This window comes from Rutilus rutilus (genome assembly GCF_951802725.1).
Source record: "Rutilus rutilus genome assembly, chromosome: 14".
Taxonomy (NCBI): Eukaryota; Metazoa; Chordata; class Actinopteri; order Cypriniformes; family Leuciscidae; genus Rutilus; species Rutilus rutilus.
This window is the reverse complement of record NC_140219.1, coordinates 35,245,847-35,317,935: the sequence shown is the minus strand read 5'-3', so window position 1 is coordinate 35,317,935 and position 72,089 is coordinate 35,245,847. Positions and strand designations below refer to the sequence as shown.

Sequence of the window (72,089 nt, the reverse complement as noted above, 5' to 3'; positions counted from 1 at the left end):
TCCCATAAATGTCCGAACCAAATTGATGTGTCCGCAGCCTGAACCCTGAGCGCTGTCATGTGCCACCAGATTTCCCAAACTTGACATCCAGGGTGGGGGAGGTGGGGGTGGGGGGTGGGGGGGCGAATGCGTTACAATTTCCACTTTCGAAGTATTTAAACCCATCGTCCAGTTCTTGCTTCCTGGATGGAGACGGAATAAGCACATTAACACAGCACTCACTTCCTGTTTTCTGTCACACCTGTGAGGTCACTTCCTGTGTGTGACCCTGGGAGTTGTGAGAGTAACTCAGTAAACAGCTTAAAGTCATAATTTATTCACTCTTATCTCATTCTAAACCCCTTGAACGCAAAACCCCATTGATTTTTATTTTTTCCCACAATATCTTCTCTTCCACAGACGAGAGAATCGTACCGGTTTGAAACAACAACATGATTTGGACGAACTTTTCCTTTAACAATGTCTTTTTGCTGTGATCAACTCTTGAACTGAAATGTTTGGTGCTGTTTCCACAGACCGTCGGCCGTGTGGTCATTCAGATCGCCAATGTGTCGGCCATGTACAAGTGCTCGGCAGAGAACAAAGTGGGAACAGATCAACACTTGATATATTTCTACGTAACCAGTGAGTCTCACCAGCACACTTTAAACAAAGCTGTTTTTAGCTAATCAGCTTGTAATTCTTTCTTTCACTTGGTCTGTTGTAACTGTGACACTGATGGTGGTCACTACTGCTATACTTAAAGGGATAGTTCACCCTAAAGTCATCATTTACCCACCCTGGTGTTGTTCTAATGCCGTTTGCTCTTCTTTCTTTTATGGACCACAAAAGCAGAATTTTGGTAAAGAAACGTCCCGCTCGCGCTCGTCCACATAATGGCAGTGAATAGCGACTGGCATCAAGCTTTTATAAAAAGATGCAAAAGTATCACATCACTTCATTTTGCGTCTTTTTTAAAGCTTGATGCATGTCACTATTCACTGCCATTATGTGGACGAGCGCGAGCGGGACGTTTTCTTTTACTAAAATTCTCCTTTTGTGGTCCAGATTACTTTTGTGTTATGTTTACAAAAATTGTACATTTAACAGTATTTTACTGTAAAATTGCATGAAATGTCCTGTTAGATCTATTACAGTTTACCATACAGTAAATCTAACCAATGAACATTTTACTGTAGCATTTTTACCATCTTTTACTGTTAAAATTACAATTCATTCTTTAAAGTGCACAGACCAAGTGTGCCGCACACGTCCTGAAAAGTGAAGCCAAAGCGTTTTGATCGCCCCCTGGTGGCTGGATGCAGTATAGGTCATAAGCTCCGCCCCCTCCATATAATCGAATGGGACGCGACTCAAACTAAAAAAATCGAATTTACAATTTTTTCAAAAGATGGTTTCTGTCATTTTAGGTAGTTTAAGGTTGGACGTACTGGACGTTCAAGTGTTTTTCCAATAAGTTAGATTTTATTTAGTTATTTGATGCTGTAAAAACGGGGTGTGTCGTCATGATTGACAGCTGTGCCTGCGATTGAGTCTGTGGGCGGGACATTGTGACGTAATCAGCAACTACCGTTTCTAGGATATTTTGGCTTCATTTTTCTACAGTGGATGGAAGTGGAGATGCGTCGTCCATCTTACTTCAACATTGTTTGCATTGCTTTCCTATTTACTCGCTTAATAATGTTGGGTTAAAAATAACCCAACGAGTAACCCAACTATGGGGTGGTGTAGCACCTTCCCAACTGTGGGTTATTTTAACCCTGTGCATTGGGTTAAAAGCCAGTTGGGTTAAAAGTAACCCAACAGTTAAGTTAACCATTTATTTTTATTCATGACCTTATTTAAATTAATAAAATACACTTTGTTTTCAAATACAGATTATTTATTTGTTTAAAACAATAAATATGTCTCAACAAATATATTTTTAAATCACAAACTAAATATCGGGGAGTCCAGAATTTAATGTAAATATACATAATTGTGAACATAAATTCAAAAATACACAAGTGTACAAACAACACACGTATTTAACCCAACAGCCGGGTTATTACAAAAAATGATCCAATGATAAAAAAAATGACCCAACTTTTTTTTAAATAACCCAACATAGTGACCCAATATGTGTAACCCAATGGTTGGGTTAAAAAAATAACCCAACGTTTTTTTTTTTTTTTTACTGTGTAGCTATCCCAGAAGGCTTCGGGATAGAGACGGAGCCCTCTGAGGATCCTCTGGAGCAGGATCTGGTGCGCCTGAAGTGTAACGCAGATAACTACACCTACGAGAACCTGCGCTGGTACCGTCTGGACCCGCAGGCCGTTCCTCCAGAGCTGGACTGCAAGAGTCTGCACCAGTACGCCGAGTCTCTGGGCGGGAATCTGTCCTTCCAGACCGCCAGCAACAACTGGGTCCTGGAGCTCAGCATCCCCAGCATCCAGCTGCAGGACGAGGGCAACTACGTGTGTGAGGTGCAGAACCGGCGCACTGGGGAGAAACACTGCCACCGCAAGTACATCCCAGTCAAAGGTGAAGCTCATTCACTGCTCAAATCTAGATGGCCAGTTTCATTTGCACACAGAACATTATCTGCAGCAGGGACTAGCTTCCAAAACCTAAGCTGCGTCTGCGTTTTATCTAATTGTGTAGTTCAAGCTGACAGCTGACAAAACCAGTCAAATATCAACTGAGTTCTGCTCATATTTGTTACATATTATTACCCTTTTCTAAACTATAGCGAATAAACGGTGATAATGTGAGAAATGTTAAAGGTGTACTGTAATTCCATATATACATTTTGACACACCACTTCTAATAATGTCAATTCTGTGTCTATACATGTGGCTGTCACTACTGTATCAGAACACCTAACCCACACCCCTCTCTCTCTCTCTGTCTGTCTCTCTCTCTCTCTCTCTCTCGCTCTCTCTCTCTCAGCACTGGAGGCTCCTCGATACCGGCACAACCCCACCAATCAGACGTTGAATGTGAGCGAGTCTCTGCAGATGGAGTGTGACGTGGAGGGCACACCCTCTCCACAGCTGTCCTGGTTTAAAGATAACCAACCCCTCCATCAGATCTCAGGTCAGGCACTCATGACAGCCCTTCATTAATGCTACTAAATCCACTAAAGAGCAGTGAGTGATTTTCTCTTTGTCTTTTGTTGTTTGATTAACATTAATGACATAAAGCAGCAGGAATATTAGGCTGCTAATCATTTTTACAGTGTACTGTAGTCTGATTAAAATGAAATGTATTTTAACTGAATTTGAATGCACATTAATTTAGTTTAGATTTGTTACATTTTTGCTTGCAATTAATGCAATTAAATTTGTGCAATTTTCATTTTTCATTTTTTTTATTTATCTCGAACAATCAGCAAAACAAAATTTTAAAACACAAAAAGTCAGAATTTAATAACTAAAAAACAAACAAAAATAAAATAAAAATATAAAAGGATTAGTTCGAGAAGGAGCAGGCGGAAGCAAATAGCTTATTTAATCCTGCCCCTTATTTCACAAAATAATATTATTACAATTTAAATAGATATGCAAATACCGCATATAATCTTTCAGGTCTTACAATAACTTACAACAATATACAACAATACCTTTAAATTACAATTCCATTCCTGACTTTAGGTCTGTTCATTTCTGTATTGGCCAAGTAATGATTTCTTTAATCTATTTTTGAAATGAATGATATTATGGCTCTGCTTGATGTTGTTGTTCAGTCCGGTCCATAAGGTGACCCCACAAACCGAAACACACATGCTTTTAACAGTAGTTCACACAAGAGGTTGTTTGAACACACAGTGTTTAATTGACTTAGAACAACATAATGATACTGAAAGTATTACATTACAAAAAGTGCACTTAAGTGTGTTTAGAAATATCATCATGAAAGTGTTAAAGTTAAATCTAATAGATATCATTACAAAGTGCATTTGTTAAGAAATATTGTCAGTGTATTCTCTTTAATTTTAGTTATATTATATTATCTTCAAGTGCACTTTTCAAAAAGTATACTTTTATGATTTGAAGCACACAAAAAGTATGCTTTCAGTACAATTAAGCACACTTATTTTTCACAAGGGAGCACTGAAAGACCAGTGAATGTTGTGAAGCAATTTCAGCTGCGTATAGAAAACTTGTCTCGTGAATTTTGCGTCAGCCTTTACATTGACCACCGATCAAACTATATAAAGGTATTATCGGCCGATATCGACTTGAGCTCCCGTATTCCCACACCACGAAACCTGTTCAAACCCGTATCCCACCTCAATAGTGTTTTACAATATACAGCATCAACACTTTACGTACCTAAAAATTCATTCTTATTTTTGCCGCAAGTACACAGTAGTAAAGACACCTAATATAAAGAGCTACGGCAAGCAGAAAGGTGTTCGGTGGTTAATACTGTGAGTTTGTCAGGATATGAGATTGTGAAGTAATCAACAGGTCCAGAAAATAATATCACATCATCTGTTTTAAATGTACACTATTTTCTTCCATTTCTCTGCATGTTGTTCAGCCCTCCTTCAGATTAACATAAATGTACCGATCCCATTACAGATTACATTATCCGCACCGCAGCAATCCCCTCTAGCTTAGCACATTCGAATAGGAACACACTTATTCATGAGCACATGCTTACACTCGCTCGCTCACACACACTAAATTGAATTCCAGTGCTGATGTAAAGCATTCAGGCTGACGTGCCGGAGGTCTGGGTGGGCCGTTGGACTCCTGTATATATACGGCTCTGGGAATGTGTATGTGGGCTGATACCAGTGGGCCGTAAGTGAATTCGCATGCAGTGCATGTACAGTCTGTGGAAAGGTGTAATGCGGAGGATATTATATCGGGAGCAAACTGAGTTCAGGAGTTTAGCTTTTAGCAGGAGTGTGTGACTGGAATGTGTTAAAGTTGCTGAATCTGAATCCATAGCAAAACCACAGAAGGTTTTAGAGATTGTGAAATCCAGTGAAGTCAATTAAAGCATACGCTTCTGATTATCCCTCCAGCACAGTGACTAGTGTCGGCGTTATACCAGAGATTTCCTGATACAGATCTCAGCTGGCGTGTCATAGACGAGAGGAGAGATGTTTTAAACATTTGTGTTTAAATTTAAATTTGTGTTGTTTCAAGTCAGCTTCATTTTATAGCGATTTTTAACAATATAGATTGTTTCAGCTTTACAGTGATAATAGGAAATTACAGTAACAGATTGTTTGCCTTTAGGCAAGGTGCAAGTTTTGAAAATGTTTGAAAACGTTATCATCTCCGTGTTACACCGTGTGCTAACTACACGCGACCCGATGCGACGCCACGACGCGCGATAAAAGTTCTTCTACATGTTAATCAGAGTGCTTGTCCTATCCAGCCGCGACGGCGACACGCGACGACTCTATTTTAGAAATGGTTTCTATTTTTCTGACGTCGCGCTGGAACTACAAACACAAAGTGTGGCGATGATAATCTCAGGCACTGTTTATGTGCTTTATTTAATGTTAAAAGCATGCAATGTGACTTTGAATATAATTTAGTGCTCCAGCTTTGTAGCTGTAAAAGTAACAATGGATAATTCACCTCAGATCCTGAAATTAAACAAATGGAAACAAGAACGTTCAAACTGTGAACAAACAAGTGTATTCTTCGACAAAGATTGTTTTAGTAACTCAGTAGCATATGTCTTTTTAATAATGTTTAAATGGTGTAATATTTGTGAATTTGATTATGTAGCTACTTATCCATGTTCATGCGAGTGCTGTCGAGATTACTCTCTGGTGCCGCGCACTCGCCGCGAGACTCCGCCCACACGCTGTTCTGATTGGCTGACTCCACCCACACACTGTTCTGATTGACAGACTCCGCCCACACGCTGTTCTGATTAGCTGACTTCGCCCACACGCTGTTCTGATTAGCTGACTCCGCCCACACGCTGTTCTGATTGGCTGACTCCACCCACACGCTGTTCTGATTGGCTGACTCCGCCCACACGCTGTTCTGATTGGCTGACTCCACCCACACACTGTTCTGATTGACAGACTCCGCCCACACGCTGTTCTGATTAGCTGACTCTGCCCACACGCTGTTCTGATTGACAGACTCCGCCCACACGCTGTTCTGATTGGCTGACTCCGCCCACACGCTGTTCTGATTGGCTGACTCCACCCACACGCTGTTCTGATTGGCTGACTCCGCCCACACGCTGTTCTGATTAGCTGACTCCGCCCACACGTTGTTCTGATTTGCTGACTCCGCCCACATGCTGTTCTGATTGGCTGTGGGTTTTGATTGATTTTGATGCATCTCGCAGTGGCGTCGCGTCTAGTGTGGACAGACAAATTATTTGTCGCTGGAATCTTATCTTATCGCGTCTGGTTAGGACACGTTGTAAACTTCAAAAACGTGAATCTGTGAAAACTGTGTGGTATGCGTGTTTGCATACAGTATATGCACTGGCACATTGCAGGCACAAGGTCTTACTTTAAAAAGTTTCTCTACACTCTTAAAGAAAAGGGTTCCATTCTGGGGTTCCATATACGAAGCGGTGATAGAGTGATAGTTGACACTTCACTTCATCAGGTCTGGATACGGCCCGGATCCGGCAGACCACACACACACTCCTTTACATTCAGTCCACCTTATCAGAGCAGACGTGGCCATTTGTGTGAGGCTTCCGCTTTCATCCGCTTCCAGTTATTTTAGCTGTGTAAAAACAGTCGTAATGCTGCTTGATATTGCAAACGGTTATTTGTTATCATATCGTTTTAGATGTATTATCATAATCGTAAACACACTGGTTTGTAGCGCAAATATTCTTACTGTTTAGCCTACTGCACTTTGTTTTACTTCTAGTTGTTTCCCTAAAGCGGAGAAATGAATCTCAACTCTCGCACATTCACAGAAAATAGATTACCTCTGAGCTGCAAAATAAGGTGGATTAACTGATACATGAGTTAATTAAATACTACTTATCGTCACATGTTAAACCTACTCTAAACTCACTTATTTGACTATAATTATTATTTAGTATATGTGACATTAAAATTACACTCTAAGTGAGGTCCATTGTAATGAGGATTATATTGTGATATAAATAATTTTATAATATTTATGTTATGCTTTAAATGGTAAAATTGTGTTAATTAGCCTTGGCTGACTTAAATTGTGACGGGCGACCCGCAGGACGTCTTGGATTTGATTTTGAGTCATTCGACAAAGAACAGAGGACAGAAAAGTCGGTGGATTTAGAGTTGATCACAAACGCACACTTAAAATAAAGGTTCTTTATTGGGATTGATGGTTCCATGAAGAACCTTTAACATCTATGAAACCTTTCAAATGCACACAAGGTTCACTGGTTCATTTAACCCTCATCCTTTCCTCACACTGTGTAACACATCTTTCCCTCACGGGTCAAAATGACCCACAGCCTTAAAATTAGACTGAATTTTTTTGGTGTCCAGAAAGCTTATTTCATTTTGATAAAAAAAAAAAAAAAAAATGTAATGCAATTTTTGGGAGATTTTTTGTTATTTTGTTATTTTATTTACGTTACTAGAATTGGTCAATAAATAAATAGTAATTTAAGCACATTCCTCACATTCTTTCGACTTAATTTCAAAATAACTCACTATTTCATGCATACCGGTAACCCTTTTAATTCAGCTCTAAATATCTTACATTGGGTGTCTTTGCCGACCTCTTGTGGAAAATAAATAATATAACATGATATTTCATAACTCTTGCCACTAGATGGCCTTATAGCTCTATATGGAGCAACTGAGCTGTTCTTCTGGGTCGTAAAGTCAGTTCACTTCAGTATGCATTCAGATACACATTATAAAATCATTTTGTGGTAAAGTTTTAGCATTTTTAGTTTGAATTTTGAGCGTTTTTAGTTTTAAGGGGGTCAAATTGACCCGTGAGGGAAGGATTTGTTACTTTTTTAAAATTTCAACCACAAAACTTCTCGAATCCATTGACATTTTTTTTTTGTGTGTGTGTTTTCATGGTTCAGTGCATGGTTTCATTGTCAAGTGCAACAAAAGTCCTGGGGTCTTGGACCCTTTGATGAACACTAATTAAAAAATATTTTTTTTTATGAGTTTCGGGTCAAAATGACCCGAGGGAAGGATGAGGGTGAACTGATCACTGAAAGGATCTTTGAGGAACCAAAAATGTTTCTTCTGTTGCATCAAAACCCTCTATTGGAGCCTTTTTTTTTAAGAGGGCCATTTCATATGCATTAAGAACTCACTCATTCACAATGTTGGCCTGCTTTATATAAGTCAATTTTGTACACCGTTTCTCGTTGAACCAATTCAGGGGTAGATAGTGAAGGTGTTGATGATTGAAGAATATCACAGAACTTACAGTTCAGAGAAGAGCGCTGTAAGAAAGCCGGCAGATTGTGTGTTTGACAGTTTTGTGGATGTGTACAGGGATCCTGCTTCAGGACTCCAACCGGACTCTCAGCATTCAGCGAGTGCGAGAGGAAGACGCCGGTCTGTACACCTGCACCGCCTGCAACCAGAGGGGCTGCGTTCAGTCCTCGGCCACGGTGTCCATCATCGGTGAGATCCTCTAGGTGGCGCTGTAGGATACAGTTCACTCTTCTGCCTTGCCCTTCAGTTTAACCCAGACAGCAACATAGTGTCGGCCCAGATCCGGCCCACATCTGGCACACATGGATTCCACACGGCCCAGATGTGGGCCGGATCTGGGCCGACACTATGTGTCTGTCTGGGAAGTCATTTAGTAGAGCATAAACAGTAGGTACAAGCTCATACACAGACTAACACACACTTTTGATTTATAGGCGCTTCACCCATTGACTTCTATTCTTAAATATTAAGCTAATGTTAAGTACTACACCCTAACTCTTCTCTAACTAATGAGGCGTTTACACGACATTGTTTTCAACTAAAAACAGAAAACTCTTTATGGCCGTTCATGCACACAACAGCAGCGTTTTGGGGGACTGAAAACACAAACTTATGAAAACGGGTTTCAAAGTGAACGTTTTTGAAAAATATACCGTTATCGTCTCCATGAATTTGTGCAGACGGTGATGTCATGTACATGCATATTACGTGTTCAGGCGTGTAGAGTTTCTTTACAAATAGACATCGCCATCTACTGGCCTGGCAGCAGAATACAGCGATTTTAGACGTTTTCATGGATCCGTGCGAACGGGGTCGTTTTAACGACATTGTCGTTTGTACGTGAAAAAACTAAGCAAAAACATTTCCGTTTTTGATACATCGTTGTCGTGTGAACGTATCCTTAAACTACACCTTTTGAACGTATTTAGTCTTTTATAACCTTCATGCATCTCTTCTTTACCATTTAAATGTTTGTGTATTAATATATTTTAATGTATTAAAATCATGAAATACGTAATAATTTAAATAATAAATAATAATATAATAAAATAAAAAAACGTTGGATATGTTGTTTTAGTCAACTGTAACAGCAAATATGTAAATCCCCTTTTATGTAATATTAGTGCATGGAATATAATTTTGATGTTCAAAATATAATTTTGTAGCATTTTTCTTTGAGGAAAAATAAGCAACAAATGGCAAGAAAATCATATTTTATTATCATGAGAATTTGATTCTGGATCTTTTACATGTAATTAGAAAAATCACTTTTAGAAGACGTGAGCTTTTATGTTGGTTTCTAAGCTTTAACACAATAACATGTTTTGTCTGCCAGGCTCTGATGACAAGACCAATGTAGAAATAGTGATTCTCATCGGGACGGGAGTCATCGCCATCTTCTTCTGGGTCCTTCTCCTCGTCATCTTCTGCAACGTGAAGCGGGTCAGTGCAGTCGTTCTCTTCACATCCAAATCACAACTGCATTATTCAAGAATATAGCAACTCAAGGAGCGCACACTGATGCCTGCCAGGCCTTTCAATAACAATGTGAAATTGACATCGACAATGCCTTGCCTTCAGTGCAACGTACGAGCAAAACCCAAATCAGCATGAGCAGCGGAGTCAGCGATTCTGCAAGCCTCGGGCTCGCTCCTCTTATAGGCTGCGGGATCATCCAGAACTAATGGTTATGATGCTGTCCTGCAGGTGAACCCGGCCGATATCAAGACCGGCTATCTGTCCATCATCATGGACCCGGGAGAAGTGCCGCTGGAGGAGCAGTGTGAATACCTGTGCTACGACTCCAGCCAGTGGGAGATCTCCAGAGACCGGCTGCGCCTCGGTACTGTCACTGATCCTTCAGTTCAACAGCTCTCGTGTAGGATTCAGATCGGCCCAAATGCAGAGCATTCATGGCTGGTGTCCCAGAAGTGAAGCGTTTTTTTTAATATTTTCAGGGGAGTCCTAAAGTCCCCCTGTAGTCAATAATTGTATTCCTTTAAACTCATCTTTGATCACCAAAATATATTTTTTTTAGTTATGCCTTAAAATAGCTTGAATGTAACTCGACACCCTTGCCTCATTTAGTATGCGTGGTTCTATGAATATGCAAATGAGCCCCGCCTCCACTCACTCACTCAGCTCAGAGATCCACTGGTTGACGATCACACGTTGATCTGATTGGTTACAAGGTAGTTTGTGACGTCAGAAACACCAGCGATTTCAAAGCGTGTTTTTGAGACTGTCTTTGGTTCACTGCAGTTTTAAGGAGGAAATACTCAGCAATGGTGTCGACTTATGAATTTACACATGGTTTGTCTTAAAGCATATTAAAAACACCACATAGACACATAAACAACATTAAATGCTGGATTTCCACCACAGGGGGACTTTAAATCAACATTTAGGAATCCTATGGGAATGTGATTTTTGAGGGAAATGCAGGTCGTTTGTGAGTTGATGCAAAACTAATAATTGAATCAAATTTAACATTAAAATAAAAAAAATGGGACTGCACAATTAATCTAAATGAAACTGAAATAGCAGATTATCTCAAATCGAGATGATCAAATCAAAGGCAGTGATTTAAAGAAGCATATGTTGCGCTGCGTGTTTCAGAGTGAAGAGCGACACGGTGTTCATTTACACAATTTCACCAATATTCCTCTAAAATTAAGAGTTAAACGTTTAAGGGTTTATGAGTTTGAAAGTGAAAAATTAACTCATCTTTGATCACCAAAATGACATATTAAAAAAAAATTTCCGTGAAAAAGTGTCTTTATGCCTTAAAATATCTTGAATGTAACTCGACACCCTTGCCTCATTTAGTATGCGCGGTTCTATGAATATGCAAATGAGCCCCGAGGAGTTAACTTTCCAGCTAACTGGAACGTACAGATGTTACCCGAGTTATTTCAGATTTATTCAGTCACGTTTAATAATAATTTTCACTGTACTGATTTGGGACGCACACACATTCTACTCTCATGATGAACTGTGAAACCCGTGTCCGTGTTTGCAGGGAAGGTGCTCGGGCATGGAGCTTTCGGGAAGGTGATCGAAGCCTCCATGTTTGGACACGACAAGAAAACCTCTTCAAACACCGTGGCTGTGAAGATGCTGAAAGGTTCAGTCTCACCCATAAACTGTAGAGAATGCAGAAATGCCCGTTGACTTTCACATGCGTTTACTGAAGTGTTGTGTATGACAGAGGGAGCCACAGCCAGCGAACACAAAGCGCTGATGTCAGAACTGAAGATCCTCATTCATATTGGAAACCATCTCAATGTGGTCAACCTTCTCGGAGCCTCCACCAAACCCAACGGTAGGAGAATCCAGTATAAAACAGATACTTCTGTTCCTGTGTGCAGATTCCCAGACAGCAACACGTTCAGACTGCCAGTCCAAATCCGATTATTTGCGTATGCGATTGAAATGATGATCTAAAACTAATGATGTCCACACAGTGAATCGCAACTGGTCGATCCGATGTGTGTGTCCATGCAGCTCTTTCGTTCTCTGGAATATTTGCATTGGTTTCTATGGCAATGGCGTCAAAAACTACAACAAAAACCACAACATGGACGAGTTTGCAATGTTTTATATTTTACAACATGGAAATGTTTAGCATGTTTGCTATAACAACGTCTGACGTTCTACGATTTATGTGGCGTGAGAAAGTCCAACCCGATCTCACGACAATTCGACCTCAATTTGCTAAATCGTACATATTTTACGAGTTGCCCAATTCGTATGAATTCGTACGAATGACCTACCCCTGACCCCGCCCCTAAACCTACCCAATCAAGTGGGTTTAGACAAATCGTACGAATTCGTCTTAATTAGCCACCTTTTTAGGCACCTTTTAATCACTCATACGAATTCGCACGAATGGGTCGTGAGATAGCGTTGGAAAGTCACATAAACCACGTGGAATCCGATCTGAGTGGTCAGACTGAAACGGATTTCCAGAAATGTGATTTGAATATGATTTTAAACCACATATGGATGTAGCTCGAAACGGATTTGTAAAATAGCATTTCATGTTCACACTAGCTAAATCTGATCAGATTTCAGTCGGATATGCAGATTTGGGCTGAAAGGCTGAACGTAGCCACAGTGTCGGCCCAGATCCGGTCCACATCTGGATCGTGTTGAATCCACGTGTACCAGATGTGGGCCGGATCTGGGCCGACACTACGTTGCTGTCTGGGTTTGGTGATCCAGATATACAGTACAGGTCAAAAGTTTGGAAACATTACTATTTTTAATGTGTTTGAAAGAAGTTTCTTCTGCTCATCAAGCCTGCATTTATTTGATCAAAAATACAGATTTTTTTTTTAATATTGTGATATATTATTATAATTTAAAATTATTGGTTTTTAATTTATTATACTTTAAATTATCATTTATTTCTGTGATGCGAAGCTGAATGTTCAGGATCATTACTCCAGTCTATCACATGATCCTTTAGAAATCATTCTAATATGATGATTCATTATCAAAGTTGGAAACAGTTCTGCTGCTTAATATTTTTTCATAACCTGTGATAACCTTTTTTAGGATACTTTGATGAATAAAAAGTAAAAAAAAAAAAATATATATATATATATAAAAAAGAAGCAAATGTTTTAAAAATAGAAATCTTTTGTAACAACAATATACACCACTGGTCAGTAAATTTTTTTCTTTCTTTTTTTGAAATAAATCAATACTTTTATTCAGCAAGGATGTGTTAAATTGATAAAAAGTGATCATATTTTTTTATTTTTAATAAATGCAGTTCTTTTTAACCTTTTATTCATCAAATATATTAGGCAGCAGAACTGTTTCCAACACTCATAATAAATCTGAATATTAGAATGATTTCTAAAGGATCATGTGATAGACCGGATGTCACATGTGACACTGAAGACTAGAGTAATGATGCTGACAATTCAGCTTTGATCACAGGAATAAAGTATTTTTTAAAGTATTTTAAGTTGTAATAATATTTCACAATATTACTGTTTTTTTTTTCTGTATTTTTGATCAAATAAACGCAGCCTTGATGAGCATTAGAGACTTATTTCAAAAATATAAAAAAAATCGTAATGTTTCCAAACTTTTGACCTGTACTGTAGAAATATTACGTATCTGTCTGCTGCATCCTTCCATACTTCTTTCTAAACCTCTGCTTGATCTGATTGTCAGGTCCTCTCATGGTTATAGTGGAATATTGTAAATATGGAAATCTCTCCAACTTCCTGCGTGCCAAGAGGGAGTTCTTCTTACCATACAGGGTGAGAGAGACTCAAATGCTCACTTTTATAACAGGATGAAATGCATATATGCTTCCTCTCACAACAGCACGACAGTCAGTGATAATGAGGTGTGGTGTAACATTTGCAGGATCGTTCTCCTAAAACCCAGAGTCAGGTGCGCCGCATGATAGAAGCGGGTCAGGCCGGTCAGCTTGAGCATCGGGCGTCCAGCTCCTCCAACACCAGCCCTGCGGCGGCACAGTCTCGCGGTGAGGGTCAATACACACACACACACTGAGAGATTACACAGCCCTGCATCTTACATACATACATAACTGATGGGTAATTAATATAATCCTTGATAATAGGTGATAGGAGATATAGAAAATAGAAGAAAGAAAGAAGATATAGGGCCGGATCTAATGCTGCGGGTCATGTGCTTTTGGAAACATCGTACATTTATCATCAGGGCAACTTTTCATAGTCGGAAACTTGTAATTACAACTGGGAAACTCAGAGATAATATTGATGGCCAAGTGTCCGAGTTGTAAGGGAGAAGAGTAGAGCACGATTTCTGTAGCAAATTATAGGTTTCAATCTTTTATCTAAATACAGACAGCTTGTTAATATGCTTGTCATTTCGGTCAGTGATTTGATGCGGATTTAACTTTTTTTTAAGGATAATGGCATGTAGTTGAATTTTAAAATATGCTCCAGTAAACCTGGGTTTCATGTTTTCGACAACAAAGCACTTGAACGTGACATACTCGTAATTACGTCTTCTGAAGTGGGACTAGCACATGAAGGCATCATAAATCATGTGGGAATCCCACCGAGGGCTATAAAGAGCTTAATGAGAAACTAACGGAGGGACTGAGCCATATTAGCAGAGCAGAACATCATGAAGACATTGAGGACGGCTCCTCGGAAGCACTCGGTCCACCTGAGGAATCACTGATTATTACATTACCTTCCTGACAGCTTACTTAGCAAACTCTTCTATATTTCCCCAGCTGCGGTGGACGATCTCTGGAAGACCCCGCTCACGATAGAGGACTTGATATGCTACAGCTTTCAGGTCGCGCGAGGAATGGAGTTTCTGGCGTCTCGTAAGGTACATTACTGTATAACTTACTCCCGCTCCATCGCTCTGATGATCCTCAGGCACACTCAGCGGGTTATGGATTATGTTTCAGTGACTTAAGATCTCTAAGAGTACTATTAAACTCACCTACCAAGTGTCTATCGCTAGCAAAGCCTAGCAACTAGCTTAGTTAGCACATGCTAGCAACATGCTACAACACGCTAGCTCTAATGCTAATTCATGCTAGCAATGTGTTAATTCATGCTAGCAAATTTGTTAAAACGTTATCAGCATGTTGAATCATGGTAGCAATGTATTAAATCAAGATAGCAACGTGTTAAAACATGCTAGGAACATGCTAAATCATGCTAGCTATGTGTTACAACATATTAAAATGCAAAATCATGCTAGCAACGGGTTAAAACATGCTAGCAAAATAGTAATTCATGTTAGCAACATGTTATATTGTGCTAGCAAATGTTAAATCATGCTATCAATGTGTTAAATAATGCTAGCAACATACTTATTCATGCTTGCAAAATGCTATTTAATGGCAGCAATGTGCTAAAACATGCTAGCAGAATGTTAAATAATGCCAGCAACCCGTTAATTTGTTTTAGCAATGTGTTAAAACATGTAAAAAAAAACATGCTAAAAACATGCTAGCAAGAATGCTAATTCATGCTAGCAACATGATAAATCATATTAGCAATGTGCTAATTCATGTTAGCAATGTGTTAAAACATGTTATCAGCATGTTAAATCATGGTAGCAATGTATTAAATCAAAGATAAAAACATGTTAAAACACTTAGCAACATGCTAAATCATGCTAGTTGATGTGTTAAAACGTTATTAAAATGCAAATTCATGCTAGCAATGTGTTAAAACATGCTAACAATATAGTAATTCATGTTTACAACATGTTAAAACATGCTAGCAACATGTTAAATCATGCTATCAATGTGTTAAATAATGCTATCAACATACTTATTTGTGCTAGCAACATGCTAATTCATGCCAGCAATGCGCTAAAACATGCTAACAACATGATAAAACATGTTAGCATGTTAAATCATGTCAGCAACGTGCTTATTCATTTTAGCAATGTTCTAAAACATGCAAGCAAAATGTTGAATCATGCTCGCAACAAAATAAAAAATGCTAACAATGAGCAAAAAAATTATAGGCTCATGCTAAGAAATGATAACAACATGATAAAACTTTCAAGCAACATGATAACACATACTAGGAAGCTTGTAAAACTTTCAAACTTTCAGACAAGGCTTTGTCAAGCCAACATGAAAATTTGTCCTGACGAACTTTACTTTCTAGTATAGATTTGCTGAGCTATTGTAAGGTCTAGAGGTGGTCACTGATCTTGGTTTGGCTCTGATTGTGGCAGTGTATTCATCGAGACCTGGCGGCCCGCAACATCCTCCTGTCCGAGAGCAACGTGGTGAAGATCTGTGACTTTGGTTTAGCGCGTGACATCTACAAAGACCCTGACTACGTGCGCAAAGGCAATGTAAGAGAAACCCTTCGACTGTTAGCATGAGCATGATCCAGAAAGATCTCTAGTGTACAGCTGGGTCAGTGTTTAAGTGTCATGAAAATAACATTATGTGAAATGTGAGCCCACATGAGATTCAGCATTGCAGTAAAGGCCAGAGCAACATTCAGCACATACTAGGGTTGCCAACTGTCCCGTGACGTCCCGTATATTGGGCCTAATTTATTTGTCCCGTACGTGACCTCCCTTGTCCTGTTTATTGACTGGTATGCTGATCTAACAACAGCAACACGACACTTGAGAATGATCACGACACCGGTCATCATCCAATCACAGCCCACACTCATTCACATCAGACCATACCAGTAACAAACTCTAAACTGAGAATGAATCATTCTTTTGGGACAAATCATTGTTTGATTTGCGAACAGAATCCTCTGCTGTCTGGTCGCTCCCGGTTCGATCTGGACTCGCGCTAACTGGCAAATCCCTTTCACTTTTCCGTGTTTTGATTTCGGCAAATCAGTTTTGCAGAATTCAACATCCATCCAGTCACGCAAGAATCTACCTGAGCGAATGATATGCTGATGTGATTTGCTGCTCAAGAAACATTTCTGATTATTATTAATGTAAAAAAAAAAAAACAAACAGGATTCTTTGATAAATAGAAATTTCAAAGGAGATTAATGCGTCCTTGCTGAATAAAAGTAGGCTATTACTTTCTTTAATTTCTTTCAAATGTAGTGTATAATGTTAGCCTGGTTAAAACCAGACCATTCTCAGTTATGGTCTGGCAAAGCTTCATTAATAACTCGTTTCCAAAGGGGCGTCACCAACGGACGTCACTCAAATGCCTCTGGGCGCAATTGGATAGACCTAAAACCAATCAGAGCGATCGTCATCGTGTAAAGCCATATGCTGCGTCCCAATTCACCTAAGTTACACTACGCCATAAAAGTATGAACTCTTTTTGTGAAGAAAAGGTATTTACTTTTGAATGTGTAGCAAAAAAGTAGGCAAGCTTTGGGACACACTACTTCGTCATCTTTATCGTAAGGATCTGTCGCGTGCGTCCTGTCACGTAAACTGCCCTGTCAATCATCTTGTCACAATTAAAATCCTCTATTAAATCTAATTTAATTTCCTACCGTTTCGGAGAGAAATGTAGTAGCACGTTCATCTGCCAGTGGGTCTTTCGTGGAGACTGTCCTCATGTGTTTGCCATTTGAATATAATAATGCATTTAAAAGGTGAACGGACGTCGCTCAAATGCCTCTGGGCGCAATTGGATAGACCTAAAACCAATCAGAGCGATCGTCGTCGTGTAAAGCCCGCCCCAACGTTTCTGATTGGTGCCGCGATTTGGACGGATTAGAAATGGGCTTGAATGAGCTCTTTGCCAGACTACTTGCAGAGCAAGTCTAAATTTGCCGGAAGTTGTCTGGGTTTTCCCAGGCTAGTATAATGTTACAAAAGCTTTCTATTTCAGATAAATGCTATTATTTTGGTGTAATGTGACTTTTTTTGTATGACCTTAAAATTCGTTTTAGAATTAAATTGTACATAATTAGGTTAAGCAAAACAAATGTGTTTCAGCCTGAGAACCTTTTAAACACATACAAACCTGAAATGACATAAACCGTGTGATACAGTACTACAAATACTTTGAGTGTCCCTTATTTTCCTGTAAAGAACCACAATTGTCCCGTATTTTTATTTTCTGAAGTTGGCAACCCTAGTACATACTAAATAAAAATCATTAGGAACGAATTCGATACCAGTAGTGTTACTGCATGACGTGCTCTGGGTATGAATGCTTGACCAGCATTGAGATCATCTCAGCTCCAGGATCCTGAGCCGAGAGTGTTCTCTCACAGTGAGGTGTTATCTGTGTTGGCAGGCCAGACTGCCTCTGAAGTGGATGGCCCCGGAGAGCATCTTCGATAAGGTTTACACCACTCAGAGTGACGTCTGGTCGTTCGGAGTCCTGCTCTGGGAGATTTTCTCTCTGGGTGAGGGTCTTTCACAGGCCTATGCCTATTCAACATACCGTGCTCTCTCTGTGTAAAACATCTATGGAGTCTTGACTGAACCTTGTCCCATCAGGAGCGTCTCCATACCCGGGCCTCCAGATCGATGAAGACTTCTGCACACGACTCAAAGACGGTACCAGGATGAGGGCACCGGACAATGCGTCCCCTGAAATGTGAGCGCAGGCCTGATGATTGTGTGTGTGTTTGGTCAGACTGATGACGTCGATAGAGTGCCCTGACGTGTGTGTGTTCTGGCAGATACGGCATCATGCTGGCCTGCTGGCAGGGCGAGCCCAGGGAGAGACCCATGTTTCCGGCTCTGGTGGAGATCCTGGGAGATCTGCTGCAGGAAAACAGTCTACCGGTGAGGAAACAAACACCACATCCAGTAATAATATCTGAGCATCACACTTTACCTGATCAAGCGTAGCGTCAGTTCTGGCAGGTCACGTTAGTCAAGCTCGCATCAGTGACTCTCAGCTGATCCACGTCGACCTATAGGAATACGACGCCTAAAATCTTGAATTAATGATATCTGCAATACATTCATGTTGATTCTGTTCTGTTCACCCTACGGGGCGTTATTGCTGCTCTTATCCATGATAGCCCAGAACAGAACCATACCGCCAATCCTAACTGTATGCTAACTGTCAATCGTATTTGACGAATAGCCAAAACATTATGACCAGTCACAGGTGAAGCGCGGCCCAGAAAACAATATAGTGTCGGCCCAGATCCGGGCCACATCTGGTAAACGTGGATTTCATACAGGCCAGATGTGGGCCGGATCTGGGCCGACACTATATCATATTGAGATCATCTCCTAAGGTCACATATTCAGGTCTGATTAGATCAGATTAGGTCAGTTCTCGTAATCAGTGTGTTGGATGCCGGAGAAATGCGCAGGAATAACCCATAATTTCACCATAAATGGAAGTTTTATCAGAAAACCAATCAGAAAGAAATCACTGGAAACAGCGAGATCACAAAACAAACATGATAAAAGCAACCATTTGCTGGCATTTTTGTTGTGTACTTAAAGATTTAAAACCCAAGCATCAATGTATTACCGCATTTTTACAATAATAAATAATAATAATAATATACACATCTGGAACACATGGATTTCACACGGCCCAGATGTGGGCTGGATCTGGGCCGACAAGGTGTTGTCCTGTTCTCCCCAATACCACCAAAAATCTGTGGGATCTGCTGGACCAATTAGTTCGAATAAGCGGCTCCACCTCACAACCTACAGGACTTAAAGGATCTGCTGTCAGAAGCCACAGGACGCCTTCAGGGCTCTGTAGAGTCCAGGCCTCGGAGGGTATACAGGCACTCAGATTGGGCAGGTGCTCATAATGTTTTGGCTCATATGTTTAGTGATTAAGTGAAATGCATTGTCTGTTTTCTTAGGAAATCCCGTTCAACGTGTCTCAGAGTTCAGAGGACGACGGCTTCTCACAAGCTTCCTCTCGCCCAGCATCACAGGAGGAGATCCGGCTGGCCTGCAACACACTGTCCACACGGTACACATCACTTCATCAGCGAGCGCGAGTGTTCCCAACCCTGGCAGGACTGAGGGATCAAATAATGGCCTGAAACTTTTAAAAGTTTCCATAAAAGTTTTATGGCTCATATATTCTGATATAGTGAGAATACGGAGGAAAAGACCCTGTTTTATTCAGAGGCCGAAACTGAGCAAAAAATATGCTGTTTATATACAAATATACAAAAAGTAAGATGAAATTCTGATGCTTGTAATGGAAATCAAACGCATATAAATATTAGTCGTCACTATATCTGCCAATAATATGTCTTAGTAAGATGATGCTTAGTTTTATGATCTGTAGTTTTTAAACATATAATGCAATACAATACAGTGATGACTGAGAGATGAACAAATAAACCTTCCTCAAAAGCCTGATGATCATATTTGATATGCAGGGCAGATTTGACAGCAGAAACACACGTGAAGCTCGAGCTGAAGGAGGACGTTTGTACAATTACACTAAAAAACGTTTACTTGTTAAAAAAGTCTAAACTATCACTGACACAGAAGGACCGGAGGAGAGCGTGTGCGACAGCAAAGTTGGGTTACACTTTATTTTAAGGTGTCATTGTTACAGTGTAATTATATATTTAAGTACTGAGTAATATTAATTAACTACATGTACTTACTATAGGGTTAGGGTAGGATTAGGGTTGGGTTGAGGGTTAGTTGCATGTAATTATGCATAATTTACTGTTATTACTATGGTAAGTACATGTAACAAGGACACTGTAAAATAAAGTGTTACCCACAGTTTTGATCATTTGAGGCCTCATAAATCTGTGCATCAGATATGAGACAGCAGACTTTACACTTTAAAATTAATGTTAGTAGGGATTTGAACAAACCTAAACAATTATCTTTGAATGATAAATCATGTCTTATTGAAGAGAGGTGTGCTATTACCTTTCTTGAAACCAGTAAAAACATCTCATGTATTTTCTTATCTCGGTAACAATCTCAAGACCAAAATATTGCAGTTATGAATGTACATGTGTCTCTGCGTCCAGATATTACAACTGCGTGCCGTTCTCGGGGTGCATCATGGTGGGAGCCTCGAGCTCGTGTCACCCGCGAGTCAAGACCTTCGAGGAGCTTCCCCTGGAAATGACATCACACAAGACACATCATGTACGGCCGAGACCTCCAGTATATCGAGTCTTTATTGGCTGAAGGATGTCAGGATCTGTGTGGTCTCATGCTGTGTGTGTGTGTCTACAGGACAGCCAGACGGACAGTGGGATGGTGTTGGCTTCAGACGAGCTGGAGAGGTTTGAACACAAGCACAGAGGAGCCATGCTGAAAAAGTAGGTGAATCATTTAGCGTGTGTAAGTGGTCAGTTTTCATCATTAAAGGGTTCATTATAATAAAAAAAAATAAAAAATAAAAAATGTGCCCATGATTTACTCACTCTCAACCCATCCTAGCTGTAAAATACTTTCTTTCAGACGAACACAATCTGAGATATATGAAAAAATATATCCTGACTCTTCAAAGCTTTATAATGGGAGTCAATGGCCGTTTCTGTTTTGAAGACCATAAAAATACATCTATCCATCATAAAAGTGCATCTGTCCATCATAAAAGTGCATCTATCCATGATAAAAGTGCATCTGTCCATCATAAAAGTGCATCTGTCCATCATAAAAGTGCATCTATCCATGATAAAAGAGCATCTATCCATCATAAAAGTGCATCTGTCCATCATAAAAGTGCATCTATCCATCATAAAAGTGCATCTATCCATCATAAAAGTGCATCTGTCCATCATAAAAGTGCATCTATCCATCATAAAAGTGCATCTATCCATCATAAAAGTGCATCTGTCCATCATAAAAGTGCATCTGTCCATCATAAAAGTGAATCTATCCATCATAAAAGTGCATCTGTCCATCATAAAAGTGCATCTATCCATGATAAAAGAGCATCTATCCATCATAAAAGTGCATCTATCCATTATAAAAGTGCATCTATCCATCATAAAAGTGCATCTATCCATTATAAAAGTGCATCTATCCATCATAAAAGTGCATCTATCCATCATAAAAGTGCATCTATCCATTATAAAAGTGCATCTATCCATTATAAAAGTGCATCTATCCATCATAAAAGTGCATCTATCCATGATAAAAGTGCATCTATCCATCATAAAAGTGCATCTATCCATTATAAAAGTGCATCTATCCATCATAAAAGTGCATCTATCCATCATAAAAGTGCATCTGTCCATCATAAAAGTGCATCTATCCATGATAAAAGAGCATCTATCCATCATAAAAGTGCATCTATCCATTATAAAAGTGCATCTATCCATTATAAAAGTGCATCTATCCATCATAAAAGTGCATCTATCCATGATAAAAGTGCATCTATCCATCATAAAAGTGCATCTATCCATTATAAAAGTGCATCTATCCATCATAAAAGTGCATCTATCCATCATAAAAGTGCATCTGTCCATCATAAAAGTGCATCTGTCCATCATAAAAGTGAATCTATCCATCATAAAAGTGCATCTGTCCATCATAAAAGTGCATCTATCCATGATAAAAGAGCATCTATCCATCATAAAAGTGCATCTGTCCATCATAAAAGTGCATCTATCCATCATAAAAGTGCATCTGTCCATCATAAAAATACATCTATCCATCATAAAAGTGCATCTGTCCATCATAAAAGTGCATCTATCATCATAAAAGTGCATCTGTCCATCATAAAAGTGCATCTATCCGTCATAAAAGTGCATCTGTCCATCATAAAAGTGCATCTGTCCATCATAAAAGTGCATCTGTCCATCATAAAAGTGCATCTATCATCATAAAAGTGCATCTGTCCATCATAAAAGTGCATCTATCCGTCATAAAAGTGCATCTGTCCATCATAAAAGTGCATCTGTCCATCATAAAAGTGCATCTGTCCATCATAAAAGTGCATCTATCCATCATAAAAGTGCATCTATCCATCATAAAAGTGCATCTGTCCATCATAAAAATACATCTATCCATCATAAAAGTGCATCTGTCCATCATAAAAGTGCATCTATCATCATAAAAGTGCATCTGTCCATCATAAAAGTGCATCTATCCGTCATAAAAGTGCATCTGTCCATCATAAAAGTGCATCTGTCCATCATAAAAGTGCATCTGTCCATCATAAAAGTGCATCTGTCCATCATAAAAGTGCATCTATCATCATAAAAGTGCATCTGTCCATCATAAAAGTGCATCTATCATCATAAAAGTGCATCTGTCCATCATAAAAGTGCATCTGTCCATCATAAAAGTGCATCTGTCCATCATAAAAGTGCATCTATCATCATAAAAGTGCATCTGTCCATCATAAAAGTGCATCTGTCCGTCATGAAAGTGCATCTATCCATGATATCCACTTCAAAACAAAAAACGGCCATTCACTCCCATTATAAAGCTTGGAAGAGCCAGGACATTTTATTATATAACTCTGATTGTGTTCGCCTGAAAGAAGAAAGTATTTTACACCTAGGATGGGTTGAGAGTGAGTAAATCATGGGTAAAGTAAGTAAATCTATTTGAATGTTTCTGGTGAACTATCCCTTTACTCGTCTGTCTCTGTCCTCTTCAGTGTGTCGGCGGGTCACAGCACAGAGCGGCTCATCAGTTCTCCATCCGCCAGCTCATCTCGTCCTCCCTTCTTCAGCCAACTCTCAGGCCAGACCTTCTACAACAACGAGTACGGCCAGCTGTCAGAGGAGGGCGTCTGCGACTTCTTCTCCTCCTCGGATCAGGCCTGCCCGGCAACATCCAACCTGTAGCTGCACTGATTGGCCAGCCGCACCCAGGCCCCGCCCCCTCCACACTAACTGAACTGATGTCTAGCTTTGTGCAGTTCTCTCAGCAGCCACTGGGTGGCACCATTACGTCAACTTCAAAACAAAAAAAAGTATTTTAACACCTTAGTTCCATATATCTTTATATAAAGAGTAAACTTCTTTTTATTTGTACAAAAAAAAAGACAAAAGAGCCAGAATGGAGAAAAAAATAAAGGAATATATCTACTTTTGACTGATTTCTTCATATTTGATGTTTTATATATATATATATATATATATATATATATGAAGAGTTAGTCTCTAAGTGCCATCTGAAATTTTCTTCTAGAATGATCATTTTTTTATCAAGCTTGTATATTTAAGTTCAATAATTTCACTTAAATGGAAATGAAAATGACCTATTAATTGTCATTTAAGTGAAATTACTGAACTTAAATATACAAGCTTGATAAAAATGATCATTCTAGAAGAAAATTTCAGATGGCACTTAGAGACTTTTGCATCTGAACTCTTCATATATATATATATACACATATTAAGATATATATTAATATTTATAAAAATGTATTTATTTTCATATTTATTGTTTAATGTCCTTAATTTATAAATCTATATAAGTACTTTATATATTTATAAATACATACACATTTTAATGTAAATACACACACACACTTATATATGTTCTTATGGATAATAAACTGAAAGTACTCATTTAATAAGCGAATTAAGAAAACAAAAGTCTTGTAACATAATGCCCCATAATGTTTATTTTCATTCTTTTCCAACATTGTGGTAAACCTTTATTAAAATCATGAAAAAAAAAAAACACTAACCCAAATTTTGAAAAGACATACAAACCCAAGTGTTGCTGTGGTTTAATCTAACCATGGTAAACAAGGACAGGAAACGTAGCTCAGAAGACCATGATGATGATGATGATGATGATGATTTACGTATGCTAACATGACAACTCAACGGTCTCAGGCTTGTTTGATTAAAACAATAACTAAAGCTTCTGAAAGACTGACATTAAGCAGAAACGTAGGCTGTGGTTTCTGTGTTCGCTGGAGGAACTGAAAGCACACTTCTGTTGGCATGTCAACAGCGCATCAACACGTATCTGAAGCGGCGTGTGAAACCGGTTCAACCCGAACATGATCAAAACACTGACGGGAAACCACTGGAGCTCTTTACAGCAGGGCCGAGGGACGTAAACAATCTCCACAACTATAAAAGGTTAAACATTAAACCTTATAAACCATCATCAAGCCAGAGTACCTTTATAGACACACATAAACTTCAACAACATTCCTTCAAGAGTCTTCAGTGAAGACATCAAAAACATTCATAACTTCCCTTCAATAAAACGCTTTACACGTGAGCACAGACACTCAAATACAGGCCTAGAGTGCGAGATTAATCCCAGCATGCACTGCTTTAAACACGAACAGGTCTCAGTTCAACCCTCAATCAATATTAAAATCGTTTGCAATGCTTTTTCATGACAATAAAATACATTTAACCCCAAACGCACCTGGATTAATTATTCCCATCATTCTCCATTAGTGTAATGCAGGACAATCATTGACATCTGCACATATTAAAGGCAATAAAACAAACACTAGCACGAATGTAAACACTTCATTTCTGCATGATTTAATAAAAAGTGGGGGAAAATAAATCGCACATTGCACAAATGTTTTTATCATGGATGTATGATATATCATCCACCATATCACTATCGGCTGATATATGTTCATTTTTAATGTTATCGTTGTCGGCTTCATAAAAAAAACGTGCCCGATATATTAAAGCTGATGAATAATGTATTATTTCCTTCAGCTGAGACATGAAATATAATTATAAAATATAATAAGTTTGAAATATAATTTGGAATCACTTCAAAAAAGGGAAAATACAGTTCAAGTCTGTCATATCGGCTTCATAACATTATAATGAGAACATGATCGTGTGTTTGGGACTCGGCTCTTAATGGTGACTTCTGTTTTTATAATCAGGCTCTCAAAAATGATATAAAATTTGATTTATCGGCCAATATATCGGTTATCGGCTTTCAAATATAAAGAATTATCGGACAAAATTTTAATATCGATTCTTAGTTTTTATAATATAATTTTTTTGTCCATTTTAAAGAGCGATATGACCCCAAAAAGAGTGTTTTCTATCACGAGATGAACCCTCTGATGAAGCAGTCCTGGTGAAGGCTGGAACCAGCGCAGTTCTCTATCAGTGTGTGTTAGTGTTTGATCACTGTAACACTAGAGTCTAACACAGCTCGCTCTTCCTGAGAGAAGCTCAGGTTGTTTCCACTGGCAGTGAGTCGAGGAATTCCCCTGAAGATCCTGTGGCCGACAGCTTGAAACGTGATGATGATGATGATGATGAGGTCAAGGGAGGGTGTGATGAGGTTTAAATAAAGACACGTGACGTATGGAGGAGAGCGAGCACACACACACACACACTCAGGACATTTTCCCGATCTGGATTTTCTTCCAGGCTTCAGAGGCTGTGAATATGCAGGAGTCGATGATCCCGGCCACTGTGAACGTCCCACCGATGATCGCGCAAATCTGAACACACACACAATCAATATAAATCAGAGAGAGAGAGAGAGAGAGAGAGAGCCTCCTCTCGGTGTATTTGACTGTGATTGGACTCAGGTGTGTGTGTGTGTGTGTGTGTGTGTGTGTGTGTGTGTGTGTGTGTGTGTGTGTGAGAGACTCACAGTAGTGATGAAGCGGTAGAACGGTTGTCTCCTCTCGGTGTATTTGACTGTGATTGGACTCAGGTGTGTGTGTGTGTGTGTGTGTGTGTGTGTGTGTGTGTGTGTGTGTGTGTGTGTGAGAGAGAGAGACTCACAGTAGTGATGAAGCGGTAGAACGGTTGTCTCCTCTCGGTGTATTTGACTGTGATTGGACTCAGGTGTGTGTGTGTGTGTGTGTGTGTGTGTGTGTGTGTGTGTGTGTGTGTGTGTGAGAGACTCACAGTAGTGATGAAGCGGTAGAACGGTTGTCTCCTCTCGGTGTATTTGACTGTGACTGGACTCAGGTGTGTGTGTGTGTGTGTGTGTGTGTGTGTGTGTGTGTGTGTGTGTGAGACTCACAGTAGTGATGAAGCGGTAGAACGGTTGTCTCCTCTCGGTGTATTTGACTGTGATTGGACTCAGGTGTGTGTGTGTGTGTGTGTGTGTGTGTGTGTGAGAGACTCACAGTAGTGATGAAGCGGTAGAACGGTTGTCTCCTCTCGGTGTATTTGACTGTGATTGGACTCAGGTGTGTGTGTGTGTGTGTGTGTGTGTGTGTGTGTGTGTGTGAGAGACTCACAGTAGTGATGAAGCGGTAGAACGGTTGTCTCCTCTCGGTGTATTTGACTGTGATTGGACTCAGGTGTGTGTGTGTGTGTGTGTGTGTGTGTGTGTGTGTGTGTGTGTGTGTGTGTGTGAGAGACTCACAGTAGTGATGAAGCGGTAGAACGGTTGTCTCCTCTCGGTGTATTTGACTGTGATTGGACTCAGGTGTGTGTGTGTGTGTGTGTGTGTGTGTGTGTGTGTGTGTGTGTGTGTGTGTGTGTGTGAGAGAGAGAGACTCACAGTAGTGATGAAGCGGTAGAACGGTTGTCTCCTCTCGGTGTATTTGACTGTGATTGGACTCAGGTGTGTGTGTGTGTGTGTGTGTGTGTGTGTGTGTGTGTGTGTGTGTGTGAGAGACTCACAGTAGTGATGAAGCGGTAGAACGGTTGTCTCCTCTCGGTGTATTTGACTGTGACTGGACTCAGGTGTGTGTGTGTGTGTGTGTGTGTGTGTGTGTGTGTGTGTGTGTGTGAGACTCACAGTAGTGATGAAGCGGTAGAACGGTTGTCTCCTCTCGGTGTATTTGACTGTGATTGGACTCAGGTGTGTGTGTGTGTGTGTGTGTGTGTGTGTGTGAGAGACTCACAGTAGTGATGAAGCGGTAGAACGGTTGTCTCCTCTCGGTGTATTTGACTGTGATTGGACTCAGGTGTGTGTGTGTGTGTGTGTGTGTGTGTGTGTGTGTGTGTGTGTGTGTGTGAGACTCACAGTAGTGATGAAGCGGTAGAACGGTTGTCTCCTCTCGGTGTATTTGACTGTGATTGGACTCAGGTGTGTGTGTGTGTGTGTGTGTGTGTGTGTGTGTGTGTGAGAGACTCACAGTAGTGATGAAGCGGTAGAACGGTTGTCTCCTCTCGGTGTATTTGACTGTGATTGGACTCAGGTGTGTGTGTGTGTGTGTGTGTGTGTGTGTGTGTGTGTGTGTGTGTGAGAGACTCACAGTAGTGATGAAGCGGTAGAACGGTTGTCTCCTCTCGGTGTATTTGACTGTGATTGGACTCAGGTGTGTGTGTGTGTGTGTGTGTGTGTGTGTGTGTGTGTGTGTGAGAGACTCACAGTAGTGATGAAGCGGTAGAACGGTTGTCTCCTCTCGGTGTATTTGACTGTGATTGGACTCAGGTCGTAGCGGAACCAGATGGCCGGGATGATGCGGCCCGTATGGCTGTACGCCACATACTCCTAGAACACAGATTTCCAGATGTATTCAATGATCAACTCGACGTGATATATGACATCTGAGACCTAATCACACAATAAAGTACTCAATACATCATGACCTTCCTGTTATCTTCCTGAGCTAACAAGCTCCGGCGGTGCAAATCAAAGTTCACTTTCTCCATACGCCACCAATAACTGATGAACAGATGATCTGTGAAGCTGTTAATCGCTGGTGTGTGTTTCTGTGGAAGCCACCAGTCCACATTATTTCAACATATTTATTTATCACGTGAGAGAGCTATCGTGTGTGTCTAGAGTGTGCCACTCAAAATTCACTTTTATAAGGTGTTTGAACACAGATGTGTGTCCACAGTGTGTGTAAACAGCCTATAAACAGTAAAAATCCACCCACTCCTGTTTTTATTATCCCCATAAATCATCAACAGTCTCTCTAAACTAGCGCTTCCAGTTTTCCCCCATTTCCCCCAACTCTTGCATAAGCTGCATCAGATTCTCCAGTTCTGTTGTTGTATCTGAAGCACCAGCTGTAAAGGCTCCGCCCTCTTCTGGACGGAGGCGGAGCTGCAGCTCATTTGCATTTAAAGGGACACACACAAAAACTGTATTGTTGCTCACACTCAAATAGGGTGACCAGACGTCCCGAAATCTAAGCTGTTGTCCCGAATCCCGAATCCGGCCCTAATTGTCCCGAAAATTATACTAAAGCAAAATCTTGAGTAGTTATTGTTTGATAAATGATTAAAAACTGTCCGTGGAAGTTGAGTCGTCCTGCAGCCCCCGCCGGCTGCTCATTGGCTGCAGCATCTTTTTTCTTTGTTTTAAGTTCTACAAAGATACCTTAGGCGTGTATATGCACTGATAAGCGGGTGCGAGTTAGTGCGGGCGCGAGTTAGCGCGGGCGCGAGGACAGTGACTGTGCAGCCAGTCGTAAAGGATCGATTGATTGGTCGCGGCACTGTATGCAAAAAGCTTCGGCCTAATGTCTGATGTCGGGTTACACAAAGCAGATCATCTACATAATTATTTAGTTTTCTTATTTAATGGCCGACAATTTAGTTGTAATAATAATTTTGGCATAAGGCTTATTAGCGTTAGGCTATAGCCTGAAATGTCTGATTTACAACACTCATTGTTTTTATTTTGCACAATGACATTTGAGTTCATGATTTTAATGTTGTTGTTGTTTTGTGGCAGACTAAAGACTAATGACAGACTGTTGGACTTTGAATAAGAACATGTTTGGTTCAGATTTTAAAAATTAATTATCTTTTATTATAGGCTATGTAGTCTAATATCACAGTAGGCCTACAAATTCAAGTTTTCAGAGTTTCAGTGTCAGCACTACATTAAACTACTGTATATAATGTTGAATATAATGTATAATAATGCACTGGGGGAATATGTGTGTGTCCTGATAATGCCAGATGTCTGATGTTACCAGCAAAAGTGGCCGACATTATATTAAATATATCTAGTCAGTGAAAGAGGTCAAGCATATTCATCTACAATAATTCAGTGTTTTCATCTTCAGAATCATGAATATTGTTATTCTGGTGCCTCTATTGTCCTGTGCTTTGGGTTTGGGCAAGTCCAAGAATATTCACTCACACACACACAATGTAACACCAAATTTAGCATTTTAATCAACAGTACATTTTTGTTAACCTTTTATCATGTGTCTAGGAGTATCGCAATAATATGGTATCGTGATGTGTATCGAATCGTGACATGAGGGCATCGATACACCCCTAATATTTAGTATTATTGATTTCATAATTACTTCGGTTAAGAATAACATAACCTAATAAAAATACAAAATGGATAAAAATGTATGCATTATGTGAAACCCTAAAACAAAAGGGGAAAAAAACCCCCAACAACTTAAAAGTAGTCCAACGGTGTGGGAAATAAACACACCGCCAGTAAAACCGATTCAATGTCAAATATAACGGGCCACAACTACGGCCTCATCATTACTCGCCTCAACACACACAGCCTTAGGCCTAAAGCGGTACGATTAAAGAGCATGGCTGAAGATCACTCTGTAAACATCTATAATCACACCTATATCAAGCCAGCTGCTGCAGAAACCTCAGACACTCAGAGTACAGTTTCTCAGTACGTTCACACCTCACGCCCTCACATTAACACACATCTCACGAACACACACGTCCTCCGAGGTGGTGCTTCATAAAAGAGAGCCATAATTCATCCAGCGGCGATTGAAACCACAGGCATCAGCAGCACAGCGCTCTTATATTTAGACTTCACATGTGTGTGTGTGTGTGTGTGTGTGTCTCAGATTACCTTGTTTGCCACGGTGTACTGGTAGGAAAACCTCTGCTTGCCTCCCAGGTCCTCGTACACCGTAGGGACGATCTTGAGAATGTAATCGTGAGACGCTAAAGCTGAAGGAAGACAAAGGCATGGCTTTATTTCTCTGAAGTTACACACACACTACCAGTCAAACGTCTGTGTTTTTAAAAGAGGTCACCAAGAATGCATTTATTTGATTAAAAAAACAAAAACAATAAAACACTGATAATAATCAGAAATGTTTCTTGAGCATCAAATCATCATATGATAATGATTTCTGAAGGATCATGTGACACTGAAGACTGGAGTAATGATGCTGAAAATGCAGCTTTGATCACAGGAATAAATTACACTTTACTGTATATTCACATAGAAAACAGATGATTTACATTACAATAATATTTCACAATATTACATTTTTTTCTGTATTTTTAATCAAATAAACACAGCCTTGGTGAGCAGAAGAGACTTCTTTTAAAAACATTAAAAATCTCACAACCCCAATCTTTAGACTGGTCGTGTGTGTTCAGTGTTTTCCTGCAGATCTGTCAGTCTGATGTCCCAGACAGGATGGTGGATTATTTCATCCGAGTGACGTACTTCTTCTCTACCTATTTCTGTGCTGTTTTGTAATTCAATCTGTGTGACTTGTGTTGGGTGGTCAGACACTCTCAGTTACACGAGTCGGACGCTCTGGCAATAGTGCTGTGCTTTTGCTCATTCTTACGGGTTTGAACAAACTCTGAACTCAAAGTGTTTAATCTTGGCATGTTACTCTCCCCGCAACATTTGCACTCCGGACATCAATGACGCCTCAGATCGTATGGCTATGAGGATTCTTTGGATTATCTGGGGCAAAATATTTGGTAAACTATTTGGTACAACTGTTAAAGGGGTTGATTATGATTTCACTTTTCTAACTTTAGTTAGTGTGTAATGTTGCTGTTTGAGCATAAACAACATCTGCAAAGTTACGACGCTCAAAGTTCAGAGCAAAGGGAGATATTTGCTTTTACAGAAATCGCTTTTTAAGGACTACAACAAACGGCTGGTAGAGACTACACCACATTCCTCCCGGGTTAGTGACATCACCAACCCTAGAATTTACATAAACCCGCCCCCTGAACACGATTTATACGATTATCAAGACAGAATATGCTAATATTCTAATATCTAAGCTCTTGAAGCTCCGCCCTCTGTGCCGGGAGCAGCAGCTCATTTGCATTTAAAGGGACACACACAAAAACAGTGTGTTTTTGCTCACCCTCAAAAAAGTGACAAAACATTTGTTTTGAATGTTTTGAAAAATGTAATATTTATTTTGAGCTAAAACTTCACAAACACACTCTGGGGACATCAGAGAGATATTTTACATCAGGACCCCTTTAAAGCCCCTTCACACCAAAGATGAGAACTATAACTATAAAGGTTTAACAATTGTTCTAACTCAGTGTAAACCACACAACAACTGTAACCATGACGACACAGAGGAACGATATTGTTGGAATCAGAATGATTTTTCCCAGCTGATGAACAATAAAAACACTGACAGCCAATCAGAATCCATCATGCTTTGAGAAGCTCGAGCATTTAAAGCGGCTGCAAGCGATTATAAGAAACAGAGCGATATCGTACATTGGTGTGAACGATAATATAGTTATTTTAATCGTTTTTGTTCTTGGTTTTAACAGGCCTTTAATGGCAAGTAAAAGTGTCCACTAAAAATCGAAATTTTTCGACAAATATTATGATTAAATAACAATTTTTAGTGAGTCACTCTAAATGAACAACCAGCCTTGCCTTGCCAGATATTTCATGAGATTTATTGCCCTTGACACACAGTCATGATATCACTTCCTGTTTTATGCTGCAATGTGCAATGCATTTTAACTTAAGTTCTAATTAGTTATGAAATGATATTATGCATTACAACACACACACGTCAAAGCAGTCAGAGCAACTTTACTCTATTTACAGATATGACGAGACACACACGCACAAGTGACGCATGTACGCATCCCTTCAGGTCTAAAATATAAACACTTATAATTGGTTTAACATAGTGTATTGACTCATTATTTAACTTTTGATAGTTTTAAACACGTTATAGATTTTTTTTGCATAGTGTACTGATGGAACCTGTCATAAAGTGTAACCATGATTGTGAATAAGTCTTTTTCTTTTCAAGAATTTATTTATTTTAATATGGCTTTTTTTTATTATATAAGCGCAGCCTGACATTTTTTACTATTCCCCCCCAAACCATTTCAAAAAATGAAAGCGTCCATCATAGAAAAGTTCAATGTAATCAAGTCATTGTATACATGAAGTGCATTTTCAAAGTGTTTTTAAACAAACAAACAGATAAAACTAAAATGTTACTGTGTCACGTCATTGACCCAGACTATATAGATATATATATATAAGGCTAAAGACATACCATTGGACTGAAGTCTGTTGGCTCCCCCTAACGCATTAAACGCCCCCCGGACTTGCTGCACCTGCAATTCAACGACATCACAATGACTTATTCATGTTGATTTTACATCGTCCTTCATCTCTCACTGACTGACGACGGCCTGCCGACCTGAAGCTTCTCCCCGAAGGCCAGTTTGTGTATGACGTGGGTCATGTCAGGGCTCTGGGGCTGAGCCGTCGCGCTGTGTGTCGACACGTGAAAGTTTCCTGGAACCTGAAGAACAACACAAGTCATCATTAGTGCTGGAGCGGGTCACAAAATTCACGGTTCAGATCACTTACGGTTTTCGGATCAGCAAAAAATATACATATATATATATATGGGGTGGGTGGGGGTTGTAACTTTGCTTTTCATTTATTAATTAAAGCTCACTTGAAGTTCTTCGATACTGCATCAAAAACTACTAGCCTAACTGATAAAGTTCAAATATTAATAAAAACAAGTGAACAGTCAGTAATTAAATAACAAATACACAAATTACAAGCAGAGATGAATACTAAATACCAAAGTCTAACAGTATATTCAGGTACAGAAATTAATAATTAAGCCTAAATGTAAAATAACACTATCTGTTCACTGTATAAATTAAATGTAGTTTCATGTTTGTTAAAGCTGTATTTTGTCATTTTATTAACATTAATGACACAGACAACAGCAGGAATATTAGGCTGCTGTCTCTTTAAGACCGAATAAACACTTCACTTATAACGTAACCGATAGAATACTTGCCGAGACGGGTATTTAGACGAGTTTTCTAACATTATGTGGTGTGTATGTGTCTGTTCAAGGGCATGGAAACGCGAAACAGGAATCAATTCGGTGTCAGTTCGCACAGATTACGCATGAGTCCTGATTTACGCCTCTTCTTCCGCACTTAAAAATGTCTGAATGTGCAAATTGGCAAGACAAACCAAGCCCAAATGATAAACTTTCAGTTTATGATGGTTGAACCGCGGGGCAACTGGTCCGTTATCATCCAGGCAAACACATCAGAGATACTATCTCCACTAGAGAGAAAGCAAGAATAGTTTTGAATGTACAAGGACGCCAATGAAACTCGACACGGCTTCTAGTCTTACGATGAGCAGTTCCACAGGAAACACTCAACACCCGACAAGAAGAGAAGAGTTCAAGTGACGTCAGGCATCTCTTACTTTATTAATACTGAACTCTCCTTCAAAGCGGCAGCCGTGGCCGTTGTTAAGAGGCATCTTCATCGAGTTCTCTATGTGACCCACTTCATGCCGGCCCATCTCGTCCTGGATGTCCAACCCCACCACTGCACACATGCACACACAGAGGAGGAGCAGAGGAGAAGAGAGACACAAACACACACGATTGGAGAGGAACAACTTTCATTTACATTGTACAAAAGGACAGTTTCTTCAACAACGTCACCGGTGATGAATATACAGTCAAACCAACATGTATTCAGACACCTTCCTCACATTATCAGTTCATTCGCTATAGTTTAGAAAATGGTGATAAAATATGAGCAGAACTCAGTTGATATTTGACTGGTTTTGTCCGTCCTTCTGTTAGACTGTCTCACACATGAATTATGTTGAATATCTGTCAGCTGTTAAATTTAACTACACAATTAGATAATACCAGTTTAGCTCAACCAATCACCAAGCAATGCTTCATTCTGTTCAGTCTGTGTGTAAAAAGAGCATTAGTTATTAAAGAAAAACACTTCAGCAAAACATGATCAGCTCAAAGTGTCTGAATCATTTTTGGTCCAAATGTTACTGGTAGTCGCTGTATGAAGAATATATGGGTATAATATGTCACAGTTTACATTATTTTGCTCTCCTCACTTACATAAATGAACTATAGTGTCCTGCACACACTAGTAAAATAAATAAAATAAAAAATATGATATAAGAGTCTGAATAAGTTTTGGTTTGACTGTACAGAGGTCCCAAAAAAGACACTTTAGACATTAAAAAGGATTACATTTGTGTACATCTGTTTAAAAATCAAACATTGCTTTGGTGATTTTCTTAGTGGAATAACATTGTAAAGAATCTCTTGCAATAACATTCAGAAATGTTAAAGTTTGACTCGGGATGTTAATTAAAAGGAAACGTAAATGAACTCCTGGTAGATGTGAAACCTTCTGTAATCTGCATGAAGCTGGAAACGCAGTGCACTCAGATCGGTGTTTAAGGTCGAGGCGAGTTTGAACGACATTTGAGAGTTATGGCAGATTTTCAGTGATTGAAATGGAGTTGTTCCTCCAAGTGTTTGGCTTTAGTCGACCTGTAATGAGCCATCAGGACTCACTTCTGTGACATCTTTACAGCCCTGTTTACAGCTGGTATTGAGATGTGTTTTGGTCGATCGGATCACCAGTGGACGACTCTAAACACAGGTGTAAACGGGTCTGAAACGCTTTGAGCTCGTCCACTCTCCAGCACTTCCAGAGGGAGTTAAACACACACTGCTTTACTAGTGTAAACGCTCATGTGGTCGAATGTCTTCTCTCCGTCTGCTGACCTCATGCGTGACATTATGGGAAACGCTCGAGCCAGACGGGATTTACACTTTATCAGCTGAAGACCCAAGTTTGGTTTGAAGGTGAGAAATGTACCAAGCACAATGTTCTCTCACCATTCCTGATTTCTAACACACACTCACAGTGTTCGACAGGTCTTGAGACTGTCAGCTCAGAAAAGAAAGATGCTGATCTCTGTGTGTTTTTCCGTCGTCTCTGGTCGCATTCATATGTAAATTGCGCAAGCTTATTTTTGTCCATTAGATTTAAAGATCTGAAAACCCCATATATTCACCCGCCCACAGACCCTGCCCTTGAAGAAATCAGGACAGAAGTGGCTGAAAGTGGACAGAAGAGATTTAAACACCAGGGGCCCTATCTTGCTCCCAGCGCAATTGACTTTGTACACGACGCATGTATCATTCCTATTTTGCACCCGACGCACAGCGGACTTTCCCCTCCACAGACGCACGTCGGTAAATTAGGGAATGAACTTGCGCTCCCGGGGGCGGTTCAGCGAAAAGAGGAGGCGTGTTCCGGCGCAAACGTTCCCTGGTGCTATTTTGCAGTTTCAGAAAACAATTCCGCCACTGACCAGGACAAACCTCGTCTAAAGTCGTTATTCAGATGCTATTTTAAGGGCGCATGCTTGGCCATAATGTAGCGTGTGCACAACACACACACACTTTGCTTCTCTCATCTACACACAGAAGCAGCAGTTCTCATTTTTAGAAAACCATACATTATTACAAGGAAAAATATTCCACACGAGGGAAATCATTGTGGTGTCCATGAAGATGTGAAAAAATAGGCATAAATCTAGCTTACACATTTACCCAAATTTTTATACGCCTGTTCAGAGGTGTCAAGTAACGAAGTACAAATACTTCGTTACCTTACTTAAGTAGAAATTTGGGGTATCTATACTTTACTGGAGTAATTATTTTTCAGACGACTTTTTACTTCTACTCCTTACATTTTCAAGCAATTATCTGTACTTTCTACTCCTTACATTTTAAAAATAGCCTCGTTACTCGTATTTAATTTCGGCTTGTTTTCATTCCGGCTTGTCGTCGTAAAAAAAAAAGAAAATTGGCCAATTAGCCTACACAAACGGTTTAGATCTGAGTCCCGCCTCCTGAATAGGCTACACATTGCTAAACTGATTGGCGTTGTGGTGTCTTTCTAACTTGTGAGAGGCTGTAGTCACATTTGGTTGTGCGAAGCGCCAAAACTCCGCCGAAGCCTAGATGCGGTAAGCGAGGGAGAAATCGGGGCAAATCGCGTCAAATATTGATTCAGAGAGAGAGAGAGAGAGAGAGAGAGAGCATTAATTGCATTTTTTTCCTTACATTACTTTTACTTTTATACTTTAAGTAGTTTTGAAACAAGTACTTTTATACTTTTACTTGAGTAAAAAGCTTGAGTTGATACTTCAACTTCTACAGAAGTCTTTTTAAACCCTAGTATCTATACTTCTACCTGAGTAATGAATGTGAATACTTTTGACACCTCTGCGCCTGTTTAACCGAAGCTAATCTGGGTGTGTTTCTCCATCCCCAATGTCACTTCTCTGTGTTTTACGGCCCTGACGAGAACGTCGGTCTCCTCGGCTGTGAACCGCTCCTGGCAAATCCGCCGTTATAATAGCAATCCGCCATGGAACAAGCACACCTGCTCTTAAAGGGAATGTGAGATGACGCTCTGATTGGTTTATTTCACGTTACGCCCAAACCACACCTATGAATAATGAAGCTCCTTCAGACCAACACATTTTAGATTTGCGTCGGGCGCAAGAGTCGTTTATCCCGCCGGTATAATAGCAACAGCGCCCGAGACCCGCCCACAAAGTTACTTGCGTTTTGCGCTTGACACTTGCGTTTCAGATCGTTAAAATAGGGCCCCAGGTGTAAACGGGAATGTGTCTCCCCCTTGCCTACTTTTGATCCGATCCCCCAAAACACATCTAGGTGTAAACAGGGCCTATAGAGTTTTGGGGATTTTTGAAGTTATTTTTGGGTGAACTATCCCGAACAAGTTCATGTTGCAGCAAAAATCATTATGCAGTTCATTCGACCTTTCCCAGTGTGTCGTAGCAGATCTTCTGACGCTGTGGTGTGTTATACTAAGAGCATGTTGTCCTGTGGCCCAAGGCTATTTTAGGACTGCCTTCCAGAGAAAGCAACACTGGCTCTTTCCTCTTATGATGACAGGTACGAGTACGATTCATGATCTCAAAAGTGCAAAAAATTAAAGGCCAGCCAGAAACTGAATGGAAGAATGAATCCATTAAAGTTTTCCAGGGAGTTTGACGATTCCCAGGGAAGTAAAGCACTGACGCTGCTCTGGTCGCTCACACTGATTAGGCACTTGGAAGACTTAAACCACGACATCTACAGCTTAGACTCAATCCAGTAAACTACAACCACACGGTCTCCACTGGTTAAGGGGTAAATGTGCGAATGGAAACATCTCATTGCCCTTTTAAGTGCAATCTGACGTGTGCCCAGAATAACTAAAGGTCTTGCATGGTTTTCTCAGCAAGCGCTGAAAGGAAAAAGCATCCACATTTTCCACAAACACACGAGTGTTGAAAAGTGACGTTGTAAAGGAGGGAACGACGTGTATGTCTACAGAAATAAATAACAGCATGAAAAAGCCCCATGCAGTTTTACGGAAAACATCAGTTTCCGAGGATATCTCACGAAATGCATCATCAATTATCATTTACTATGGAATTAATTTGAATGTCTTATGATTCATTTATACAATATTATTGCTCGTATAATCAGACGTTTTCATCTAGAAGACAATAAAGTGAGCAAAAACCCCCCAAAACTGTCCAGAACCACCAGAAAACCAACCACAGCACCTTAGCAACCACTCAAAGAGGCATTAGTAAGTACATTCAGTGCCCTAGCAACCAGCCTCTTCCATGGGAAATACCCTGTGACACATTCTTCAGAAAAGGTAAAACTCGATTTCTACTTGAAAACAGTAAACGAGGACATTACTCGGATCACAGCGAGGCTGGTCTTCATGACTCAAAACAAGGGCTCGGGTTTCAGTCACTTATGCTCCGTTTAAGAGGAAAAACCTCTTCCATAATAGGCAAAACCCCTATTTCTCACCCATGAGGACGGCTCAAGATGTTGTTCTGAACATAGTTTGGCCTTTGTGTAATGTGTGTGAAACAGCCGGTTGCAAATGTCTTTCCAAACTTTTGAGGATCTGCCCAGAGTGACATCAGAGGTGACCACAATTCCTCTGAGGGCGCTGACCTTCAGAAACAAGCCACTTTACAAACAAATTTCAACTTTGATATATATACACACACACATACATTTACACTACCGTTCAAAAGTTTGGGGTCAGTAAGATTTTTTAATGTTTTTAAAAGAAGTCTCTTCTGCTCACCTTTTTTTATTAAAAAAAATTATTATTAAAATTAAAAAAATTAAAATTATTAATTTGATTTTTTTTTATAAAAAAAAAAAAAAAAAAAAACTGTAATATTGTGAAATATTATGACAATTTAAAATGACTGTTTTCTATTTTAATATATTTTTAAACTGTAATTTATTCCTGTGATCAAAGCTGAATGTTCAGCATCATTACTCCAGTCTTCAGTGTCACATGATCCTTCAGAAATCATTCTAATATGATGATTTGATGCTCAAAAAACATTCATTATTATTTTCAATGTTGAAAACAGTTTTTTACAAAAAAAAAATTCAAAATTCTTTGATGAATAGAAAGTTCAAAAGAACAGCATTTATTTAAAATGGAATATTTTCTAACATTATAAATTTCTGTACTGTAACTTTTGATCAGTTTAACTCCTCCTTGATGAATAAAAGTATTGATTTATTTTATTTCTTTCCCCCAAAAATAAAATTAAAACTCTTACTGACCCCAAACTCTTGAACGGTCGTGTTTAATGTTACAAAAGCTTTAGATTTCTGCTAAATAACTTTCTATTCATCATAGCATCATGAAATAAAAATGTAAAAAACTGTTTTCAACACCGATAATAATCATAAATGTTTCTTGAGCATCAAATCATCATATTAGAGTGATTTCTGAAGTGACACTGAAGACTGGAGTAATGATGCTGAACATTCAGCTTTGATCACAGGAATAAATTACACTTTACTAGATATTCACATAGAAAACAGATGTGAATAATATTTAACAATATGGCTGTTTTTGTTTGTATTTTAATCAAATAAATACAGCCTTGGTGAGCAGAAGAGACTTCTTTTAAAAACATAAAAAAATCTTACTGACCCCAAACTTTTGAACAGTAGTGTATATGTATATATCATTTTAAAAGCATTGGTTAGGCTTACACCGTGTCTCCACTGGACGCAACAAAGCGCCGGTTGCAAAGCATTTGTCCTTCATTTTACTACGTTATAAATAGAACGAGGCATCAGTTTTCTGTCTGTTTCCAGTATTTCTTTTCTTTTTTTGATGAACATGACGAGGAGTTGAATCAATATTTACTCACCCACACCTCTAAACCTGTATGAACGTCTTTCTTCTGCTGAACACAAAAGAAGGTATTGTGAAGAATGTCGGAAACCCACAGCTGATGAAGCCCGGTGACTTCCATGGTAGTTTTTCGCCTTACTATGGAAGTTTGGTTGCCCATATTCCTCAAAGTATCTTTAGTGTTCAGCAGAAAGAAAGAAACTCACACAGGTTTGGACCAACTTTGAGGGAGAGTAAACAATTCATTTTTGGGTGAACTGTCCCTTTAACTGCTTAAACCACTCATGATGAAGCAGCATTTGTAAGTCGCTTTGGATTAAAGTGTCTGAATGCTGATGAATAAATGCTTGGTGAAACTAAATCACTGGATCCATTGTTCTATGATCCTAATTAGGGCTTGGAGATTCAGCTAAAAATCTTTTTTTTTTTTTTTTGTCATCTCTCAATATTTATGTAATTGCTGAGATCTAAGCTATAAAAGTATATTTTTTTCCAATTTATTTTGAATACAGTCACAAAAACAAAACACGTAATACATATTTACACATTTGATGTATCTAAAAGCCGATTAAATATAATCAATAACCACACTTTCCACTAAATGAACACAAGACATAATATTTAACCATTTTTAGCGCATGACAGTATACCTGATGTAAAAAATAACAAAGTCATGTGATCGCCCAGCCCTAATCCAAATAGTGACTACCTTTAAGTCACAATAGGAAAAAGGTTATGTGACTGAATCATTTACGCAAACATGACATATCAAATAATGTTTGGCAAATCCTCGTGCAGATGCATTAACAAATATAAGAAAGTCATTTCCTCATACGCTTGCTCACGTATGACCATTCGATTTCCTGTTGAGTTTCAAAACAGCACGTCTGATTGAGGTAAACGGCCTATCCTAATCCGTCTGAGAGAAACCCATGCGATGCGTGAACTCAAAACGAGACTCGTGTGGGAGGCCATCGAGCATCGTTTCCTCTCATGATCTACGTCAACGAGTTATGATCCCATACCAACAGTAAACTCGCAGCTAACTCTCCAAACAACACTCATAACATGTGGATAGAAAAACATCATTCAGAAGAGTATTTATGTATTTTATGTATATACTCACAATCACAGTGTAAGTTTGGCAAACTGATGTTTAAACTCACTTCTATCTTCCCCCCACTGTCCTTATCAGGGTCATCCACATACAGTTCATTCACTCTGTAAAACACATTAAAACACATGCATTCAGTGTAGTTGTGACACGCATCAGCCATCTGTAAAGGTCATCAGGTCATCTGCTAAAGTTAAAGATAGCAGTGAACAGCTTGACAGTAAAATGCCAGAATTACATTAATTGCAGTTTTGGTTTCCTCACTTCCCCCCCGATGAACACATGAAAGAGGTTGACAAACAGACACCGAAGTCTACGTCTCGTGTCAAACCGAGGTCAGACTTGGGTCAGAAAGTCAGATTAAGATTGGGTCAGAAATGCAGATTAAAAACATCTCAAAATTCATTTGAAAATTGAACATTTTTACTAACAAAAAAAAAAAAAAAAAAAGGGGTCATGAATATCCTGACCCGTTCTTGAGGTTGAACTATTTATATTAACGAGCTACTTTTTCCATGTCATCAAAAGCTCAAAAACATCCTTTTTTAAGAGTGATCTCTGTGACATCATTTCCTGTTTTAAGACTTTCTTTCTTACAGCAAAATGTTGGTTGCACCACTGACATTGATCTGGGGTGAGAAAACATGTTCAAATACAGTGCTATGCATAAGTTTAGACACCCATGCTAAAGTTGACTAAAAAAAGGAATAAAAAATAATCTTTTGGAAATTGAACTTAATGCCTTAATTTTAATTAATTTTAATTAAAAAATTAGGAAAAATCCAACCTTTAAGGACACCAATTTTCTTTGTGAATGAATAATGTATCGTAAATAAATAAATGTTCTTCCTTAAAATACAGGGTGCATAAGTCTGGACACCCCTATGTTAAATTCCCATAGAGGCAGGCAGATTTTTATTTTTAAGTATTTTTTTTAATTTATTTTTTAGGATACTATGCATCCTGATAAAGTTCCCTTGGCCTTTGGAATTAAAATAGCCCCACATCATCACATAGCCTTCACCATACCTAAAGATTGGCATGGGGTACTTTCCATAAGATCATCTCTCAATGCAAATCAAACTAGCTATTAGGCTAACTGAAATAAAACCATGCCAATCTCTAGGTATGGTGAATGCTATGTGATGATGTGGGGCTATTTTAATTCCCAAAGGCCAAGGGAACTTTATCAGGATGCATAGTATCCTGGATCCATGAAGTAACTGGCCTTTAAAAATAAAAATCTGCCTGCCTCTATGGGAATTTAACATAGGGATGCCCAAACTTATGCACCCTGTATTTTAAGGAAGAACATTTATTTATTTACGATACATTATTCATTCACAAAGAAAACTGGTGTCCTTAAAGGTTGGATTTGTCCTAATTTTTTCAATTAAGGCATTAAGTTCAATTTCCAAAAGATGATTTTTTATTCCTCTTTTTAGTCAACTTTAGCATGGGTGTCTAAACTTATGCATAGCACTGTATTAATATTTTTAAACAGAACTGCTTCACTGCTTATTTTAAACAATAACAACACAACTTTTAGTCAATGAATAAAAGACTAATGAAGAAATAAGTGGAAGAAATTACACACAAACCTTATTTTTAACATTAGAGCGGACTAATTTGTAACCAAGTCTCGGGTCTCATTCACTTCCATTTATTTTTAGCTGTACAAAAGCTGCTTGATATTGCAAAAGGGTATTTGTTAATATATTATTTTAATTTATTATTTGTAGCAAAAATGGTTTTAAGGTTTACTGCACTTTGTTACTCTTCTAGTTATTTCCGGCTGACGGCTATTGAGTCTTAAAGTCCCCCTGTGGTGAAAATCCAGCTTTTAATGTTGTTTAATGTTCACAAACTTCACAAAATTCTTTTAATGTTCACAAACTACCTTGTAACCAATCAGATCAACGTGTGATCGTCAACCAGTGGATCTCTGAGCTGAGTGAGTGAGTGGAGGCGGGGCTCATTTGCATATTCATAGAACCACGCATACTAAATGAGGCAAGGGTGTCGAGTTACATTCGAGGTATTTTAAGGCATGAAGAAACTTTTTTCAAGCAAGAAAATGTTTAATTATGTCATTTTGTTGATCAAAGATGAGTTTTAAGGGATAAAATGATTGATACAGGGGGACTTTAAGTCTCGCACATTACTTCCAAGTTGCAAAATAAGGTGGATATGGCAGTTGTGAGATTTGGAGGTGCCAACCTTCAGTTAAAGGTGCTGTATGTCATTTTTTTTTACTGTACTAAAGCATAAAAATACTATAATATGTTTGTAGATATTTAGGAAACATACTAAATTCACACACTTGTTTCTCTAAAAAGGCAATTCTTCAGCCAGTTACTCTACTTCTGAAACGTGCGCTCCACCTCTGAATGTCTGTTCCTGTTTAGTTGTGTTATCAGGCCCACTGCAAAGTCACTCAATGATGTTTCGACACCCCGGGTCGCCAGCTGGCCGAAAACACAGCGATGAAGCCAGCACACAAACTGGGTCAGTGATCGCAGATTACACCCGCCCTAAGCAGCATTCCTTTCCATCGTCCATTACGCTCGTTTCTTTTGCGTGTCCTTAAAGGGGATGTCTAATGCCATTTCATACATTCTGACATATTTACACTGTTAAAAGAGTTGGATTCTCATGCTAAACATGGCTAAAGTTTTGAAAAAAACAAAAACGAGTTGGACGTGTGACGAAGCATTTCTGTGCCTAAACTTCGGGATTCGTACAAGTTTCGGAACGTTTTTTTTCGAGTATGGCCCTGTATGACATCATAAAAGGTGGAATTCCTTCCACACACACACACATCAACCAGAGAGAGAGCGCGAGAACAACCATTAACGTGCTTCGTGCGGGTTACGGTCCAGAAGCCGTCGGCTGTTTTCGGGAAGGAAATCTAAATCTAATAAAACTAAAGACTCTTCGGAGATATGAAGGATGCAGTACTACTGTACATGTACTCAAGATTAACATGAGATTGGCAGAACTTATGTCCCCTTTGAACTTTGAACTCTCCAATAATACCATTTCAACCACTGGCTGTCAATATTACACACTGCACCTTTAACGTCTGTGTGAACCGGAAGCTGAGACCGGCTTTACTTCAGTAATGCGACACATGTTCCGAGTGAATCCACATGGCTTGTTTTTTCCACTGGGAATTGATTGGATCTATAACAGTAGGCGTTTCATTCGGCAGACCGACAGCTGGACGGATGTCGAACTGATGTCATCAGAGATAGCCATTCCTGATGGGTTTCGATTAAAATTAAATTAACTTGCATGGATGAACTGTTCACCACAAGACTAGTAATGCGAACTAACAACGTAACATTTTGATTTCATGCCGGTGTGGTGAACAAACGAGTCCTATTGAAGAGATGAGTCCGAGCTCAGGACCCCATTAGTATGCCAGTAGTATGCCTGATCTAAATCTGTTCTCGCGACAACTTGTAGCTGACGTGAGCTGTTTTAGTGTTATTATGTGGTAGCTTTATGTAGAATGCTAAATCCCGCTGCTATACGCAAGGTAAGATTAAATTAAATTGTATATGGTATATGTAAATTGTATATATTCTATAGCTAATATTTAAAATCTCAAGTTGCGTCAATAGCAGAGGAGAAAGACCGCGAAATGTAAAAATACGACTGTTATTGTGTCACGAAATGTAGTTTTAAAGGGACACTTCACCCATTTGCATTAAGCTTTGTATTGTTAGAAACCCAGTCATATATTATAATAAACGTGGATTTTTCGTTCATTTTTCCCTGAGATGGGAGAAATAAGGATTTAAGTGTTTTACTTCCTGCTTATTATGACGTAAAAATCATCATTTTGCGTCATAATAAGCAGGAAGTCACATTTCATTGAAAAGTGTAGAGACTACAAACACTAGCTCCTCATTATTCCAGGGGGCGGGACCCGCTCACGCTACAGACCTATTACAGATCAGTGGGTGGGACTTCACTTTCTGAAACTGAAAGCAATATCCTCCATCTTGTTTGGAAGCTAAGCTAACAGGCACTGTGGAGCCAGCTGTGAAGATATGACAATAGCGGAGGGTAACGTTACTCAATATGATGTAGAAGAAGAGGATTTCGGAAGTCTGCTGCTCGAATCGGGTGTTTGTGGCTACCTTTACAAGCCACATTATAGCGAAGAGCAGCCGAGGCGGAAGACCTGCCTGTCGCGGACGAGAAGCCCAGACTGGCTCGAGTTAGGGCGGACTGGTGGCGCCGGTGATCTCACTATGCAACTACGAACCGCTACGAACACAGAGATAGAGTCCGTCTGCGGCAAAGAATTTCTCCTAGACGAAATCTCTGAATCAGACGAGGACACGGACGTTTGTGTTGTGAACCATCCTAGTTTCGCACGGTCGCACCGCATCTGACTGAACATCCCGGTAACGTTACCATGCAATAATTCACCACTTCGAAAGAAATACAAATGAGGAGTAATTCATTAATGAGTTCGCCAAATAACTAACGTTAGACATTTTGTGTGAAATGAATTTCAAGCTCCGGTGGTAGCTAGCCTTATGGACGGATGAGTGATTCATATGCTGTTCTGGATTAGTGGGAGTGGCTTGCGCAGCTGTGCAATGTGGTGCATTGTGGGAGTTGTTGTCTTTCATACAAATGCGTCCTGAAGTTACTTTCTTTCTTTCCTCGGTCAAGAAGGCACCAAATTCAAAATTTATTTTACATTTCGACTACATATATGACCCACTTTCAATGAAGATCAATGTTCCCATGGGTGAAGTGTCCCTTTAAGAGTTTCTCAGTCGAGAATGTAGTTGTTTGAAGCTCAAATATGTTGTTTATTCATAATAAAAAAAACACTAACAACGAGAAATGTTTAATTTCACAATCTATAGCTTCGGTTAAAAACTAGCATATGAAACATATAAGTTAAAATGCATTAATGACTCGTTATAACGTAGTACAAACGTCTTCTATAATAAAGTGATTTTGTATGATTTGTAACCAGGCACTGAAGCGATTACCCATAAAACGTGCTTTGAACCAGTCGGATTGCTCGGGTCCTACGCTCGGACTCATCTCTTCAGTAGGACTCATCTGTTCACCACACCGGTTTTAAAAGAGCCAATCATCTTATCTGATAACATTTGCTCCTCTTGCATGCGTGTGTACATTAGCTGTCTTCCACTTAACACAGTAACAATGTACTGTAAAATGTAGTAACATTTGTACTGGGCGTTTTTTGAAAGTTATATATTAAACTGTCTGAAAACAAAAAAAGTCTAATTATGTTCACCTTGGACATAACAAGAGTATAAACTATATAAAAATCCCATTAACATTCGTATCGTGAGTAAGTACATACGAGTACAACATAAACATTTTGTGTTTACAATAAAAGCACTGTAATAAATGTTTTTATTACATAGTAGTTGATATAAAGTGGGACACACTTATTAAAAAGTAGCCAAATTTATGATACCATTTTCAGATTTTAAACCAGACCTTGTTTTCTTCATTCTAATCTCAGCACAGGCATGTTTGACTACAGCTTTATATCATACATACATTTCTGTAGCGATGAATCCCGTCAGCTCTGAGAGGAAGAGGAAGAGCATGAAGACGCAGCAGCACACTGAAACTGAGGGTTACAGGAGGAACAACACAACATTAGAGACATCACTTTCACCCTAAAGTAACATCTGTAACACTGCACAATAAGGTTCATTAGTTAACATTAGTCAACGTATTAACTAATGTTAACAAATACAACCTTTGATTTTAATAACGTATTAGTGAATGTTGAAACTGATATGAACTAAGATTAATAAATGCTGGAGAAGTATTGCTCATTCTTAGCTCATGTTAACTAAGGTAATTAACTAATGTTAAGTAATGAACCTCATTGTAAAGCGTTACAGTGACATTTTCGGTCCGTGTTTGCTGACATCAACCCATTAGCAGTGACATCATTTCTCAAAATTATGTCTGACTATGCAAAATGAGTGTGTGTGTGTGTGTGAAAGTCAACAGGCTTTATTGCTCTGGTTAATGTAATCGTTACGTGTTCAACGTGTGACCAGATGAGTCAAAGTAAGAAGCAGCGAGTGCATATTTACATGGAGACCGTCTCCAGTGAGGTCATGTGACTCTGTGGTTGACACGTCATCCCGAGACTCCGGTTCATTCCAGTTTACACAAGCTAATGTTTAGCTATAACACAAACAATAAGGCGTGTCGCTATGACACATTCGCTCACGGACTCAGGTTCATCATGGGCCATATCACTTGTTCCACTTTAATGAGGATAATATACTGGGAAAGATTTACATGTCAATGATTGATTTTCCTTTCAGTTTACTGTAGTTATATTAACTACACTAAAACGCTTTGAAGACAGTCGATTAAACTAGACAAGATGACGTTATATACAGGGTTGATTAAATCACATTGATTTTAGCTTATTGTCAGTTTCTAGATATATTAACTTTAAAAACACAGTTGATTAAATCGAAGGGACTATTGATTTTTCTTTCCCGTTTTACGTTAAGGAAAAGCTTTAAAAGTCCGAACAGATGACATTATCTAACTTAAAGAGTCACGTCTGTTTACCTTTCAAACCACAGATATTTACCCTGATATCTTATTCACATGCAGAACCGGTTTAGCAGCTAAATATTTAGGTCGCGTTCAGGGTTGGTCTCGGGAAACATGACTAAACATGAAGTTATTCCCTCGAGGCCACAACAACAAAGGACAGGGCCATAGTAATGAGTGTGTGTGTGTGTGTGTGTGTGTGTGTGTGTGTGAGAGTGTGCATTATATCATCATGAGTCAAACGGCAACACCTAACGTTACAAACATCCATCCTTACGAAAAATGAGGGAACAATGAGGCATATATGCAGGACAACAGTTAGGAAACTTAGAAACTGAGTCAGCAAATTAGTTTGGGAAAACTGTGGATCAAAGCTGGAAGCGGCAGTTGAGCAACAGGCTGTAAACCAGTGCCAGATGAAGCGAGCTATTGGTTGATTGGAGTGGATGAGGGTCTATGATGGGAAATAGGCATTATAAACATCAGCACTCACTGAACGCTCCGGTGTACGTGGGCTGGGTGAGATCTTTAGGCACTTTCCTGTAGATGTCGAACCTGGAAGGAAGAGAAAGAGGGGAAGAAAAGAAAGGTAAACACTGTGTTCTCCTGTGTGTGTGTGTGTATGTGTGAGAGCACATTGTGTTCCCGGCGCATTACAGAGCAGTTGAGGAATGTGAAGTATGGTCTGTAGTCTCAGACGCAACAGTCTGGCACGACCCCTCCGCTCCTGGAGCTACACCTCAACCCCGCTTCACCATCCCGACCCTCGGGCCTCAGCGTGGTCCACACACACCCATCACGGGTCAGGGAGCAAACAATGGACATTTCACAACCACACACACACACACACACTCGGAAAAGACCCTTCAGACTAGCTTTGCATCTTTTTGGTCGCTCGCTTCTTTCAAAGTTAGTGGTTTTTTGGGGGTTTTTTTAAGTAATGAGAATGACATCACTAAATAAAGTAAAATAAAGTTGGTCAGGATGAATTTTGGCATGTTTGAAGTTTAAAGCAGGTTTAGCTTTTTAAGCAGGCTTAAAGTTTTTACAGTCTTTTAGAAAAACAAGCCATGAATTAGCAAATCGCTAACATGTTTTAGCCAGTACATGGCAGATACATATTAAACAATATAGCTGTAAGCAGCAATTATCGGGGCCAAAGCGCAAAGAAGAAAAGACAAGACATCCCTGGGAGTGTTAGATCAACTGCAACAACGAGCAATTGAAGACATTTAAAGATGATTTTAGGCAAAATGGCTGACAAATTAAATATACAGTAACTAATAATATGATTTAATGGTGGCACATATACTGAGTTTCGCTATGGATCACCAACGCATTCGTAAAGTATAGCATTTTATATCATAATACTGTATTTTAGTTAATGGCACTTTCATGTTTTGTTCTATTATAGCGCCAACAAGAGACACAATCCCACCATGTTGTATGTGTCCTCAGAGTGAGCCCATACATGTGTGTGGCAGATTTTGGGAAAATATCTCATTTTGTTTTGGAGTTATAGACGTTTACATCTACGAGAACATCGAAAAATTGCCCATGGACAAATATTTGTACATTTTTTTGCCACATACTCTAAAATTTTTGACATTTGGCCATTACTATATATAGCCAACTACCTGTTTTCAATTTTCCTATGGTGGTTTCGCAGATGGGAAAATTGGATATAATTCGACTCGGCATGTCGCTCCGAATCTAACGAAACCATTATGATTTTTGGACAAAATGTTCAGAAGTTATATGCAAAAAATTCCATGTTTCTCCAGACCAGTAGGTGGCACTGCGCCGAAACACAGCATGTAACCTCAGGTCGTGCTTATGATGACATGTACCAATTTTGGTCTGAATACAATAAAGCGTTGCGGACGTAACTCTGGGCTAGTTGCTAGGCTTTGCTAATGACGGACGTATGGATAGATAGATCATTTTAGTGAAATATGACTATAAAAATTGTTCTTTTGATTCACCCAGAAAAATGAATCAATAATGAATCAATATATGATATTTGTAATCCTATTAAATAAGGAACACAGCCACTGCACAGCTGTCAAAGTCATGATGTTTATTAACGGAAAAGAATCAACCCTCGGTTCGTTTCAGACGACGCCGGGAACGAAGCAGCGCACAGTCGAAGCGTAACATTAAACCCCCCTCAGGAATGTGTTCAATCCCTGACTTTTTAAGGAGCTCACAAACAAAGCCAAACTATCCAGCTCAAAGTGTCTTGTGCCCTTTTTGGGCTCTGAAACCTTCACGGCTACATCAGCGCTCGGCTCCAACCCCCCAAAACACTTACATCTGTGAATATTTCTGAGCATTTCTCGCAGTGAAACGACCCAAGCTGACGCAATGCGGGAGGGGGAGACTTCCTCTCGACTACACACACACACACACGGTTCACAGTGTTCTGAGAGAAGAGCTCACAGGATGTTGAAGGCAACTAACCCTATTGTGTGAAACCCAGAAGGACACGCTGTTCTTAAACTGCACTGACGTCTGTGAAAGACCTGCATTGGTGCAAGAGACCGAGGAATAAACAGAGGCCCCGAAGTTAAGACTTTCTCCACCAAACACCACAGAAGTGACAGCTTTATCACTACACATCCATCATTCAGATCAGCCTAACAACAACATCTCTCACCATCTAAGGAAATGCATCATTATCACTGTCAGATGGTTTATACCGCTTATACCAGTACAAAAGATTATCATCATGACAATTCTTAACCATTTTATGGCTGATTCATATGAATTTGTACTCCTTTGTAAGTTTTCGAACAATCTGCTCATGCCTTAAAGGTGCAGTGTGTAATATTTAGGAGGATCTGTTGACAGGAATGCAATTTCATATACATAACTGTGTTTTCAGTGGTGTGTAAAGAGACCTTACATAATGACCTTAGAATGAGGCATTTCTCTCTACACACACCGCGGGTTCGCTTACATCAACATGTTTCTACGGTGGCCCTGAGCGGACAAACACGTTTCGTCACTGTGTTGGTCTTCGTGCAAAGAAGCTAGCGAATAAAACACTGGCACAATAATGAACAAGTAACAATAATATTCACAATAACATATCGTTTTACTGAATAATTTAGTAAACATAATTTCTTAATCTTTGTAAAGAAACCTCATTGCTGAACTGGCTACTCTCTGCTGTCTCAGACGACGACAACATCACTTCCTGTCGGCCACCGTAACTTCTGTTGGGTGCAATTCACAACCTCACCACTAGGGCTGCTAAACATCACACACAGCACCTTTAATAGCCACGTTTCTATTAGGAAAGTGGAATCTAATGGTGTGAAAATGTTTTTCCAATGGAAACACGTTAATTTTGCAAAAACTTGCCATATATCGCAAAGAAGTTTTTCCGCTCACATGAGGCGGTTTTTCAGGCAATTCGAAAAAGGAGTATTTATCAAAACTGAAATGGAAACAGTTTTTTCTCATTTACAGGTCACCTGGTGTCTGAAAAGTCACATGATCATTCTTTAAAGGCGGCGCGGTGTGTTTGGACAGAAAGACGAGACAGATTTCTTTATCAAACTCATAAAAGACTAAAGTATCTCGGGAATACTGGATTCTAAACAACAGAGAAATGCCACAGTTTATCAAGAGCTTGAAGCAGAAATGAGGGAGAATCACCCAGAAACTCCTCATATGAGCCGCTCTCAGGCTTTCCTTGCCATTAATGTTGAATAACACGCATACGTCTCCTTCCATTAGCAATAATGGCTAGTGTGGTGGTGGCTGAGAGATACGTAAACCTACTAACATCCGTCGCCATGATGTATGGAATGATTTGTCGTCATTGCGCAAGAGTTTTTTAGCGACATTTAGAAAATATCGCTAAAATGTAACGGAAACGCGGCTAGTGACATCATGTTTAGTGCTGGACCTTCACTTTTTTTTCTACATTTCTGTATGAGTCACATTTCACATCATTCAAAAACACCTCGTCATAAAAGATTTTTTCACAGTGATGCCATAGAAGAACCACCCTTCACTGATCAGGCCCTAAAATAACCTTTTTTTTTTCTTAGTGTGAAGAATATTTTAATAATCTAAAGAACTTTTTTCCACTATAATGAGTCTTTAGTGCAAATGAAAGATCCCTGGATGTTAAAGATTCTTCACGGAAACATAAGCCACTTTACCACCGTCGAGTCAAACCGAACTCACTGCTCAAGACAGTTTATAAGAATGATTTGTAACCGAACCAATAAGCTCAAGTGGAAATTAGGGTTGGGTATCGTTTAAATTTTCAATTATAATTCCAATGAGGTAAAAAAAAAAAACTTGAATATCATTTACATTTATTCTAAATCTTACTCTAAACATTTAATTGTAGCTGAATATCATGAACACAAATCAACAGGCTAAAGAACACTTACACAAGGAACTTTTGCCTACAGTTTACAAATACCATCACAAAAAACTACTAGCCTAACTAATACAAACTTCAAGCATTATCAAAAACAAGTAAACACTCAAAAAATTACCAATCAAATAAATACAACTGAACAAAGATTCGATTGAAATAAACAGCGTTTTCAGAAACTGTAGTCAAATGTAAAAAAACAGGCCACTTTATAAATAAAATATCCATTACAAATATAATTACAAAAGTTATTCAGTCAAGAACAGTTTCCTTGTGTTGTTTGATTACTGTTATCATAGAGACGACAGCAGGTTTATTAGGCTGCTGTCACTTTAAGAGCCAATATACTGATACACATGCGTTTACGTGCACTTAAGACATAACCCACTTTGTTTACAGGGATATTTTGACATATTTTTGCCTGTATTTGTCCATTCACGTGCAAAAAGACAACTCGGTTCAGTCTCGCGCACTTCACAGTGTGTGCATGCTCTGAGAAAACAGCGTGCGCTTGAAAATCATATTAAAATGCATACAAAGACAAAATGCATTCAAAAGGAATCAATAAGAGGAATTGAAATTTTACTTTTATAACTAATATCTGATTCCCAACCCTAGTGTAAATATAACCGGAAGCGTTTGTTAGGCTATAACTGCAATAGATGCCAGTGAAGAACCTTTACTTTCAAGAGTGTACAAAACCCTTTCAGTCTACAAACATGTTCATCTTCTCTTCACTTGTATAGCAGTGAAACGAGTCTGGCGTCTTGGATTCCCTCCGGATCTCCACACAGCTGCACAGTTCAGAGAAGCGTTGCACAACAGGAGGAACTTTTACATGTTCCCCCGAGGCTCGGATATACCCACAGCTGCTCTGAGAGGCCATAACACACGTGTTATCACACAACCAAAATATGTGCCAAAATATTATTACTACAAGGTGGGAAAGCAGGAATACGTGTGCAGCATCCATGCGTTTATGAAAGCATCCCAGGATGAAGAGGACGCTAAGCGGACATGTTTTAAAGGGGCCATCGGACATGTTTTAAAGGGGCCAGATTATATCGGGAACATATCGCAATATAAAAATGCAACAATATGTATCGTGGATAGTGACAATATGTATTGTGTGTAGTTCACCCAAAATAAAAATTACTGTGTGAGAAAACATTCAAGTTTTCAGAGTTTTAGTGTCAGCACTACATTAAACTACTGTATATAATGTTGAATATAATGTATAATAATGCGCTGGGGGAATATGTGTGTGTCCTGATAATGCCAGATGTCTGATGTTACCAGTAAAAGTGGCCGACATTATATTAAATATATCTAGTCAGTGAAAGAGTTCAAGCATATTCATCTACAATAATTCAGTGTTTTCATCTTCAGAATCATGAATATTGTTATTCTGGCGTCTCTATTGTCCTGTGCTTTGGGTTTCAGCACCAAGACCAAGAATATTCACTCACACACACTAAATTTAGCATTTTAATCAACAGTTAATTTTTTTTTATACCGTTTATCATATGCATTAATATCGCATCGTGAGTTCAGCATCGTGATATGTATCGAATCGTGACATGAGGGTCTCGTTACACCCCTAATATTTTAGACAGAATTATTGCGCATCATCTGTTTAACGATTCATCAATGATCAAATGCGCTTGGACAGTTGTCGTGTTGTGAGGTCAGCTGACAGGAACGAGCTGTGGTAAAGTGTGTGTTACACCGCAGGTGGTTTATGAGTGTATTCTCAGGCAAACACCACCACTCTCTGCGTGTGTCTAAAGAGGAAGCCATGCACGCTGACGGTTTACTTCAGGCCTCGTCACTTTCATTATCCTACAGATGAGCTAAAAGGAGGCGTGACTGTAAACAAGGTTGTGTCGTCGCCGTAGCAACCGATATTCAAGAGTTATGGCGCAATATTACGACACTCGCAGTCCTACATCTGCACATGCCCTGTGTGATTGTTCTTCACAGCCAAACACAACAACGCTGGATGTTCAGAGATACAAATAACAACTGTCTAAATAGCCTAGGAGAAACAAACATGTCGAAACTTTCCCACCGCCTTAGAAAGTCCAGATACATGAAACTTAATCCATTAATCCAGAATCTGTCTACGTCATATCACAATCTCAAGACAAACCAGGTCATTAGGATGATGGACTATTTTTATATTTACTAGATTTGAGGAACATATGAATAATAAATTACACACGTTATTACACATTAAAAATGCTAAATGAAAAGCATTTGGATCATATTACAGCTCCTGACAATTTCTTTTTTATTAAACTAGTTTCCTCATATCTTGACTTATGTAATATGTGAAATATGTGACGTATAATAATTACAGATAAATTTAACTTGGACTACTGTCAAATCGATTCAACGCAATTAATCACATCTAAAATAAAAGTTTGTAAATATATATTTGGTGTATATATATATATACATATACTGACGTTGACCAAGGCTGCATTTATTTGATTGATATACAAATAAACAGTAATATTGTGAAATATTATTGTAATGTAAATCATCTGTTTTCTATGTGAATATACAGTAAAGTGTAATTTATTCCTGTGATCAAAGCTGAATGTTCAGCATCATTACTCCAGTCTTCAGTGTCACATGATCCTTCAGAAATCACTCTAATATGATGATTTGATGCTCAAGAAACATTTATGATTATTATCAGTGTTGAAAACAGTTTTTTACATTTTTATTTCATGATGCTATGATGAATAGAAAGTTATTTATCTGAAATCTAAAGCTTTTGTAACATTAAACACGACCGTTCAAGAGTTTGGGGTCAGTAAGAATTATTATTTTATTTTTGGGGGAAATAAATAAAATAAATCAATACTTTTATTCATCAAGGATGAGTTAAACGGATCAAAAGTTACAGTAAAGACATTTATAATGTTAGAATATACTCTATTTTAAATAAATGCTGTTCTTTTGAACTTTCTATTCATCAAAGAATTCTGAATTAAAATAAAAAAAAACTGTTTTCAACATTGATAATAATAATGAATGTTTCTTGAGCATCAAATCATCATATTAGAGTGATTTCTGAAGGATCATGTAACACTGATAAATTACACTTTACTGTATATCCACATAGAAAACAGCTGTTGATCAAATAAATGCAGACTTGGTGAGCCAAAGGAAACAAAAAAATTGAATGGTGGTTTGTATAGCAGCAGAATTACATTTAATCATTTATCAGAATGATGTATGAATGCCATTTTCAGATGTTGTGGGTCCTGTTTTGTATTTGCATAATTATACAGTCAGTGTGTGACCAGTATGAACAGGAATTAGTGAGCTTACAATAACAAAGCAACAGTTGTAAGTCAAACAAGCACCATTAATGGTTTATAAATGTGATGTCTAATGGAAAAAATGACATGAACTTAGCTTGGAAATACACTTTGATGTGTTTGTGAAGACTTTTACAACTTCATCAAATACCAAAAGACTGCAGACAGATTTCCATAGATAGTTATTATCAAGAACATTTATACAGAAATAAGAAAGTGTTTTCCCGTGGAACTACTGGCTGTGTCTTACAAACCTAGTGTGCTGCCTATCTAGACATAATTCCAGTGCATTACAGACTCGCTCGCTTTAAAAACACACTGTCTAAGTAGGTTTTGCTCGTTCGGTTTGAAACACCACCGCTGTGTCTAGTGTGGACGTGTTTGATTCATGCATTAGAGGAAAAGACGAGTCGCTTCAAACCTCTACTCACCTCCGCACATCGAAAGTCATTGTGACTGCGCGATTAAAACCAAGTGTGTTATATTATAATTATGTATTATACACTCTTGAAGTGTTTAAAAATAAACGACACAAGTAGTAAAGTGGCTACTTCAGACTCTTCCTTCAATCCTGCCGGCTGTTCAAACCGGATGTGACATCCGCTTAGGACGCTTTGCACAATCCTATTGGTCGAAAGGGAGCGAGCGGCGTGATTCTGTTTCCGGTTTAGAAATAAGTTGTGGTGTGCAAATTTAACGCGTTACCCATGGAGACAAGAGTTCAAACCGCTTTTGCTTCCGCTTATGTGGTCCAACAGTCAAACACTGTTTCTACAACAACAACAAAACCGTACATCTGACGCTGATGTTCTTTCTCTTTCAGAGAACCTTCTGGAATGTTCTGGAAATCTGCTTAACTTGACTTAAAATCTGTTCTTCATCTCTTGTAATAATAACCATGAGGCTTAGAAAATAAGTCAGTTTTATATTACCAAAACAAGTGGTTTAACAACTGTGGCCATGAACCGGCAGGAGTATTGAAGGCAATCATTTTTCACAACAGGCTGAAACTCAGCAGAAGTTGTGACATATACAATATGACAGCAATTCCAGACACACATTTGAGAAAGGAAACAGAGCACTGACTAATGTACAGTTAGGGTTATCCCAACATTACACATGAAAGTGGAAATATTGGAAATTAATATGTGTGCCATTTATACATCTTGTGTTTTATACCTCAATTTTGAGGTATTCTCATCACAAGCAATGATTTTTTCAATTGACCAACAACTTTTTGTTTGTCGTTAATAGATATGTATTTTATAGATATTACACTCACTTCAAGCCAATGACAGCCTTACCACCAATCAGAATCGAGTATGAGGGTCTAAAATTAATACTTGCCAAGCGCCAAATTGGAGTTGGCAAGTATATGAAACAGTCACTCGCCGGTTGGCTGGTAATATTTTTATGAATCCTAACAATGCATGAACATGAACAAACTTGAACGACACTCGGGACAGTTGACGGGCCAGCGCTGCATCATCACGAAAGTTTAAGTCTTGCCAATTTAAATATTCAAGCATCCGAAGTGCTCGCACAGAAAGCTGCGTCTCAGACAGCTCACGAATACTACACTGAGCTCTTTCACGTCTTGTGCTTGAGCGACAAATTCACACAAAATCATGTCAGAGCACATAGTAAACATAGTCGGTTATGTCTTAAGGGAACGTAAACAGTTGAGGAAGTAAACGCGTGTATCAGTGTATTAGATCTGTGCATTCACTCTTAAAGTGACAGCAGCCTAATATTCCTGCTGATGTCTGAGTTTATAATGTTAATCAAACAACAAAGACAAAAGAGAAAATAATCACTCACTGCTCTTGACTGAATAACTTTATTAGCTTTAATAAGAATGTTTAATTTATACAGTAAAGAGTATAGTGTTATTTTACATTTACTTACGTTATTACATTTCTGTACCTGAAAACTACTGACAGACCTACCTGAAAAACCTGAAAAGTATTAGTTATTTAATTTGTATCTTTCAGGGTTTCCGCGGGGCATTTAAAAGCATTACAAATCTGAATATATTTGAATATAGCCAATATAATTAATCATTTTTATTTTGCTGTTGCGGAACCGGTTAGGTATTGCTTGCGGCCGGAGCCGGAGCAGAATTGCCGTGACGCGAAGATGACGCGGGTCATTTTGAACAGCAGGAACAACAGGAATAAAACTAGACCAGAAAAACGGGAAAGTGAAAATTCCAGCAGAAGTGGCTGGAAGACAAACAATTTAAGACATGGTTGCATCCCGTTGGTGGTCAAAATAAAGAAGGATTTTGCAGCGTTTGTAAAAAGGTATTTAAGTTGGGTAGCTGCAATGGGAATCAACGCCGTAAAATCTCATATGCAGTCTGACTATAATATATATTAGGGCTGTCAACATTAACGCGTTAACGCATGCGATTCTTTTTTTTTTTTTTTTAACGCGTATTTAACGCAAAACGCAGCATCCGTTAATTTTTGTCATCCTTTGGGTAGCGTTACATTTTATGATCCCGCTCTTATTAATGCAAATACTTTTAAGCACGCTGCCTGTGAATGTCCTGTCTAGGTTAGGGTTAGGGTTTGACACACACACACACAGAGAGAGAGAGATAAAGACGTGCGCCAGTATCGTGCGCACAGACAGCGCGCCAGAAAACGGTTCTCTTTCGCGCTTGAACGAACAATAACACACACAATTATGCCAAAATGTCTGTTTTGTGGAGTATCCTCATAACGTAAGAGCAGTCTTAAATGAGTGGAATAAAGTCTTAAATGAATGTAAAGAGTGTGTGAGAGAATGAGGTGTGTGTGAGGTGTCATACAGCAGCGGCTGCTCTTAAAGGGACAGCAGCCGATAAAGCTTTCTGTCAGGAAACAGAGAGAATTACTCAATGCTCCTCACTTAATCACTTTTGTTGCTTTAATAAGGATTAGTCTATATTTCATTTATAATTTATGCCGTGCAGACTGTTTGATAACTTTATTCAATTTCTGTATACGTCCTGCCTGTTAGACAGGTAAATATGACATTTATTATAGGTTTATGTGAGGATTGTAAAAAAAAATGTAAGCCATATGTAAAAATTTGTATCAGTGAGACTGGCCTTTATGTTGTCTCTACATTCATTTGTAGATTAAATGTGAAATTATTACATTATAAAATAAATAAACTCATATAAACCTATAAAAATGTAAGTGTTTTTAATTGCGATTAATCACAGAAAAAAATGTGTGATTAATCGAGTTAATTGTTTTAATCGATTGACAGCACTAATATATATATATCTTTGGTTAGTAATGGGTCGTATATGGCATTAAACGTAATAAAAAAAGGCATTCAAAAGTATTAAATTTAATTTGAAGATACCTGCAGAAACCCTGATCTTTGTTATATTGTATTTATTTGTGTTTTTGATTGTAATTTGAATATTTGTTCTTATTTAATTACTGACTTTCTACTTCTGTACGTCTACTTATTTACTTCTTGTCTTTAATAATGTTTTACATTTATATTAGTTAGTTTTAGCTGTGGTATTGGAAATTGGAAGAGACAATTTTTGTTGTCATTACTGTCTGTTTTTGACAGTTTCATGGCCAGTAAAAATGATTTATAGCAGGTAAATTTTCACCAGCCATTGGCAGGTGTGGCAGAAAGCTAGTTTTAGACCCTGTGCATATATTTACAGTATTTACCCCGTGGTTTTTGAATGATGAGATCCTTGAATCGTGTAGTGTTTCACTATGTCATATCTGGGCACATTCTAGAAGTTTCATCTGCCAGACATACAGAATCTGCAAAAATGTCCGACTTATGGTTAAAGCAAACGAACATGCAAGTATTTTCCCATGGTGCCCGGAGACAGCTCTGTCCGTAAATGTGATGACATTGTATACATTTGCTACACCAAGGAAATGCCTCATTCATCACACTCTTTCACTTCCCTTTCTAACAAACAGAACATGCAAATGTGACGAATCACTGAAATGTGTGTTTTATATCATTTTTTGCATGTTTAGCCTGGTTTTGAGATTTGTGCTTCACGTTTATATTTTGATTAATTCAGCATCATTCTGTCTTGTTTATTTGTGCTTTGTCTTTTTGTGGCCAGTCGTAAATACAAATGCAGATTTTTTTGGAATGTACTTTTATCATTTTCAGCCTTAGATATAATTTTTTACAAATAATTGATTGTGTAGCCGAGTAATGCATATAACAGGACATGTTATTAAGTGCCATTCTTTCTCACACATGCAGTTCACAGTGTTCTTCTTCAGTCTCAACTTTTCTCTGCATGCTGACTCATCCGTGTTTTAACAGTAAAACTTGTTTCTTACTACTTTTTTTCTGTATGACAACCCAAGAAATGATTTGGAGAGGAAACCTCCAAGAGTCCTGACTCAAGTTTCAGAAATGCAATCCTGACGTCATGACCCACATATGTAACTAACTTGTGAGCCTGTCACATTAAAATATTATCAAATGACATTTCTAGAAGGATCACAAAACATCTTTGGGCATTTTTCCCTGCTAGAAGTATTAGAAATAAATGTAAGACCAATAAATACATAAATAAATAACCTTTTGTAAACTGTAATGTTTGATTTCATATTAAGTAACAGCTGTGACAAATTAATTCTTTTTATAAATAAAACCTTAGGAGTGATATACAAGTATTTGATTTGCATGGGAAAAAAAGTCTTAATTAATTGCTTCCAGTCAACAAACACCACACTAAAAAATATAATATAAAATATAATACATATAAATATAAAACATTTTCCCTCTCTATTCCACTGTTGTGAGGAAAACCAGAAATACAAACCATCAAATTACAGAGAAAAAAACAACTTGGTTGGCAAATACATTTATTTGTGAGTCTGTGACAACGGAAGTAGCGGCAAACAAGTTATCAATAGGCTAAATCTTTGACTTTTAGGCCAAAATATGTGTATTGTCTTAATAATATAGATCTCTCACACCACGACCTCATCCATATACACCTGAGCCTGGTTTGTTTTTCAATGGAAATTTACCAGACCTCAAGTTTCTATACAGTGATTAACTTTTATGGTTTCCCTTTGCTCTCGCGGCATTGCACACCATGTTCTCCTGTACAATAAAAACAAAGTATAAACTTTTATGAGTACAATGACAGGTTCACTAATGATCTTGTTATTCATCTGAACTGAAGAGGAAAGTTTTTGATACTGTTAAATTACAACAATAATATCATGGAAAAATTCTAAACATTTCTTCCTTTTTGACAACTGTCAGTGTAATTTCATACATGGTGAGATGATCATATTAGTTATAGCCTGCGTAGTAGCCTATATAAATATAACGAGATAAAAATGAGTTTGATTAGAATTATACTTAGTCATGCTTTCCACCAGAGAAACACAATATGATCTCAAACATTTTTCATCATTGATATTGGTATAGTGTGAATACTAGCATAGCTTATATTCGACATGTTCATAATCATTTGTTATTAAAAAGCAGCATTCATTTTTTTTTTTTTTTTTTTTTTAACCTGTATATGTGTAGTATATATTTAAAATGACATAGCGATAAAAGGTAAAGCCATTTGGGACACAATTTAAAACAAAATCATTGACAAACAGTTAAAAAGTGGAACTGGCACGAGAGGGAACTACTAAATCTGCCAATACCGCGACCTTGGCCAATGCTGATAATGACTAACATCGGCCTGGCTGAGAAATAGGTCGAAGATCAACTATTTAACACTCAAAACCCACAAAAACAACAAAACAACATTAATAATCATCATCATATTAACTACTAACACTCAAACTCGGATACTGGAGTGGATTAGCAGTGTGTTTCGGTTTGTTAGAGGTCGACTGGCTCTGACAGGATCAGATAAACGCACTGACGTACGTGCGAACTCACTCGGGCCGCGAGCCAAGAGGGGCGGAGCCTCTGACGCCACGCCCCTCGTCGACGGGAGCGAGCGCAATATATAACCGTCGCTCAGCGCCTTTCAAATCAGAACAAGAACACGGAGAAACAACTGTGAGTTTTCCCCTTGAGAACCACGACTTCAAGGGACTATAAATCTCGATCAAAGGACTTTAAAGAGCGAATTTTATCGCTGTATGTATTCAGAGCTATCGTTGTTCTCTACTATGGTCATCATGGAAGTGTCCACCATCGACTCGGCCTCGCTTCGGGACCTGCTGGAGGGCGATGATGACCCGGACTGTCTGGTTCTGGACTGCCGCTCGTTCTTCTCCTTCAGCTCGTCTCATATCTCGGGCTCCAGTAATGTGCGCTTCAGCACTATAGTGCGCCGGAGGGCCCGAGGGGGTCTGGGGCTCGAGCACATCGTGCCCAACGAGGACACCAGGAGCCGGCTTCTGTCCGGGGAATACCAGAGCGTCGTGTTCCTGGATGACCGCAGTCTGGAGATGGGAGAAGTGAAGAAAGACGGGACTTTAATGCTCGCTGTGAACGCGCTCTGTCGCAATCCATGTGGAGCAAGTGTATTCCTCCTTAAAGGTACGAGATTTTCTTCTTTCTTTGCCTACTATAAGTATAATGCTATATTACAGGCTAGGCTACACTCTTTAAAACAAGGGGTGTTCCGGTGCCACACGAGGACCTTCATTATACAGTTCTTAAAGGGACAGTTCACCCAATAATGAAAGAGCTGTCATTTAAGTTACTCGCCCTCAAGTTGTGCCAAACCTGTAAACGTTTACTCATCCTGCCGAACACAAAAGAAGATATCCTGAAGAATGTTTGTAAGTTACCAAACTGTTGTGAGCCACTATTGACTTCCATAGTCCCCCCCCCCCCCCCCATACAATGGAAGTCAATGGCCCATCAACTGCACGATTGCCCTCATCTTTTGTGTTGAGCAGAAGAAAGAAAGTCATACAGGTTTGGATCAACATGATGATGACAGAACTTTAATTTTTGGGTGAACTATCCATTTTTTTCATAGTGGGAAGAACATTTTAATAAACTAAATTGTTCATGTGATGTTTAAAGGTTCTCAATGGAATCATAGATTAAGCAAACCTTTATTTTTAAGAGTGTTTAACCAAGTAATATTCATGTGTTTTTATTTAAAGTTGCGACCAACTGTTTTCTTCAGCTTGTAAATCCCACTTTTACTCAAACAAGCTCTGTTTGCCATTGATAGGTGGATTTGACACGTTTTCCTCCGAGTTTCCTGAAATGTGTACGAAGGCCGTTCCCCCCCAAGGCTTGAGTTTACCTCTGAGCTCCAGCTGCCGTCCCAACACCGCAGATTCCTCCTGCACGACCCCGCTATACGACCAGGTAAACACTACTAACTCGTGTTTAAATAAGCACCTGTGCCGCCGCCTCATCATGATCGAACCAGTCCACTAACTTTCTTGTTTGATTTTTCAGGGTGGCCCTGTGGAAATTTTGCCATTCCTATATTTAGGCAGTGCCTATCACGCCTCCAGAAAAGACATGCTGGACATGTTGGGAATCACGGCCCTCATCAACGTCTCTTCCAACTGTCCCAACCACTTTGAGGACCACTATCAGTACAAGAGTATTCCCGTTGAGGACAACCACAAAGCCAACATCAGCTCCTGGTTCAACGAGGCCATCGAATTTATCGGTGAGTGTCATTTTTCGTCACAAAATAAGGAACAGATGTCACCGCATGACGAGCTCTGGCAGGCAGGCGGACCCAACCCCCATTCCCAATTGAGTTTTTCAAAAGTTCCCTCCAAATCGACCAGCTGTACGTCCTGGGCCTGACAGGCTTACGTCACCCTGTTTAAAGAGGAGCCCCCTTTTCAAATAACACCAGGCCGTGACCTGATCCTTTCATGGGGCAACTGGCTCCGTCTGAATGCCTTGCATCCTTTGTTTAGCCCGAACAAAAGGTAGTGTCTCTGTCGCCCTCCTATCAGATAAGTGCGCTTAGCAGGGGTGCCGAAACCCCCCATTGTGTATTCAGGCCTGTCTAAGGGGGGGGGTGTTTCCCCTCTCACTCGAACCCCTGCCCGCTTTAACTCCCCCGTTTCCTTAATGGGTGCTTGGGAATCAATAAGGCTGGGTTCGTACAAGGTGCTTAAAGTGCTTGAATTAGAAGTCCTGGAAACCCCTTGAAAACAGCCATATTCATGAATAAGCACTTAAAGTGCTTGGCTTATAAAAAAAATAGCCATATTTATGAACAAGTGCTTGAATTATTGAAAGACAATATATACATGTACATATGAAATTAGTGTTTAAGAGTACGTGAATTTTACTTTATGAAAAACCCTTGCAAACAGCGATTTAAAAAATGAGTGTCGCTTTATTTCTATTTATGAAGAGGTACTTAAAAAGTGCTTGATTTTTATTTAAATACAAAATATATGAAATTTAATTTTATCGAAAAAAAAACCACATACAATATTTTCACGCAAAATTAACACCGCAGCCCGTCTAATAAACCCATACGATATTATTTATTGAACAATAATAGCCATTATAAACTTTGTATTTAATATATATATATGATTAAATGCCTTATATCTGTGATTAGAGTTTAAAAAATCCTTAAGATATTGTTTGCTAAGTGCGATCTCCAGAAAGTAGAGCTTGAAAAGTCCTGGGATGTGTTTCACAGTGTCTGTCCTGATGGCGTTTGACCGAAACTCTTCTTTGTTTCCCACAGATTCGGTGCGTAATAAAGGCGGCCGCGTGTTCGTCCACTGCCAGGCGGGGATCTCTCGCTCCGCCACCATCTGCCTGGCCTACCTGATGCGCACCAACCGCGTCCGACTCGAGGAGGCCTTCGAGTTCGTCAAGCAGCGGCGCAGCATCATCTCGCCCAACTTCAGCTTCATGGGCCAGCTCCTGCAGTTCGAGTCCCAGGTGCTGGCGTCCTCCAGCTGCTCCTCGGCCGCGGGAAGCCCCGTGATCGGGAAGAGCAACACCGTGTTCAACTTCCCCGTCCACGCCACGGCCAGTCCTCTCTCGTTCCTGCAGAGCCCCATCACTACCTCGCCCTCCTGCTGACGCTCGCTCAAGAGGAGGATTATTGATACGATCCCTGAGGAGATCTCTCCAGTATTACGGCTCAGGAACGTCTTGCGAACGCTATCGCGCGTGTTGAAGACGAAGCCAAGGCCGTTTTAGTGTTTTAACACGGTGGACTTAAAACCTTTTAAATGTTGATGTGACTCAAACCAAGTGGTCTCTCTTTTAATTGTTTGTGTGTCTTCAACTTTGATCATGATAATCATCAGGATTGTTAGCAGTGAAAGAAGCCCATGTCTCACAGGTTGCTCAGGGATTGTTTTTAATGTTGATGTCGTTACTGTTTTTGTTTCATTTGGCGAGTGTTCTGAGGAGACGGGAAGAAGTCACTGGACTTGAAGGTGCTAATCGTAACGAGTACTTCTTCTTTTTGTGTTTGAACGATGAATGTAGTCGACACGTCTGTGAGGGCTCAGCCTTGAGACGCTTCTTCTCGGATTCAGCGTCTCGTTTGTTTGCCTGTAAACGAACAGAAATACCTCATGTGTCTGTACTGGTGTCAGTCTGCCGAGAGTCCTCCCATAAGCACTACTAACAGGAACGACTCTTACAGGCTGTTTTGATATGTGTGACTATTTATTGACTAAATTAATATATTTCTTATGCTATATTTTTTCATATATTTGTGATACTTGTTGCTGACAAATAAACATTTTTTCATACATGCAATCTTATGTGCAGTGCATTAACTCTTGCAGCGTCACCTCTTGAATACAGTTATTATAGTGATAGTTATTTATACAGCATCATTCATCAAAATCATGGACGCTTCACGATGCGATAATTAAGGAATATAAAACTGAAGCAAATAGCAGGGTTATTTTTGGTGTGTTAGAAAGACATTGTCATTAACATGATGATTTTTTAACGAAACTAAATTTTATAACTAATTCATTATACTTTGGCAGTAATAATCAAAGTAGTAACGCCTTAAAATAAGGTTGAATTTGTTACAATTATGTAAAGTCCCCCTGTAGTCAATAATTTTATCCCTTAAAACTCATCTTTGATCCCCCAAAATGACATTTAAAAAAAAAATTTCCTTGAAAAAAAGTCTTTGTCTTAAAACATCTTGAATGTAACTTGACACTCATTAACATACGCGGTTCTATGAATATGCAAATGAGCCCTGCCTCCACTCACTCACAGCAGGGCTGTGTTCCAGTCCACTTTTAGACACGCACTTGCGCACTTCCCCTCGGGGGAATCCCTGCCGCCATTTTGAAGTGCTTTCCTCTTAAGGGAAGTGGACGAGGGAAGTTTATGTGGACAGACCCTCGTTCCCTCGATTTTGACCGAGGGAGCGAGTCTACTTCATATGTACACTTCAGGCAGCTTCATATACCACAATGCAACACGATTGTGATGGCTTGCGCTACCGCTAACCCGGGCGTCGAGGTCACTTCCGTGATTTGGGAAAAGCCCGTAAAACTCCTTTGCATAACTCACAAGTGTAAGGGAAAAGCTATTTATTTTATTTTTTCCAAAGCGTTGACAACTAAGTGTTAACTAATAATTGTTATAAACTGGTACTACCAACAAAATATTAGTGCATTCCTGGAACTGGGTGTCATTACACTACATCCTTATGCATCACTTTCTGCCAGGACTTTTACGGGCTTTTCCCAAATCACGGAAGTGACCTCGACGTCCGGGTTAGCGGTAGCATGAGCCATCAGGCAAGTGTTATTTAAATAAACTCCTGATGTACTTATAAACTTTCCAAAGCCTCGTTTTATGAGTACTCCCCTAAACCTACACGTCACTGGGGTTATGACTAACCAAGAGCGGTTGTGGTCACGTGTGGTCCGGATAACCGTATAGTACCCCTTTAATTTACCCCACCACAAACAACTCTATGATATATTAATTATTAAAAAAATACAATTAAATTAAACAACTCAAACACACCTATATACATATAGAATACTGCATTAAACAATTTTGTAAGGGAAAAATATAAACAATAAATCAACACCATAGTGGATTCCAAATCAGCCGATTGCAAAGGTTCCGCCAGTAGTGGGCGCTCATGCAACCTAAGCAATGACGTACATCCGAGTGAACGAGTTAGTGAGTGAAGGGCATGACAATTTTGGACTGGAACGCAGCCCAGCTCAGAGATCCACTGGTTGACGATCACACGTTGATCTGATTGGTTACAAGGTAGTTTGTGACGTCAGAAACACCAGCGATTTCAAAGCGTGTGTTTGAGACTGTCTTTGGTTCACTGCAGTTTTAAGGAGGAAATACTCAGCAATGCTGTCGACTTATGAATTTACACATGGTTTGTCTTAAAGCACATTAAAAACACCACATAGACACATAAACAACATTAAAAGCTGGATTTTCACCACCGCTAACAATCAACAATTTTTGTCAATAATGTTAATTTATAAATATGTCATTGTTAATTCACATTTATTCCTAATATATTGTTCATCAGCTTATACTTGAAAAATGTATTAGTATAGTTAACCAAGATTAATAAATACTGTAAAAGAATCATTCACTGTTAAGTTAATGTATAGAAGTACGGCGAATTATTTGCTATGTAACCACAGATAGCTATGCTTTTTTATAAACGCACGTGATATGGCATACAGTTCATTATTTTTCGTCACAACATTTCAGCAATTGATAGTAAAAGCAATGACATTTAGCAAAAAATGTATTATAATTTGTATTCACTTTTATCATTTCGTAATTATAAAAGTGAAATATTAGTATCAGCCAATTGAAAATGTTCAACAATAATGAACAATGCGTCACTGAAAATCAAATATTTCTGTTTGGAAGACTATATTAAACAACAGAAACCGTTTTGGACCCCATTGTGATGTTATTTTATGTTTCCATGTATTTTAGAGTTATTTACTATTTATGGATAGCACTTTGGTCCATTCTAACGGTTTTGAAAGTGCTTTATAAATAAAAGTTGAGATGAGTTAAAATGAGGAGTAAACAAGATATTATTTCAGCACAGATCTGATTGAGAAGAATTAAAACATACATTTCGCACTCTTAATTATAGCCTAAAAGTGAAATATTAGTATCAGCCAAATAAACAAATTCAATAATAACGCACAATGCATCACTGAAAATCAAATATGTTTGGAAGACAGAAACTATATTAAACAACAGAAACCGTTTTGGACCCCATTTACTTGTGCTGTTCACTGATCGGACCACCGTTAATATGAGGAGTAAACCAAATATTTCAGCACAGATCTGATTGAGAGCAAACTAGAGACTGACCCAATACACAAAGTCACTAAAGTGTCATGAACACTTCCCGGGGTCGCTGTGTTTCAGTCTCGGGACAGATGCGCCTTCTGTGCTAAGCAAGGGTCACTGCTAGACAAACACACGCAGCTGACTGCATTGTGTGAGCCCGTGTGAACGTTTCAGATATCGCTGGGAAAATATCTGAACACCCCTCTTCACCCTGAGCCGACCCGTCAGGGCACCCGACCCGTGTGCGCGCGCGCGCGCGTGTGTGTGTGTCGGAATCCGGCTCTGGGAGCGTGTGCGCTGCATGAGGATCAGTGTGTGTGATTGTCCCGGCGCAGGACTCGCTGAAGGCCCGTCGGACAGCAGGAGGGGTGTGACGTGTGAGACTCAGAAAAGCCCTTCACACTCCACAATAGCAGCAGCTGCGAGGCGTTCGGGAAGCGTGTTGGACTGCGGCGACGGGTCGAGCTCACGGTGTTCTGAGCCTCAGCCTTTGTGTCCCGCTCGCTGTGTTTCACAAGCCTCGGTCAGTGGCTTTCATTAACACTGGCAGAGAGACGAGCCTGGAATACAAGATTACACTGCACCAGTGAAGTGGACAAATACTTTTTAAAATGAAAATCTATCTATCTATCTATCTATCTATCTATCTATCTATCTATCTATCTATCTATCTATCTATCTATCTATCTATCTATCTATCTATCTATCTATCTATCTATCTATCTATCTATCTATCTATCTATCTCTGTCTGTCTGTCTGTCTGTCTGTCTATCTATCTATCTATCTATCTATCTATCTATCTATCTATCTATCTATCTATCTATCTATCTATCTATCTATCTACCTCTCTGTCTATCTGTCTGTCTATCTATCTATCTATCTATCTATCTATCTATCTATCTATCTATCTATCTATCTATCTATCTATCTATCTATCTATCTATCTACCTGTCTGTCTGTCTGTCTGTCTATCTATCTATCTATCTATCTATCTATCTATCTATCTATCTATCTATCTATCTATCTACCTGTCTATCTATCTATCTATCTATCTATCTATCTATCTATCTATCTATCTATCTATCTATCTATCTGTCTGTCTGTCTGTCTGTCTGTCTGTCTGTCTGTCTGTCTGTCTGTCTGTCTGTCTGTCTGTCTGTCTATCTATCTATCTATCTATCTATCTATCTACCTACCTACCTGTCTGTCTGTCTGTCTGTCTGTCTATCTGTGTATCTATCTATCTATCTATCTACAGGTATCTACCTATCTATCTATCTATCTATCTATCTATCTATCTATCTATCTGTCTGTCTGTCTGTCTGTCTGTCTATATACCTACCTGTCTATCTATCTATCTATCTATCTATCTATCTATCTATCTATCTATCTATCTATCTATCTATCTATCTATCTATCTATCTATCTACCTGTCTACCTGTCTATCTATCTATCTATCTATCTATCTATCTATCTATCTATCTATCTATCTATCTATCTATCTATCTATCTATCTGTCTGTCTGTCTGTCTACCTACCTATCTATCTATCTATCTATCTATCTATCTATCTATCTATCTATCTATCTATCTATCTATCTATCTATCTATCTATCTATCTATCTATCTATCTGTATAAGGTGATAAGCTGTGGAGTGATTGTGATATGGTCATATACAGGTGATTATGATATGATGGTCATATACAGGTGATTATGATATGATGGTCATATACAGGTGATTGTGATATGGTCATATACAGGTGATTATGATATGGTCATATACAGGTGATTGTGATATGGTCATATACAGGTGATTGTGATATGGTCATATACAGGTGATTATGATATGATGGTCATATACAGGTGATTATGATATGGTCATATACAGGTGATTGTGATATGGTCATATACAGGGAGTGCTGTGAGATGTTGTTTACCAGATCCTGCTGACTTCAGTGGCATATGTTCTCCTCACTGCCAGACTGATCTTTTGTGACTGTGAAGAAAGGAAGGCCTGCTCGTCATCCATCAGAGTTTGGGGGAAGGGGTAGAGAAGCCCTCCTCGAACCTCCCACCTCTGAATAAATCATCAGCACAAACAAACACACACACACACACACACATACACACATTGTTTGATAATTACTGTAGCTCATATGGTTAGTGATAGGAACAACCCAACCCTTAAGGCCCGTTCACACCAGCGATAACTATAAAGATATAGTTCTGAAAAATCATATAAAAGAGTACCAGAGTCCACAACTATCACGATAACAACACAGTAAAACGATTTCGTTGGAATCACTTTCATAATGATTTCTTCCTGAAGGTTGAAAACACCGACAGCCAATCAGAATCCATCCTGCTTTAAAGAGCTGAAATGAAAGACAACACACACAGTAAAAAACGTTGGGGTATTTTTTCATATTGCTATGTTGGGTTAATTTCCAAAAATGTTGGGTAATTTTTTTAATCGTTGGGTGATTTCTAGTAATAGCCCGACTGTTGGGTTAAATATGTTGTATGTACACTTGTGTATATTGAATTTACGTACACAATTATGTATTTTACATTACATTCTAGACTCCCAAATATTTAGTTTGTAATTTAAAAATATATTTGTTGAGACATATTTATTGTTTTATACAAATAAACAATCTGTATTTGAAAACAAAGTGTATTTTATTTATTGAAATAATGTCATAAATGTCATAATATCATAAATAAAAATAAATAACCCAATTGTTGGGTTACTTTTAACCCAACTGGCTTTTAACCCAATGCATTGGGTTAAATTAACCCACAGTTGGGAAGGTGCTACACACCCCATAGTTGGGTTACCCGTTGAGTTATTTTTAACCCAACATTATTAAGTGAGCAGTTACATGTAAGTCGCATGATTGAATAGTCACTATTCATCTCTTTGCGTTGATGTATATTCCTTAAACATGCATGTAAATCGCAAAATGTGTGGTCACCTAACGCACAATGTTTTGTGCCTGTTCCTTAAAGGATGAGTGAATGCCAGACGTGTTGTTTTCATTGAGATCTTTATCCAGCTCTGCTGTTAATCTGTCTGTGTGTGTGTGTGTGTGTGTGTGTGTGTGTGTGTGTCATAATAAAGAGCTTGAGCCGCTGCTCTGACGTCACAGAGGATTCATTTTCATATCATACAATAAGTCTCAAATACATGCAGAGCGAGCAAGATCTTAAAAGACTTTAAAAGCTTGAAAACATGGACATTACAAAACTCATTGTACATCATAATAATAATAAGGTTTATTACTCAACAAAAGGTCAAGATGTAGCCTAGGCCTTTGAAACAGCATGTTGGATTATATATCTTCTGTTTGTAAGGCACAGACTGTTTGTGTGTGTGCGTGTATGAAAACTGTGCAACCCAATGTCACAAAAAAGACTTGTATATATCTATTATAGTTCATTTTTCAACTTTAAAGTGTTAGTTTCTTTCATTCATGATTTTTTTTTTTAAATAAAAATCAGTAAATTTATTCTCGTTTTTTTTTTTTTTTTTTTTTTTTGTCTATTTAAATTCTATTTACAAACTCACCACATACAATAATGGTCAATAACTGTAATCTGTTGAAAGCTAATCTTTTTCTGAAAAAGATGACACCTTGCACATTAAGATAGCACATTGTTTTAGAATTATACAGTCAAAAAATCTAAATATGTGAAAAACACCTATTTTAGCTTCAGGTTCTAAAGGGTTAACACCATCCAGGGTTTGAAATGAAATATTCTGGCATTTGTGTATATTCTACGGTCTTAAGTTCTATTTTCTTTATATATTCAGAAACATGCTGTTAAATATAAAAAATAACAATAATCTTTATTATCAGGGCATGCTTGTTAATGCTGGTGCATTAAATAAAACAAGCGTACACTTTTATAAAGGTATAGGAAACCAAAGATGTTCAAACACTATTAGAGAGCGCCCTCTGGCGATACACTTCTTATCCTGCTTTTCTGATCCCCATATATTATGACGTAAATTATAAACTAAACACGTATTTGTATACAACATCTAACAAATAATCAGTTTTTCTCACGTTTCCTTTATTAGACATCAAATGTTGTTGCTACACCAGTTAATTAAAGGATTTTTTTTTTTTAAATGGTCGAGTAAATTTAGCTTTTTTTATTTTTGTCACATAATTTAGTTTAGACCTCCATACAGCTTGTCCTTAAATAACACAGTATGATTTAATGACAACAAGTGGACAAAGTTTTCAAACAAAAATTTATATTTAATGTGTGATTTTGCAGATGTCAGGTAGGCTACATGGATTTTTTTTTTTACCAAAGTGAAAAGAGTAGCACTACTTCACAATAAACTACTTCACAGTTTTCAGATATAGGTACATATATGCTTGATTT

The 72,089-nt window shown here is 38.8% G+C and overlaps 3 protein-coding genes across 4 annotated transcripts in view; 2 read left to right on the top strand and 1 right to left on the bottom strand.

The window, feature by feature from the left end:
• Positions 1 to 23,851, top strand: part of flt4 (fms related receptor tyrosine kinase 4) — a 79,444-nt gene extending 55,593 nt beyond the window's left edge. The window contains exons 12-30 of one of the 2 annotated variants that reach the window (XM_084431129.1): positions 516 to 624; positions 2,185 to 2,526; positions 2,935 to 3,081; positions 8,450 to 8,581; positions 9,729 to 9,835; positions 10,100 to 10,235; positions 11,415 to 11,519; positions 11,604 to 11,717; positions 13,586 to 13,674; positions 13,784 to 13,904; positions 14,649 to 14,749; positions 16,124 to 16,246; positions 18,132 to 18,243; positions 18,338 to 18,437; positions 18,523 to 18,628; positions 19,681 to 19,793; positions 20,827 to 20,947; positions 21,038 to 21,123; positions 23,418 to 23,851. In XM_084431129.1, the coding sequence (XP_084287255.1) occupies positions 516 to 624; positions 2,185 to 2,526; positions 2,935 to 3,081; positions 8,450 to 8,581; positions 9,729 to 9,835; positions 10,100 to 10,235; positions 11,415 to 11,519; positions 11,604 to 11,717; positions 13,586 to 13,674; positions 13,784 to 13,904; positions 14,649 to 14,749; positions 16,124 to 16,246; positions 18,132 to 18,243; positions 18,338 to 18,437; positions 18,523 to 18,628; positions 19,681 to 19,793; positions 20,827 to 20,947; positions 21,038 to 21,123; positions 23,418 to 23,607 (2,454 nt within the window). In that variant the 3' untranslated portion in view covers positions 23,608 to 23,851. The remainder of the gene's footprint in view (positions 1 to 515; positions 625 to 2,184; positions 2,527 to 2,934; positions 3,082 to 8,449; positions 8,582 to 9,728; positions 9,836 to 10,099; positions 10,236 to 11,414; positions 11,520 to 11,603; positions 11,718 to 13,585; positions 13,675 to 13,783; positions 13,905 to 14,648; positions 14,750 to 16,123; positions 16,247 to 18,131; positions 18,244 to 18,337; positions 18,438 to 18,522; positions 18,629 to 19,680; positions 19,794 to 20,826; positions 20,948 to 21,037; positions 21,124 to 23,417) is intronic. The other variant, XM_084431130.1, reaches the window with a different exon arrangement.
• A 1,779-nt stretch (positions 23,852 to 25,630) lies between these two features.
• ergic1 (endoplasmic reticulum-golgi intermediate compartment 1) lies at positions 25,631 to 56,015 on the bottom strand. Its single transcript, XM_084429551.1, has 10 exons — positions 55,846 to 56,015; positions 48,171 to 48,232; positions 46,649 to 46,721; positions 41,093 to 41,187; positions 34,124 to 34,248; positions 33,078 to 33,182; positions 32,931 to 32,991; positions 30,482 to 30,582; positions 28,052 to 28,174; positions 25,631 to 26,216 (listed from the first exon to the last, which is right to left on the bottom strand). The coding sequence occupies exons 1-10, from the start codon at positions 55,863 to 55,865 to the stop codon at positions 26,109 to 26,111; spliced, it is 873 nt and encodes a 290-aa protein (XP_084285677.1). The 5' UTR covers positions 55,866 to 56,015; the 3' UTR covers positions 25,631 to 26,108.
• Positions 56,016 to 61,324: 5,309 nt separating this feature from the next.
• On the top strand, positions 61,325 to 65,119 carry dusp1 (dual specificity phosphatase 1). The gene is made up of 4 exons (XM_084430466.1): positions 61,325 to 61,933; positions 62,583 to 62,722; positions 62,816 to 63,035; positions 64,086 to 65,119. Exons 1-4 carry the CDS (start codon positions 61,531 to 61,533, stop codon positions 64,427 to 64,429), a joined length of 1,107 nt encoding a protein of 368 aa, XP_084286592.1. The 5' UTR covers positions 61,325 to 61,530; the 3' UTR covers positions 64,430 to 65,119.
• Positions 65,120 to 72,089: the final 6,970 nt, after the last annotated feature.

What these genes read in the sequence shown, in the direction of transcription:
- ergic1 (XM_084429551.1), bottom strand. Translation starts at nt 55,865, where the DNA reads ATGACTTTCGATGTGCGGAG. An exon ending in CACGTACACCGGAGCGTTCA is followed by an intron (nt 46,722 to 48,170) that starts GTGAGTGCTGAT and finishes TGTAACCCTCAG; the next exon opens with TTTCAGTGTGCTGCTGCGTC. An exon ending in CAACAGACTTCAGTCCAATG is followed by an intron (nt 30,583 to 32,930) that starts GTATGTCTTTAG and finishes GTCTTCCTTCAG; the next exon opens with CTTTAGCGTCTCACGATTAC.
- dusp1 (XM_084430466.1), top strand. Translation starts at nt 61,531, where the DNA reads ATGTATTCAGAGCTATCGTTGTTCTCTACTATGGTCATCATGGAAGTG. An exon ending in CGACCCCGCTATACGACCAG is followed by an intron (nt 62,723 to 62,815) that starts GTAAACACTACT and finishes TTGATTTTTCAG; the next exon opens with GGTGGCCCTGTGGAAATTTT. An exon ending in CGAGGCCATCGAATTTATCG is followed by an intron (nt 63,036 to 64,085) that starts GTGAGTGTCATT and finishes TGTTTCCCACAG; the next exon opens with ATTCGGTGCGTAATAAAGGC.